Genomic DNA, 72,089 nt, shown 5'->3' with positions numbered 1-72,089 from the left:
TGCTCATATCATTGACAAAAATATGTTCATTACCACAAATTACATGTTAAATTGTTAGTTTATAATATGTTCAAATGTTACAAAACAAATATGCAAATGTGAACGCGAAACTATATATTTGATTATATAGGTAAAATATATATTTTTCAAACTATTTTATGTTCATTCTTACTCTCTATCAACATTTATGGGTGATTCAATCTACTTACATGAGAAAATCTTTGTAAGTTAAAGATTTTCGCAGTTCTCGCCCTTTTTGTGGTTCTCGTTTGAACTTTTAACTATATTTATATACATTATTACTAGATATGTTTGTATGTGTTACAATAACATATATAATTAGAATATACTCATTATTTGTTAGTATATATCTCGGGGAATATAGGAATGTTATAATAAAATTTTAATAGGAATAATATATATATATATATATATATATATATATATATATATATATATTATTCCTATTAAAATTTTATTATAACATTCCTATATTCCCCGAGATATATACTAACAAATAATGAGTATATGTGTGTGTAGGGGCAGGATCAATGGGGAAGTAATTAATCGGGGGGAAGCAAAAAATTTTTTTCTTTTTTTTTGGAATTTTTTTTTCAGGCATCAAGATCACACAAAAATATGAACATTTAAAAAAAACACTTCGTGATGAATGTTATTATTTAGACGGGAAAATGATCGACAAAAATAACATTCAAGATAATATTGATCGTGAAGAATGTTAACGTTTTTTTCATGTTTTGTGAAGTAAAATTTAGCCCGATTTAGAGTTTAGGGTTTAGGGTTTGGTGTTTTGGGTTTGGTGTTTTGGGTTTAGTCCCTAAACCCCAAACCCCAAACCCTAAACCTTAAACCCTAAACTCTAAACTCTAAACCGTTTGTGTTAAAAACTCAATCTAAATCCTAAATCTAAACACTAAATCTAAATCCTAAACCCTAAACCATAAATTTCTAAACCCTAATATCTAAACCCTATAAACCCTAATATCTAAACCATAATATCTAAAACCTCAACATACGCTCGAAAAACACGATAATTGTTATATATTACTTCTTCGAGCGTTTTTCCGCAAAAATAAAAACATTTATCACAAAGTGTCTTTATCAAATGTTCATATTTTTATCAAATCTATAATGTTCGTGAACAAAGTTTTTTCAAAAAACGAAAAAAAAAATTACTTTCCCCCGCTTCCTCCCGATTGGTTACTTCCATCTTGATCCTACCAATATATATATATATGTATATATATATATATATATATATATATATATATATATATATATATGTATGTATATATATATATATATATATATATATATATATATGTATGTATGTGACCATGTGAAATGTGAGAGAAATAAGGAAAGAGAAGGAATTTGTCAGAATATCGATTACAATGTTTCATAAGGGATGGCGCCCGCGGGTAACGGGAACGGGTTCTATATACCCGTGATCTGCCCGTCGGGTTGCTTTTTTGCTCGTTGAGACCCATTACCCGCCCGCGGGTAAAAAAGTTTCGCCCATGACCGTGACCCGCGGATACCCGTGACTCGCGGGTAAACCCGCGGGTAATAATAATATACAACTTCGTTATTTTTTTTTTTTTTTGGAAAAGTTAGATAATTTTACAATTAACATGTGTAAAATGACGTGAAAGTCAATTATTTTACTTACATGTAACATTATATTTCTAATCATTATTGTATTACAAATAAATCCCTTTTAAATTGATATTTATATGTATATACTCGTGGATAAATTAAAAAAAAATCTCATGAATTAGCGGATCGGGTTTTACCCGCGGCGGGTACATAGTACCCGCGACCTGCCCGCGACCCGTTGGCAGGTGTAATTTTTTACCCGTACCCGTACCCGCAAGTAAGTTTTTATGATTTTACCCGTCCATCAGATAGAGTACCCGCAGGTCACGGATTTTTTCTAGCTCATTGCCATCCAGTCATAACCTCCAATTTAGTGTTTAATAGAGAATTACTTAACTCGCTATTGAACAATTATTTAAAATTATACCAAGCTTTATTAATAATAATGATTCTCATTCCTTACCTCCTAATATCCCCAACGAAGCACACCCTAAGTAAGTTTCTTGATCACTTACGAAACCACAATCACAAAAGTATATACAGATAAATTTAAAAAAAAAAAGTTTAATAGCAAGTTAAATGAACCTTGAATCAAAATCATATCAAATCTATTACTCCGTATATGCATAGAACCATATTATATTATTTATTATTATCAATAAAAACACGATATCAATTAGGAAAATCAATATTCAATAAAGGTAAGAGAAGAGATAATGAAAAAACTACTGAATAGAGAAAACTTGTGAATAGAAATATAGTCATATGAATTTGAATATGATTGAAATATGGAAAAACGACATAGAAAGGAAATGATTGTTAGATTTAGTGTAAGTTTAGATTTTTTAGAAGTGATAGATTACTATGAAGTATTATAGTGTTTATAATGTTGAGGGGGTGTTTTAGAAATTAGAATGGAAAAGAGTTTTTAGAAAGTTGTTTTATTACTTCAATTTGTTTGTGTTTTGTTGTGTTACATTTTGCAAGACCACTAGCCTATTTATAGGCTCAATAAGTCTACTAGATCATTCTAGCAAATCTTGATTTTTTTGACTAACTAATTCTCTAACAATTTCTAGTCACTTCTACTTAAATATCTACTATTAAATATCTAATAAAACTTACTAATTCTAGACTAATCTATATTAATCTAGAAAAACATTATAATATTTTAACACTCCTCCTTAATGTTTTTCGGTGTTACTCCGAGCATGTTGCGTAGGAACTCGAACTTGGGTCTTGGTAGTGCTTTAGTGAAAATATCTGCAATCTGCTCTTCGATCTTGCAGTATTTTAATTCAATATCTTTCTTGGCTGAGCTTTCTCGCAGAAAGTGATAGTTGATGTCAATATGTTTTGTTCTGCCATTGAACACTGGATTCTTTGCCATCGCGATCGCGGACTTGTTGTCGCTGAATATTTTTGTAGCTTCATCTTGTTTCTCGCCCATGTCTTCTAGTATTCTTCTTAGCCATATAACTTGATTAGCTAAGTTTGCGGCTGCGACGTACTCGGCTTCAGCTGACGATTGTGCCACTGTTTCTTGTTTCTTTGATGTCCATGAGAATATACCAGATCCAAGTGTGAATGTGTATCCAGAAGTACTTCTCATGTCATCTACCGATCCGGCCCAATCACTATCAGTGTATCCATGAAGCTTCGAGTCTATAGTGGGATTGTACCATATTCCATAGTCCATGGTACCTTGCAAGTATCTTAAAATTCTTTTAGAAGCTCCGTAATGTATTTGAGTAGGGTTTTTCATGTACCTGGATAATAGACTCGTTGCGTACATAATATCTGGTCTAGTTGCTGTCAGATAAAGTAGACTTCCGATGAGACTTCTGAATCTTGAAGCGTCTGCTTTCTCCGATCCATCTTCTTGTCTCATCTTCTCATTGGCAACTAGTGGCGTCGCGACGGTTTTACAACCGTATAGTTTAAACTTTTTCAGGAGATTTTCTGTGTATTTCCTTTGGCATATGAAGATGCCTTCCTTTTCTTGACTGATTTCGATGCCAAGAAAATAGCGCATCAAACCAAGGTCGCTCATCTCGAATTTTTTCATCATGTCTTCTTTAAATTCTTGTATCATTCTTTCATTGTTTCCCGTATATATAAGATCATCGACGTACAAGGAAATAATGAGAGTGTCAGAGTTACCTTGGGTTTTGATGTAGAGTGTAGGCTCACTTTGACTCCTCCTGAATCCTGAACTTGTGAAGTAGCTATCAATGCGGCTATACCAAGCACGTGGTGCTTGTTTAAGTCCATATAAGGCTTTCTTGAGCTTTAGGACTTTTTCTTCTTTTCCTTTTTGAATGAACCCTTGTGGTTGCTCGACGTATATTTCTTCTTCGAGAAATCCATTTAGAAAGGCTGATTTTACATCTAGTTGGTGAATCTTCCACCTTCGTTGAGCTGCTAATGCCACAAGTGCTCTTATAGTGTCTAGTCGAGCTACTGGTGCAAAAGTTTCGTTGTAGTCGACTCCTTGTTGTTGTGAGTAGCCTTTAGCTACTAGCCTTGCTTTATGTTTTTGTATAGAACCGTCAGGGTTGAGCTTTGTTTTGTAAACCCATTTAACTCCAATGATTTCTTTATTTTCTGGAGGATCAACTAACTCCCATGTGTTGTTTTTCTCAATCATTCTTATTTCTTCATTCATAGCAGCCACCCACTTTTCATCTTTCGATGCAACTTCATAGCTTTCAGGTTCTATAGTTGTGAAGTTGCAAGTCTCGTACACCTCTGCTAACTTTTTAACTCTTCCCGGTGTTGACTCCGGACTTGAATCTTCTTGCGCTGAAGGTAATGTTGCCGAAGGAGAACTTGGCATAGCAGGGCTCGTTTCTCCTGTGCTTTCTTAACCAGAATGCTCTGTTTGTAGTGGATGTTGAGCTGGAGTTTCTATAGATATCTGCGGCAGATATGTTTGCTTTTCAACTTTGTCTTTCTCCCAGTTCCAAGAAGCTTCTTCGTCAAACTCCACGTCTCGGCTGATCACGATGTTATTGGTCTTCAAGTTGTAGACTCGGTAACCTTTTGATTGTGTGCTATAGCCCAAGAATATTCCTTTCTCTGATTTTTCTTGGAGTTTGTGACGTTTCTCCTTTGGAATATGGATGTAGCAGATAGATCCAAATATTCGCATATGTTTCGCCGACAGTTTCCTTCCACTCCATGCCTCAATAGGAGTCTTGTTTTCGACGGCTTTCGTGGGGCATCGATTTAGTATATATACAACCGTGTATACAGCTTCAGCCCAGAACTTGTTTGGAAGGCCTTTTCCATGTATCATTGTTTTGGCCATTTCCATTACAGTTCTATTTTTGCGTTCAGAGACGCCATTTTGCTCAAAGGGCGTAACCAACAGTGAGTTGACGTTTAACACCTTCGTCCTCGCAGAATTTATTAAACTGTGTAAAGGTGTATTCTTTCCCTCTATCACTCCTTAGTGTTTTTATATACTGGCCACTACTTTTTTCTACGAAGTTCTTGAACTTCTTGAATATCGAAAATACTTCTAATTTTTCACGCATGAAATAAACCCACGTCATTCTAGAATAATCATCAATGAAGAGAATAAAGTACCTATTTTGATTAAGTGACGGGGTTCTCATTGGTCCACAAACTTCGGTGTGTACCAGCTCCAGTATACCTTTCGCTCTCCAAGATTTATCACGAGGGAAAGGTTTTCGATGTTGCTTGCCCATCACACAGCTTTCACACGTGTCGGTGATCTCTTCTATGTTAGGCAAGTCTCTCATCATATTCTTCTGTTGGAGGATTTTTAGTGCGTGAAAGTTAAAGTGGCCAAATCTTCGATGCCATAGCCATGATTCTTCAACTTGAACTTTCATGGCTGTGTCTTGGATATACTGCCAACGAAGCGGAAAGTTGCGGTTCTCCATTGGCACTTCGGCTATTAATTTATAGTTATTTTTCTTGTCACAAATAACGCATGATTTGTCTTCGAAGAGTAAAGAGTATCCGTGCTCCATCATTTGACCAACACTTAACAAGTTACTTGCTAGGCTTGGTACTAGAAGAACGTCATTGATAGATCGAGTGACGTTATTAGTTTGAACAGTAATAGTACCTTTGCCTTTAGTATCCACGAGTTCTCCATTCCCTAACTTAACACGGGACTTTACGGAGGTGTTGATACTCTGAAATAGCTTCTCATCTCCTGTCATGTGATTGCTGCACCCACTGTCGATCAACCAAGTATCGTCCCTCTGTTTATTTGCGACATGACAGGCATAGAATAGCTGATTTTTGTTCTCCGGAATATCTTCACTTTCTTTCGTGAAGTTAGCTCGATGATTTTGTTTTAAACGACAATCTTTTTCTAGATGCCCAAATCTTTTGCAGTTATTGCATTGTGGTTTCCCTTTGTGGAAACAATCTTTCTCCAAGTGGTTTGTCTTTTTGCAGATACCACATGGAGGATAGTTTTTTCTTCTCTGATCAAACCCGGTTCTGGGTTTTTCTCCTCCTCTCAACTTTTCTTCGAGATTTCTTTTCCCCTCATTATTAGATTTATGAGACCTTATTTTGAGTTTAGACTGAAAGGCACTTTCTAGTGAGTTTTCACTACGCCGACTCAATCTAGCCTCATATGCTTCAAGAGAGCCAACTAATTCTGGTACCGACAGAGTCTCGATGTCTTTCGACTCTTCGATAGCAGTAATGACATGATCATATTTTTCTGTCATACTGATAAGTATTTTTTCTACGATCCTCTTATCAGTTATGTTTTCTCCATAGGCTCTCATTTGATTTACTATTTCTTTAATTCTAGAATAGTAATCTTTTACGGTCTCATTGTCTTTCATATTTAAATTCTCAAAGTCTCGTCTTAGAGTTAGTAGCTTGACAGATCTCACCTTGGCATTTCCTTGAAATTCTTCTTGAAGGATCTTCCACGACTCTTTGGCTGTCGTAGCTCCCATGATTCGTGGAAAGATAGACGGTGTCAAGGCTTGTTGAATATAGCCTAGCGCAGCAGCATTTCTTACAACATTTTTGTTGTATTTTTCTTGTTCTTCTGCGGACAGAGTTTCGACGTCTTTTGGAGTTGTAAACCCGACTTCGACAATATCCCACAAGCTTTGTGCTTGAAAATATGTCTTCATTCGGATACTCCAAAAATCATAGTTATCACCATCAAAGATGGGGACAGGAATATTGTACGCACCGACGGTAGTCATGGTGTATTCGAACAACACCCAACACGGCTCTGATACCACTTGTTAGATTTAGTGTAGGTTTAGATTTTTTAGAAGTGATAGATTAGTATGAAGTATTATAGTGTTTATAATATTGAGGGGGTGTTTTAAAAATTAGAATGGAAAAGAGTTTTTAGAAAGTTGTTTTATTACTTCAATTTGTTTGTATTTTGTTGTGTTACATTTTGCAACACTACTGGCCTATTTATAGGCTCAATAAGTCTACTAGATCATTCTAGCAAATCTTGATTTTTTTGACTAACTAATTCTCTAACAATTTCTAGTCACTTCTACTTAAATATCTACTATTAAATATCTAATAAAACTTACTAATTCTAGACTAATCTATATTAATCTAGAAAAACATTATAATATTTTAACAGAACAACGTTAATGGTGAAGAAATACGTCAAATAACAAAAAGAAGAAAAGAAACATAAATCGTTCAACAATTCAATTTGAAATCTAGTCATGTTATACGGTTTATCTCAACGCTAATTAGAGCTACAAGTTGGATTGAATTAAAAATAGTGATCGTGATATTGTATGAGCAAATAAAATAATAACATAAAAATCACATGACATTAAAGGGTGATCATTAAAATGTATTAGTTTCTCGCCATCAATTATTTCTTGGCGTCAGTATTTCGGTGTATCACTAGGGTCAAGATAAGGAAGACGTGGGTTTGGTTGCCTTTAATGCTTCGTGTTTGCAAGGTTCAATTGTGTTTTGGTTTAATGTTGCAAGAATTTGTTCATTGTAGGTTAGGTAGTTTGCTGTATATGAAATTTTGAATGTTGTTCAAGGTTGTATCTGAATTTTGTTAAACACAGCAACAACACAGCAACAAAATCCAATCCCGCATCCGCGAAGTATGGAGGAGGTGAGATGTAGACAATCCTTCATCTACCTTCGAAATAGAAGAAAAGTTTTTTCTCTAACCACTAGTCGAGAAAAAATTCTCCACTCACCAGGTAGAGAAAATCATCCCTCTCTCTACTCCAGGGTAAAGAGATTGCTTCCGTAAGGACCTCCGGCCGAAAAAAAAAAAGTTATAATAAATATGAATACGTATTCATTGTAGTTATCTTTATATTCTGGAATCTAATTCAGTTTAAATATTTGTTTTTGAAAAAAGGGCGACATGAACAATAAGTTGAGAATTTAAGAAAATTAAGTAATCGTTAATGTCCGGCTATGGTTGGACTGTGGGACCCAACTCCCTACTGATAAACCAATAGGAAACAACCACTGTTGTTTTTATCTAGAAGTGTTTTGTAGTACTATAGTGTGTTAAAAAAAAGTCGAATTAGTGTGCATGTCACTTGCTCTCTTTAATTAATCAAATCATTCGCTTTCACAAACTAACTTTGACTTTTTATTTCTGAATTTGGTTAACTATGGTTAACAGTGTATGTTGCTCCAGTACATGTTTTTTTTTTTTTTTTTTTTTTTCACAAAATTATTCTAATCTACTTATATAAAACTAGTAATTAGGCTATATTGGGCCATGGCCCAATCGCTATACGGAAATAATACATTTTTAAAACAAAGTCAACAACCTCAAAATTAAAAAAAAAAAAAAAACTACAGGACGAATTTGTTGACGCCATGATGACGTCAGCATGATGTCAGCCGGGTACTATTTTTACTTGGCCGCTGATATACTTATTGTAAATGTAAATGTGACTAGTCATCTCCTTGATTTGATCATTTTTTTTAACAATAATTTTTTTCTTATCTTTTTTATTGATCTTGTCATGTTCAATTGTCCTGATAGAAATTTATCAGTGTTCAGAACACCAGATATAATACCGATTGCAAATCTTAAACAACGTTTACTTGTTTATGTGTTACCTGTCAAGATAGAACCTTTCATTCACTCTTGTTAAAAAATTAGTTGATCGATAATTATCAAAAAATAACAATTCTTGACAATTAATGGAGAAAATAGGTGATCACCAAATATGTACTTGTATGTGACGAATAAGCATTGGTGAACCTAATCTGAAAATGATTGTACGTGGTGATTTTAAGACTATTATTGAAATGGTCAGTTAAGTAATTGGAAATTCGAATGGGAAGTAGCTAATAACAAAATTTCAACGTAGTAACAAGAATTATGCACGACATTCCTTTAGATCGATGTTATTGATCGGCAAATTAAAGTGGATAGTTTTACGAATGAGTAATGTTAAATGTATTTAAAAACATGTAATCCTGTTTCTGCTATTCATATTATAATGTCCTACAATAAAACATGCTTTAAGTTTAGGCATATGATGTTAGTAGACTTAAAGTTTTAATTGTTGGAGTGTTTAGAAGAATTCGAAACAGGGGGATTCTCACGACCGCGAGGAGGGTCATGTGAGCGCTAAGTGGTTAGCGACAAGAATTATTTTCTAATTAGGATTACTTATACGTTTTGGTTTCGTTCTTACGTTTGCATTATAAATATATACAACCCTTGTAACACGTACCTATGTGCACGAAATTAATAACAATATATCTTTAGTTTGCGTCCGTGTCAGTGGCGAATCCAGGATGAAAATCCAATGAGGTCCCGAATTTTTTTTCAAAGCTAATTATATTTTAAGGACACTTTAATGGTTGTTTACCTAAAAAAAACCCATAAATTTTCAAAATATATGGGGTCCTATCCTTAAATTTAGTGGTGTCCTACACAATTTGATGTATACATTCTATAAAAAAAAAATTATACTAGTGGGGTAATAGGACCCCACTCCTTACATGCTAAACTCGCCATTGGTCTGTGTACTAAACATTTCTCCATGTTAGAATTTGAAATATAATGTAACGTCCTCCAGATAGGGTCTGGAAGAAACGTCACTAATATCAAATAAACCAACATATTATAATATACGAGAACAATACTAAATGATAAAAAAAAACTTTATTGAGAGTACGCAGCGGAAAATGAAATGTCGTTACAATGATGGAAGTAACAATAATGTAAATGTTCAAATGCAAAAGTAAATAATGCGATATCTCTTGATCCTATGTCCAAGTTGTGATGACCCGGAAATTTCCAACCAAATTTAAACTTTAATCTTTATATGTATCCAACACGATAAGCAAATCTGTAATGATTGAGTCTCGAAAGTTTTGAAATTATATTCATTTAATTAAATACCCTTTGACCATGTCAAACGATTCACGAACAATTACGTGTAAATATATATATATATATATATATATATATATATATATATATATATATATATATATATATATATATATATATATATATATATATATATATATATATATATACATGTGTGCTTATTAGATTGACACATATTATAAAACATTGAACGGATTAGTTGATATGAATATAAGCTTTGAGATCTATCTAATGAGGTTGGAAATGTTATCACGGTATTGAATGAATAATATGTTACATGAATGTATTTGTTCGATGTAAGTTTATCGACAAGATTAAAAGATAATACCAAATGATTGAATTATCAGATACATTGAATTAAGATTACGAGTCTCTGTTATGAGGTCTACTTTGAATTGAAAACTCTTACTTTTAACGGTATTCGGAATATTTGGTAAAGTAATCACGGGTAAGAACAAAAGTGTTATTATTAAGGGTTAGACAAAAGCTAGTGGAGAAATGAATTCTATAATATTAGTTTGAATTATTTTCAAACGTGCGAAAACGTTTTTCGATATAATAGAACCTGGTTATTTGATTCGATCGATATTAAAATATTTTATTTAGAAAGTTTAAGGAAAACGTTGGCGCATAAATAAATTATATCGACCTAAGTTTTAAAGTGTAAACGTTACGTGTTATAAGCTTTTCTAAACGAATTTAAAATAAACTTTTAAACTATTATTAGTTTTGGAAAATCTAATTATTGTATTATTAATAAATATAACAAACCTACATATTAGGTATATATTTTGATATCTTAATTAATCATTGAAACGTTTTGATTTACACTAATATTAATAAATAGGCTTTGATAAATAACAAGATTATGAATTATAAAAGTAAATGACCAAAACACTCAAAAGATTAAGTTACACTTTGAGTGGGTTAGTTTTTAATTAATTTAAGTCTAGTTATTAATAAAGGTACGTGTCACAAAATGTTTAATTTAAAATAAAATATTTTAACAAACAACGAGACTTTAATTTATAGAAGGAAATGACCACAACGCTCAACTTCACAAGTTATATTTTTATAAAAGTAATTTATTGTTATGTAAGTCTAATTTTTGTAAAAGGTACACGTCACGTAACATAAAAGGCTAGTTTTCTAAACGTACGAAAGTGCGCACGAAAAACTGAAAGTGGTACATGAGTCGTGAGACCACGACCATGTCATTTTTGTAAAAATTATATTTTTACCATGAGCGTAAATATAATATAATATTTAATTAATTCTAAAGATTAAATATATTATATATTAAATAATATATAAAATTATATATCATAAGAGTTAAACGTGTAATACGTTTTAGATGAAACGAAGTGTCGGTAGGAAGAATAGTGGATTCCAGCTATCTTTAAAACGAACGCAATTGTGTTTTTCATTTTCAGTTTTCATTCTCATCTATCTCTCGCACATATCCTCTCAATATATATATTATAATTATTATTATTATTATAAATATTAAGATTAATATTATTAATCTTATAATTAGGAGTATTATTATTATTATTATTAGTATTATACATAAAATACTACGACGGAGTGCTGCCCGAGTGATCTTAAATGGGTTTTTAAAACTAGATATCGTGTAGGATAGGGCTAAGGAAATTATGAGTTATGGCTATGGAGGTGATGGGTATGGTTCATGGGTATGCCCGTGAGGTCAATTTAGTGTTTGTCATCTCCGTTGCGTCTACGTAACCTTCCTACAATATTGAACCTCAATATTGATACGTGAGTACTCGCAAATTAATTTTTATACATGAATAGTGTATCCCTGACTAGTGCTCGAGAAAATAGGATTATGCATGCTTGTACATTTGATATTGCCCTTAGATAAGTTATGTTGAATCTTAAAGGTTGTTATACTAGGGATGAAATAAGGTATAAGATATGCATGTCATTGGAAAGCTAGTGAAAAATTAAGAACTTTTCCTTTTGATATCGAATAGTTTCGATGAATGGATTTAAAGATATAGTCAACTGAATTATCTATATTTTAAGTGACATTGTTAAAATTGTTTATTATTATTATGTCGTCGTTATTATCGCCGTTATTATCATTATTATTATTAATATTATAATTAATATTTTTATCGAAGCTATCAACTTATTATTATTGTTATTATTATTAAAAGTATCATTTGCATTGAAACTATCATTTTTTTTATTAAAATTATCATTTTGATAAATATTATTGTTGATTATAAAATATTAGTATTATTATTCAAGATTATCATTTCGAATAAAGTTACCAATCTCATATAAACATTTTTATTTATTGTTATTATCGTTAACATAAATAGAATATTTTTATCTGAAATAGTATTATTATTACAACAATGATATTATTACAAAAGATTATTATTTATTGTCAAAAATTATTATTATCATTAGTAAATATAAATATTGTTACTATTATTATTATTTTATTATTTTATTATTAAAAATAATTAAAACAACTTTATTGTCAATGTTATTTTAAATGAATACGTGATACAAAGATATTTTTATCACACGTAATATAATTACATTAATAATACATGCCACTATATTTTTATGATCTTAAGTGAACTTTATAAATCTTATTACTTGAGATATATAAAAGTATATTTTTATTATATATAAACTTTAATATACCTTTTTATTAATAAATGGTTTATATTGTTTACTTTAATAAAATTTGATATATATAAAACAACAACATTTAAATTATGTATTAAACATATATAGATTTTGGAAGTCGTGTTGAGTCAAATTGACTTTTGTTAAACTTTTGCATATCAATCTCGAGCATTAGGATTGTGATACACTACTACTTGACCTAAATTATTGATAGATATTGACCATTATATAAATATATATATACGTAATATAGGTTCGTGAATCCAAGGCCAACCTTGCATTGTTCAATGTCGTTATATGTATTTTTACTACAAAATACAGTATGGTGAGTTTCATTTGCCTTTTTACCCTTTATATTTTTGGGCTGAGAATACATGCGCTGCTTTTATAATTATTTTACGAAATAGACACAAGTAATCGAAACTACATTCTATGGTTGAATTATTAAACCGAATATGCCCCTTTTTATTAAGTCTGGTAATCTAAGAATTAGGGAACAGACACCCTAATTGACGCGAATCCTAAAGATAGATCTATCGGGCCCAACAAGCCCCATCCAAAGTACCGGATGCTTTAGTACTTCGAAATTAATATCATGTCCGAAGGAGGATCCCGGAATGATGGGGATATTCTTATATGCATATTGTTAATGTCGGTTACCAGGTGTTCACCATATGAATGATCATTTTTGTCTCTATGCATGGGACGTATATTTATGAGAACTGGAAATGAAATTCTTGTGGTCTATTAAAATGATGGAAATAAATGATTATGATAAACTAATGAACTCACCAACCTTTTGGTTGACACTTTAAAGCATGTTTATTCTCAGGTGTTAAAGAAATCTTCCGCTGTGCATTTGCTCATTTTAAAGATATTACTTGGAGTCTTTCATAGCATATTTCGAAGAACGTTGCATTCGAGTCATTGAGTTCATCAAAGATTATTATTAAATCAACTCATAGTTGGATAGTGGATATTATGAAATGGTATGCATACCTGTCAATTTTCGATGTAAAGAAAGATTGTCTTTTAAAAACGAATGCAATGTTTGTAAAATGTATCATATAGAGGTCAAATACCTCGCAATGTAATCAACTATTGTGAATCGTTTATAATGTATATGAACGGGTCCTTTCAGTTGGTATCAGAGCGGTGGTCTTAGCGAACCAGGTCTTGCATTAGTGTGTCTTACTGTTAGTTGTTAAGATGCATTAGTGAGTCTGGACTTCGACCGTGTCTGCATGTCAAAAGTTTTGCTTATCATTTTGTGTCGGAAATCATCTACTTATCATCCTTAGGAAATTATCTGCTTATCATCTTAAGTCTAGACGCGTTTTCCTGCATTTATTGCATAACAGCGTATAGACGAAATTCACATCTTAGCATATCTGCTAATTAATATCTTAGCGTATTTATTATTGTGAAATTTGACTGGCATTTTTCAAAGATTCTCCGAAATCTATGGGATTTTGGTATTATATATACATATGTAAATTATGTATTGAGGAATACCAAATCTAAATTCTACAATCTATTTTATACCAAAAATTCTTTCTCTGATCATACGAGATGGATTCTGCATCTAGTTCGAACTCCTCAGATTTCAACAGCTATGTCGATATGGATTTCCATTCGAGTTCCGAAAATAGTGTGACCGGAATGGATCAACCAATCAGTCATCATCTATTCTGGATGAAATGGGGATGGGTTCGTAGCCTCCTCAATCATTGGAGACAAGAAGAAGGTGATCCCTTCCATCCACCAAATTGCCCTCTTGGCAATGAACCTGAAGCACTTACCGGCGAACCTGTTCGAGAAACCATTTTCTCTCTCATTTCCAGAGTATCTCGTCACGATTATATACTACACCAAATTTTAGATTATATTCATCCGCTCGTCCGAACCGATAATCACCCCGGTGTACAAGAAGAAGTCAACGAACTTCGCGCTCGGGTAGTGGCCTTGGAGAATACGGTGCGAAGGTTACAAACACCATTAGCAGCACCAGCAGCATAACCAACACCGCCAATAACATCAACATCGCAAGCCTCAATACCCTAAGCACCAGCAGCATCACCGGCATCAACAGCAGCACCATCATCAACAGGATCATTACCACCACCAATAACCACATTCGCATCACATGCCTCAATATCACAACTTGCACATCGGATGTCAACATCACACGCGCCATAAATACCAAGGAGTACCAACCACAACAAAGTGCTGATTCATAACTTCATCGGAGAATCATCCTGCGATGATTAGGTAATCTCTAAAAATCTTAGAGATTATCTATCTCAACCTTAACCATAAACCAGATGAGTGGACAGAGATGATAGAGAGAAGAATCGAAACCCTAACAAGACTGGTGCGTAAGGTACAAGCTAGACTTATTTTACCAACAGCATCAGCAGTACCAATAGCCTCACCAACACAGTCAATGCTGTCAACATCGTTAGAATCGTCAGCACCTCTAACCTCACAAGCTTCGCCAGTTCAAGAATCACTGTGGAAACCATTACGAATCATACAACGCGTATATCGTATCAATGAGTTTTGAATCATTAACTCGGTTCCTCCGAAGAAAATATATGTATATCCTATATATATATATAAAATTTTAAACCATAATAAATCTTTCTGTACTAAGCTATATGTATGGAACTTAACTATCCGGTTAATTCATATTACTATATGCTATGATGTACATTCTTCGTTAGCGACTTAACCATCGTTGACTACAACCTTTGTTTCAATTAAATGAATTCGGTTCCATAATAAATCAAGTGTATCATTCAATAACATGTTTGATTTTACACTCTTATCTTCGATGCACTCGAAACTTACTGGAAAACAATATTCGTATCTTGCGAAGTTAGCAAGAGTTCTATGAGCATCAGCATGATTCACCAAGGAAATACCTATAAATATTGAAGTATTGATTAGTGAAATACTCCGCAAAGATTATGCAATCTTTAATGTTTTAGAGAAAATTCATTTCTAATCCAATCCGAAAATCAAATGAGTTTAGTATGATATTAACTCATTGAATCTGTATTACATCTGAAGAAAAGATACCCACATATATTTTCATAAAGATTGTAATGAGGATTCTTGTTCAAAATATTATTTGTGAAATTTTTTTTAACGGGTAGGTAATACCCGAGAGATATATAAAATCACAATTAATATGTTACATTCTTCAATTCTGATTCTGGGAATTTCAACTCGAGATACAACCGAAATCATCACTCTTAGATCCGTACATTTTTCAAAGCTATACTTTGACTTCAAAACTGTGATAGAACATCACTTTTAATCGTAACACTCAGTTGAATATGAAAATCATTCGGGATTCAGGACGATTTCATCAATTGGATATTGACTATGACAATCTGCATTTAAAAATTTTCGAAATTTCGAAAGACACTTCAAATAATAAACAATTGAGATGATGATCCAACCACACGTTACCCGAAGTTTTGTATTTGAAAAACTCTCGGAACCCAAGACATAATATAACATGTACCCACATCGAATTCTTTATCATTTATTAGCAAAAATAACATTTCGATTCCTTTTCAAAGTAGCCAATTTTGTCACAGCTCCAGCAAGTCAACTTCGAATGTTCAGCCAGACTAGTCTTATTATAACCTCGATAGATACGTTGCCCGCTCGCCATTGTTACTAGGAAACTTTTAATATTCCACCATATTACCACCAGCGTTTAATCATCTAAAACACGATTTTTTTTTGAACCCACCTCGGATTGATAACCAGTGATTCAGATATTATAGCATTAAATGCAGAAGAAACATAAAAATGGTATATGGTCTAACCGGCCAAAAGTTTGATGATAGAAGATAGTGAGTTGGTAAAGCTCAGAAAAAGAGAAGATTTGGAACTGGAAAACGGATTGAGCAAAGTATGAAAGAGGCTATGGATAAATCACAAGGACTGAACATGTCTTCAAAGGATCCAAATGATTCAGTGTCTGCTGAAATCGTTAGCAAACACGTTACTTCTTATTCTAAACCTTCACAGACAGATATTCTTCATCATCATCATATCTTAAATATTATAAGATATCTTCGTATCTTCCATTATACATATTCTCCATATCTCTGGAGATATTTTCGCAACTATTCTTATCTGAGATCATTTATCTCTCCGTAGTATCTGCAACATAAAAGAAACTGTGTTAGTTTCTAAATTCTGAAAAATTCGAATATGAATGTTTTTGAAGTAGTGTTGGGAACTGATGCATGGGTTAGTATAATATAATGACACTTGATCAACGTCATTATATTGCAGTAATTCATGTTGAGTTTCTAATGGAACGTGATGATTCACAGAATATACCGTTATCATGTGTCATTTACACGACTCTGACATTCTATCTAATCTCTAAACATATTAAGAAAATATTTCTTGATGATTCGGTCTTTTTCAGGGTATTCTGGTAATTTGACAAATCAAGATAGTACCCTTTCAATTTCCATCTTAGAACAATTACTATGTTCATTCTGGAATCCATACCTACGAATTCTGGACCATTACAAGAGCTAATTAATCACAAGAAGAAGAAACGAAAGGACAAAACTCCGAAATAGAAATTGGGGTATAAAACGCAGCAAATGGGAGAGAACATTAACTGTGGATGACAATGATTACGGAACACAGATACAAGGACATCGAGGTATAAGGGATGATATAAAACCCAACAACCACCCGTAAATTATAAACCGTAGATGTCAATGCAAATAGCAACATAAAGACACGGAAGAACTAGAAACACTATAAACCCTAGGGTATAGTAGAAGTAAATAGATTCTTCCGGTGGCAGGTTAAAAAGAAGAATGACAGATATAAAAGTTAAGAGGATATCAAGGATTAGGATGGGATGAAGCATATTAACAAACACTTTAATGTATGAATTGAGGAAGAAAGAATAGAAGGTGTGAGTCTTAAGAAAATGGAGAAGGCAGATTTATAGGAAAAATATCCGACAGAGCAATCGAAGCAGATTAGCGCGTTTGAGCAAAGAAGATCTGAATCTCCTTAATTATCGAAGAATCAAATCTTATTATGAATATTTCTTCTAAATTCCTTAAATTCCGGAAATCAATCTTGAATACGCCGCCGGTTAAGTCAAACCTGTATTTATTCATTTTCACTCTTTTGCGATAACTTCACTTATACTCTTCGAATAATCAAATTGGGTTACCTATATTACCCAATGATGATAAAACTCTATGTATCCGTTTACATTCGTCATAATAACATTCTTACTGTTAGCCATGACGACCTCTATCAAATTTCGGGACGAAATTTCTTTTAACGGGTAGGTACTGTGATGACCCGGAAATTTCCAACCAAATTTAAACTTTAATCTTTATATGTATCCAACACGATAAGCAAATCTGTAATGATTGAGTCTCGAAAGTTTTGAAATTATATTCATTTAATTAAATACCCTTTGACCATGCCAAACGATTCACGAACAATTACGTGTAAATATATATATATATACATGTGTGCTTATTAGATTGACACATATTATAAAACATTGAACGGATTAGTTGATATGAATATAAGCTTTGAGATCTATCTAATGAGGTTGGAAATGTTATCACGGTATTGAATGAATAATATGTTACATGAATGTATTTGTTCGATGTAAGTTTATCGACAAGATTAAAAGATAATACCAAATGATTGAATTATCAGATACATTGAATTAAGATTACGAGTCTCTGTTATGAGGTCTACTTTGAATTGAAAACTCTTACTTTTAACGGTATTCAGAATATTTGGTAAAGTAATCACGGGTAAGAACAAAAGTGTTATTATTAAGGGTTAGACAAAAGCTAGTGGAGAAATGAATTCTATAATATTAGTTTGAATTATTTTCAAACGTGCGAAAACGTTTTTCGATATAATAGAACCTGGTTATTTGATTCGATCGATATTAAAATATTTTATTTAGAAAGTTTAAGGAAAACGTTGGCGCATAAATAAATTATATCGACCTAAGTTTTAAAGTGTAAACGTTACGTGTTATAAGCTTTTCTAAACGAATTTAAAATAAACTTTTAAACTATTATTAGTTTTGGAAAATCTAATTATTGTATTATTAATAAATATAACAAACCTACATATTAGGTATATATTTTGATATCTTAATTAATCAATGAAACGTTTTGATTTACACTAATATTAATAAATAGGCTTTGATAAATAACAAGATTATGAATTATAAAAGTAAATGACCAAAACACTCAAAAGATTAAGTTACACTTTGAGTGGGTTAGTTTTTAATTAATTTAAGTCTAGTTATTAATAAAGGTACGTGTCACAAAATATTTAATTTAAAATAAAATATTTTGACAAACAACGAGACTTTAATTTATAGAAGGAAATGACCACAACGCTCAACTTCACAAGTTATATTTTTATAAAAGTAATTTATTGTTATGTAAGTCTAATTTTTGTAAAAGGTACACGTCACGTAACATAAAAGGCTAGTTTTCTAAACGTACGAAAGTGCGCACGAAAAACTGAAAGTGGTACATGAGTCGTGAGACCACGACCATGTCATTTTTGTAAAAATTATATTTTTACCATGAGCGTAAATATAATATAATATTTAATTAATTCTAAAGATTAAATATATTATATATTAAATAATATATAAAATTATATATCATAAGAGTTAAACGTGTAATACGTTTTAGATGAAACGAAGTGTCGGTAGGAAGAATAGTGGATTCCAGCTATCTTTAAAACGAACGCAATTGTGTTTTTCATTTTCAGTTTTCATTCTCATCTATCTCTCGCACATATCCTCTCAATATATATATTATAATTATTATTATTATAAATATTAAGATTAATATTATTAATCTTATAATTAGGAGTATTATTATTATTATTAGTATTATACATAAAATACTACGACGGAGTGCTGCCCGAGTGATCTTAAATGGGTTTTTAAAACTAGATATCGTGTAGGATAGGGCTAAGGAAATTATGAGTTATGGCTATGGAGGTGATGGGTATGGTTCATGGGTATGCCCGTGAGGTCAATTTAGTGTTTGTCATCTCCGTTGCGTCTACGTAACCTTCCTACAATATTGAACCTCAATATTGATACGTGAGTACTCGCAAATTAATTTTTATACATGAATAGTGTATCCCTGACTAGTGCTCGAGAAAATAGGATTATGCATGCTTGTACATTTGATATTGCCCTTAGATAAGTTATGTTGAATCTTAAAGGTTGTTATACTAGGGATGAAATAAGGTATAAGATATGCATGTCATTGGAAAGCTAGTGAAAAATTAAGAACTTTTCCTTTTGATATCGAATAGTTTCGATGAATGGATTTAAAGATATAGTCAACTGAATTATCTATATTTTAAGTGACATTGTTAAAATTGTTTATTATTATTATGTCGTCGTTATTATCGCCGTTATTATCATTATTATTATTAATATTATAATTAATATTTTTATCGAAGCTATCAACTTATTATTATTGTTATTATTATTAAAAGTATCATTTGCATTGAAACTATCATTTTTTTTATTAAAATTATCATTTTGATAAATATTATTGTTGATTGTAAAATATTAGTATTATTATTATTATTATTATTCAAGATTATCATTTCGAATAAAGTTACCAATCTCATATAAACATTTTTATTTATTGTTATTATCGTTAACATAAATAGAATATTTTTATCTGAAATAGTATTATTATTACAACAATGATATTATTACAAAAGATTATTATTTATTGTCAAAAATTATTATTATCATTAGTAAATATAAATATTGTTACTATTATTATTATTTTATTATTTTATTATTAAAAATAATTAAAACAACTTTATTGTCAATGTTATTTTAAATGAATACGTGATACAAAGATATTTTTATCACACGTAATATAATTACATTAATAATACATGCCACTATATTTTTATGATCTTAAGTGAACTTTATAAATCTTATTACTTGAGATATATAAAAGTATATTTTTATTATATATAAACTTTAATATAACTTTTTATTAATAAATGGTTTATATTGTTTACTTTAATAAAATTTGATATATATAAAACAACAACATTTAAATTATGTATTAAACATATATAGATTTTGGAAGTCGTGTTGAGTCAAATTGACTTTTGTTAAACTTTTGCATATCAATCTCGAGCATTAGGATTGTGATACACTACTACTTGACCTAAATTGTTGATAGATATTGACCATTATATAAATATATATATACGTAATATAGGTTCGTGAATCCAAGGCCAACCTTGCATTGTTCAATGTCGTTATATGTATTTTTACTACAAAATACAGTATGGTGAGTTTCATTTGCCTTTTTACCCTTTATATTTTTGGGCTGAGAATACATGCGCTGCTTTTATAATTATTTTACGAAATAGACACAAGTAATCGAAACTACATTCTATGTTTGAATTATTAAACCAAATATGCCCCTTTTTATTAAGTCTGGTAATCTAAGAATTAGGGAACAGACACCCTAATTGACGCGAATCCTAAAGATAGATCTATCGGGCCCAACAAGCCCCATCCAAAGTACCGGATGCTTTAGTACTTCGAAATTAATATCATGTCCGAAGGAGGATCCCGGAATGATGGGGATATTCTTATATGCATATTGTTAATGTCGGTTACCAGGTGTTCACCATATGAATGATCATTTTTGTCTCTATGCATGGGACGTATATTTATGAGAACTGGAAATGAAATTCTTGTGGTCTATTAAAATGATGGAAATAAATGATTATGATAAACTAATGAACTCACCAACCTTTTGGTTGACACTTTAAAGCATGTTTATTCTCAGGTGTTAAAGAAATCTTCCGCTGTGCATTTGCTCATTTTAAAGATATTACTTGGAGTCTTTCATAGCATATTTCGAAGAACGTTGCATTCGAGTCATTGAGTTCATCAAAGATTATTATTAAATCAACTCATAGTTGGATAGTGGATATTATGAAATGGTATGCATACCTGTCAATTTTCGATGTAAAGAAAGATTGTCTTTTAAAAACGAATGCAATGTTTGTAAAATGTATCATATAGAGGTCAAATACCTCGCAATGTAATCAACTATTGTGAATCGTTTATAATGTATATGAACGGGTCCTTTCACAAGTAGCATCACATAAGTAGTAAGTAAGAAAGCTTGAATCAATCAGCACTTGAGACAAAATATGCTAAAGTGTCAACCAAAAAGGTTGAGTGAAGTTCATAGGTTTAACAAATAAGTTTGACCGTTGTTTTAGACCACAAGATTTAGTTTGTAAAGTTGATCTCCCGCAGGATCAAAAAGTTATGCCAATGCGTGATATTTAGACTAAACGTTCAAGTTTGCCCCAACACAAGTTGTAGTTTATACTTGTCGGTTTAATTTCATTATTAAGTAATACAAAGACTTAGTCAAATGTATCGGGGACGTTACTCCCGATAGGCCTACCCCCAATAATTAAGAATGCATTTATCGAGCAATTAAAAATATCACTGTAGGGACTTAGTCGGACATAGCCGGGTATAGCATAGTTTAACAGTTGGTACTTGTGTCTAAATTGTGAATAGTAAAAGTAGCATGTGTCTCACCCCAATAAGTTAAATAAGTTTGCTAGCAATAAAGAGTGGGGCTATGAATTCACCTTAGTAAGTAGAGAGAGAGAGTTATTCCTCGAAATAGAAAGTTGGATGAGTGAGCAGAAAAGTCAACCTATTGACATTTAAGAGTAGTAAGTGTTTTTGCTCAAGTTTAAGTAGATGTTTAAGTATGATAGTATTGTAAGTATAGTTCATTTTACTAAGTTTCCTTTCCTAGTAAGCTTCTATTTTTAGAAAGCTTCCACTTTTAGTAGATTTCTTATCTTAGTAAGTTTCTATAACTAGAAAGTTTCTACTTTAAGAGTGTTTTTCATTTTAGGATACTTGCCGTATTAGATAAGCTTTCAATCACCCCTTTCCCTTCGAATGGCCATTTCAGGTCTAGGGGCTTGAGCTATAGGATCCTTTAAATCAGAAATCCAAACCCTTCCGCCTAGAGTTTCGTAGAAACCATTCGTCAAGAAAGTTCGAAGATCTATACATCTCCAATACATATCCTAAAATATTTTTATGTGTTATAATATAAGTAGTAGGTTATAAGTGTTAGTAATAGTAATAGTGTATACATGTTAATTAATAGTATAAGTAATATTAGTATTTCGTTAATTAGGGTTAGTTAATTAAAGTAGTATTTTAATGATTATGGTTTAGGGTTTTGAGGATCTAAATAATATGAATGTTAAGATCATGCACGAATATGATTATGAATATAAACATGAATTGAAAGAAAGATTTAAAATTTTTAAGATTTTGGATCATACCTTGTTAATGATGATGAAGATTAACAAGAAACAAGAAACAAGAAGAAAACTTGGTGATGAAGATCAAATAACCCAAATAATGAAGAACACGCTTGAAAATCTTGATGAACACGAAGAACAAGCTTGAAGATCCGAATACCACAAGAGAGGGAGAGGGAGAGATTGTTTTTGAGAGAGGATTTTGGTATGATTTGTGAATGAGAAACTAGGAGTCTAGGGGTGTTTATATAGTGCAAGTATTAGAGTGTTAGTCAACATAAGGATGTTCTAATTAATGATTTTATTTTATTTTATAATTTTTAGTCAACAATAGGTGGTAATAGTTTATATATATATATATATATATATATATATATATATATATATATATATATATATATATATATATATATATATATTATATTTTATTTTTTTAGTCAACATAAGGATGTAATTGTTTAAGATTCTTTAGTCTTATTATTATTATTATTATTGATATTATTATTATTATTATTATTATTATTATTATTATTATTATTATTATTATTATTATTATTATTATTATTATTATTACATTTACTACATGATAAGTATTATTTTCTTTTTACTAATTCATGACTTGTATATATTTTTTTTTATTTAGTTCCCAATTGTTTTATTATTTATATAAATGTCACTTTTTATTTATTACTTATAGGTTATTAGTTATAATATTACATAAATGCATAAATTTTAATTAGCAGTGAGTGTCGACTAACAGTTTATTATTTTTATCTTTTATTAACTTGTCAATTATTGCACAAAGTTAATTAATATGTTTTATAACTCTTAACACTTAACAATTGTTGATTAAAGTTTAATCATTAAGTTTTAATTATATTGTTTGGGCATTTAATATTGGAAAAATATAGAATGGAAAAATGAGGGTCATTATAGTACCTCCCCGTTATTAGAAACTTTGTTCCGAAGTTTTAAGTAGATTTCTCGTTTGCATCAGCAGTTGAGAAGAGATGGGGGTATTTCCGTATCGTTTAGTCTTCGCGTTCCCATGTATGTTAGGGGCTTCTACACGAATCCCAATGGACTTTAACAATAGAGTTTGATTTTTACGTTCCCGGGTACGGTCGGGGCCAATGAGTGTTAAGTGTTAACAATAAGTATATTGTTTTGTTTACATGTTTGATCTCATGATCCTTAACCTTAATAGACCGTTTACAAGTGCATTAAATGCGGAGAATTTTCCAAGGAATAACAAGAGTGTCGTTTGACTAGTTTTTCTTTAAAAGGAAAGATGATGCTATAACAGCATGAAATGTATTATTGAGCTCGTTAAGATCTTGAGTGTTTATGCCGCAATAGTAGGACAGATAAAATAGAGTAGAGTACTGAAGTGTGCGAGGTGTACTAGGAAATAGTATTATTTTTACAACAAAATACTATTAAATACGATACAATTTTATACAAGATATTTATTTATTTATAGAGTGGATATACTTAAACCTTGCTACAACACTTATAGGCAGTGTACCTAATCGTACAGTAGTGTAGTTTTTAGTAAGTCCGGTTCGTTCCACAGGGATACACTTAAACAAGCTTAACGCTATATTAGTTTTAACTTATAAAAACACAAATATATATATAAGTAATATTATTATTATAAAAGGGGGGGTTTTTTACCGTTTAATGACCGGTTTATCGATTTTAAAGTTTAGTTGCAGTTAAAACCTAATGTAAAATATTAAAAATAAATATAACTTAATTTAAAGCGTAAAGTAAATAACGATAATGAAATTGCGATAAATAAAAATGCGATAAAATAAAATTGCGATAATTAAAGAGTACGATAATTAAAAGTGCAATTAAATATAATGACAATAAATAAAAGTGCGATAATTAAAAGTGCAATTAAATATGAAATAAAAGAATTATGCTTATTTAAACTTCCATAATCATGATGTTTGACGTGTTGATTTTTAGTTTATTTCCATGGGTTAATTGTTCTTTGTCCTGGATTATTCAATATGTCCATACGGATTTGTCCATAATAGTCCATCAGTCATAATCATAAAATGCGGAAGTTTTCGCCAAATTATTCTTATTCCCGAAGTCAAATATTCCAATTAATTGGGGATTCGAATTGTAACAAGGTTTTAATACTTTGTTTAATGAATACACCAGGTCATCGACTGCGTGTAAATCAAGGTTTTACTACTTTGTTAACAATTACACCAATTACCCTTGAATGTAATCCACCCCTGTTTCAACAAGTATATTAACTATTAATCCAATTCCGTGTCCGGTAAAATGGACAATTATTGGTATTTATAGATATTCCGCCCACCGTACCCAGTCAAGCGTATGTGGTTATATATAAATACCTCAAATTATAAGTCTATATATTAAATTAACGAGGTATCATTTAGTTAATATAAAGCCCATTAATAGTCCATAGTCTAATTTTCACAAGTGTCGTTCTTTTGTCCAAACCCCAATTATGGTACAAAGCCCAATTACCCAATTTTAATATTTAGCCCAACATCATGATTACTTCGGCTTTAAATAAGCATAATAATAACTTAGCTACGAGACATTAAAAAAAAAATAACATTAACCATAACTTACAGTGATTAAAAATAGCGTAGCGTTACACGGACAGAAATTCGACTTACACCCTTACAACATTCGCTAACATACCCTTATTATTAGAAATTAAAATTATAATATAAATATATATACGAGTGAGAGATTGAAAGGAAAAAGATATCAAATTCGTGCAGAATTCGATGGCTTTTATAGGCCCACGTTGCACTGTAGAGTTCCGCGAGTGCTGAGGTTTCCTTCACAAAAGTACCGCGAGTGCGGAGGTATGAAAACAGCTCACATATTAGATCCAAAACGTGGGCTGCGTAAAATTATATTATATAATAATATATATAATTAATTATATATATTATTTTATTCTTATGCATAGTTGACTTGAAATTTTTGGTCCGTCGCGTCGAGCGTTGAGAGTTGACTTTGGTCCCGGTTCCGGATTTTCGAACGTCCTTGCGTACAATTTAATATCTTGTATTTTGCGTTTCGCGTCTTGTACTCTTATAATTTCGAGACGTTTCTCATCAATAATTGGAACCACTTTGATTGTATTTTATACTTTTGAGCTTTTTGGTCGTTTGCATCTTTAATTCGTCGAATCTGTCTTTTGTCTTCACTTTTTATTATTTAAACGAATATCACTTGTAAATAGGACAATTGCAACTAAAAGCTTGTCTTTCTTGAGAGATAATGCTATGAAATATATGTTCGTTTTTAGCATTATCAAATATTCCCACACTTGAGCGTTGCTTGTCCTCAAGCAATAAAGTCTTGAAATAAAAATACTAGAATCACTTCTTTATTCTTCACACTCTATACATCAGTGATTTCTATACGGCGGTATAAACAATGGTAGTAACGTTGTGGTTTACAGTCTCACATGACTATGAAAATTTAGATCCTTTAAGGAAATTGGATCTTTATGAAAACATTTGATCTTTTGAAAATTAAATCTAGCTTTTACCCTAGATAAGTTTTCCAGAATAACCCTTCACCGGTGTTTGCAAATTGTTTTTGTGGGTTTGGTGGGTTTCAGATTTGAAAATTTTAGCTCAAAACTTACGGTTTTGTGTCACCCACTTACTAACTTTGTATTGGGAAAGCAACACGTCCAGTATACTTGTTTCGATAAACTACCGTCCGGTTGTAAAGGAAATCGTTGAACAAGCAACTGTTAAGGCAATGTCCCCTGACATGCTTTTAATTATGGTCTATAACGTGTCGGATGCAATTACTATCCTTGGTAGGAGCAATAGTAAAGCTCACCCTTATAATTTTTTGGTCTGGCACAAGGTCCTGTCTTAGACCATGCTATGCAACCACCGTTCTTACGGTTGACACCCGATTTGGTTCAGGTGACCTAATGAATTCCAGGTGAATTCCTAGGATTTTACGTTCAATGGTAATGAACGCATTGAAAATGGGTTTTCAGAAAACAAATCGGTTTGTAATTTTGATCAAAATATTTTCTCGTTCAAGCTCGAGTTTAGATATCATTGAATTTCATGAGTTTGTAATTCTCAATCTTTAAAAGTCAATCTCTAGGATTGAGTAATATCAGTCTTAAAAGCTGATTTTTGATCTTTTAAGGAGATTATCCTTTCTGGGGATCTGATTCATTAGTCTTATCCAGCTAATTTGCATAGCGTCCTCCCCAGTTTACAAGACAGATCCTCTCATGGTTAGGATAAGTCTGACCACTTGGCGACCCTGTTTGATGCTGAGGTCCGTGGATTTCCTGCTGATTTTAGTGATGACTTTTCTAGATTTTTCGTCAACCTACAGCTGGTCTGGACGACAACTTCATGACCTAAATCAAGAAGCGCGTGTCTTTTTCGGAAGACTTTACTTCCTTTTAATGATGGAATTGATTCATCGTGTAGATCCATCTTTCTTACAGTAAATCGGGTAAAACTTTTTAGTTTTGTCCAAAGCAAAAGCATCTTCAGTTATTTGTAAAAAAAATATGTGATATATGTTTTAAATAACTTGGTAAATTTTTCCCACACTTGGCTTTTATTTTCTTTTATTTGCCTTTTTATTGTCCTCTATCCCATTTTAAATGAATTATAACATTTTGGTTTATTTCTCAATTTATGTCCTTTCTGAGGTAACAATAATTTCGGTGTTAACACCTAGTTTTATCGTTCATAAATATGTATAAACATGATTTTGAATTCATTTAATTGAAAATTTTGAAAATTTTTACTAGAATTGGGTAGTCAGTATATAAGACTAGGGCTGTTCTTTATTATCAGAGAGCACTAGATTCTAATACAACTACTGCTTTACTAGTATTTTTAATGGTAACCAAGTGTTTAAATTAAAAATTTTTAAAATCCGAAAGAATTTAACCCCTTCCCACACTTAAGATCTTGCAATGCCCTCATTTGCAAGAAATCAGTAACAATTTAAATTATTGAGGGTGATTAGCGTAGAAAAATGATTAAATTTTACCAAAGTTTCCAAACATATTGGCGTTTGTTTTAAAAGCAAAGATTTTTGGTTTTTTTTTGTTTTTTGTTTTTGACATACTTTAGTTCAATAAGATTAAAAATAATGATAATAAAAGTTTTCGTCCCTTCCTTGGGTAGAGCAATTTCGGTTCAACGCCCTAGTCTTCAACTCACGACGAATTTTAAAAATCAAATTTTTAACTTAACGAAATAAAGTAAATTTTTGTTTTTAAATTCACACCAAACTTAAATTTAAAATGCATAAAATTAAAAATTCATATTAAAAATTCACACCAAACTTAAATTATATTTTTGTTTTTATACATACAAACTTATATTAAAAATATTAATTTTTCAAATATTTACAAATTGAAATATATTGATTTTAAAAAGTTTACAATATTAATTTAATTTTTAAATATTAATTTTAAAAACATGGTAAAAATTAAAATTAAAAATCTTTTTGGTCTTTTATCCCACTTTAATCAATCAAATATTATCAAAAATATACGCCCCTCTTTTCGGTAAAGTAATTTCGGTTCAACGACCTAATTTAACTCATGACGAATTTTTAAAATATTTTGGGTTGATTGATTAAATATATTTATACCTTAAGAATAAACGGTAAATTTCGCAGTGATGTAATAAATTTTTGTATGATATCAATAATTTCGGTCGCAAAACCTAATTTTATTGAGTACCAATTTAATACTTTATAGCGAACAATTTAGCGTTTATTATCAAAAGGTTCAAAGCAATAAAAATAAAAATAAAAACTGTACATACTTACCTGTGAAATAGAATTCTTAGTGACCTGCTTTAGCCCACTCATAAGATAGTCGGACTAATTGGTTTTCCATAGCTACATAGGCGTAACCTCGAGCATTCAACGTTTTTTCTTCTAAACATATGAACGGTCCATCTCTGCATAAAGTAACAAACTCAGTATTGGAATATGTCTGATTCGTCGAGCATTTTCCTTCGTGTGACCATTTTCCGCATTTGTGACATCTTTCAAGGTGTCGTGCTCTTCTTTTCGCTGCGGATTTTGATTTTCCTTTACCAAACTGTAACTTATTATTTTCGTTCCTGGATTCTTTTCTTACTCCGTCCAATTTACCTCTGATTAATGATACTATTTCACTTGGAAGGGTGTCATTATTACGTTTAGTAATTAAAGCGTGTAGCATTAGACCATGGTTTAGTTCACAGGAAGTCTTCATCTCGTAAAACCTAAAAAAAATAAAAATTCAGAATGGGGGGAGAAGACTAGTTCTTTAGGGTCTGCTAGGGAAAGACCATTCGGATTCCATTCTCGAGAACTACACGAAAACAGAACATCTAACTCTAACAGAAATACATATTACCCTAAAAAGATTCGAACCTCCCCACACTTAGTTAGATGTGGTGTTGAAATTGTGATTAACGTTATTTTCAATTGGATTATCAACAATTTGTATATCTCTGACTTTTTCTTCAATCCATTTGTTGATTTCCTCCGTAGCTTTCACAAATTCAACTAACATCGCCTTTTCTTTTGGCGATAAATTGGATATTAATCGGTTACATAACTTAAAATTTCCCTTAATCTTAGCATCGTGAATCCGTTTATAAAGTTTCTTCGTTGAACTGTTAAAAACGGGTTCATCTAATTTCTTATCATCAACGGGGTTCTTTGTGATCGGATCATCATTAAGTGTTTCTTCATCTTCCCCACACTTATGCGTTTTTATTGGTCTAACAGTTTTGGTTGGTGGAGATCTAAACTTTCGGTTCACAAAGGTGATCGATTTATCATCATCCCTAAGTGTCATTCTACCTTCTCTTATATCAATGAATGCCTCGGTGGTTGCTAAAAATGGGCGACCTAAAATTAGAGGAATATCAAGGTTTTCCTCCATATTAATCACTATGAAGTTTACAACAAAGGTCAAACTTCCTACGTTAACAAGTAAATTATTTGCTATTCCAACCGGGTGTTTAATAGTTAGGTCAAATGATTGAACACCTATTTTGGTTAGTTTTAATTTACCCATACCTAATCTTTTGTATAAGGAAAGAGGCATAGTATTTGCACTTGCTCCTAAATCTGCGAGTCCATTATATACAGCACCATCATTAAGCAAGCAAGAAATGATAAATTCACCCAGGTCTCCTGCTTTAGTAAGTCGAGTTGGTTTGTAAACCTTTTTCGGGTGTTCTTTTCTTGGTTCTTTCACTTCTATTTGAACTTCTTGTTCACATTTTTCTTCATTTCTTGGAATGGGAGGTTTGTATAAGAATTCTTCTTCATCACTCCAATTTGAATCCTCCCTATTTTCCAATTTTGATTTTTCATATGTTGTTGATAACATATTTATGTTTTCATTGAGGTTTTCTTGGGTGGTGAAATTATGATTGACTTCATTGTCAACTTCCATCGGACCATGTATGTAATATTTAACTCTGTGACCATTAACTTTAAATTCAATTCCATTTGAATTTATTAACTCTACTGTTCCATATGGGAAAACTCTTTTGACTATGAATGGTCCAGACCATCTTGATTTCAATTTTTCAGGAAATAGCTTGAATCGTGAATTGAAAATAAGAACTCTGTCTCCTTCTTTAAATTCTTTTGAACTTCTGATTCTTTTATCATGCCATTTCTTCGTTCTTTCCTTATAGATTAACGAATTTTCGTATGCTTCATGTCTTAATTCTTCTAATTCGTTTAGTTGACTTAACCGTAGACGTCCAGCTTCATGTAAATCAAGATTACATGTCTTCAAAGCCCAAAATGCTTTGTGTTCAATTTCTACTGGAAGATGACATGCTTTTCCGTAAACGAGTCTAAAAGGTGTGGTTCCGATTGGAGTTTTGTAGGCTGTTCTAAAAGCCCAGAGTGCATCCTTCAATTTAATGGACCATTCCTTCGGATTTGATCCTACGGTTTTCTCTAGAATACATTTTAAAGCTCGATTGGTATTTTCAACTTGTCCACTTGTTTGTGGATGATACGCAGTGGAGATTTTATGAGTTACTCCATATCTTTTAAGAACTTTCTCAAGTTGATTATTACAAAAATGAGTATCCTGATCACTTATTAAAGCTTTCGGTGTTTCAAACCTTGCAAAAAGACGTTTTAAAAAGGTGACTACAACTCGTGCATCGTTAGTTGGGAGAGCTTGTGCTTCCGCCCATTTAGATACATAAACAATGGCAACGAGAATGTAGAGATTATTATGAGATTTTGGAAATGGACCCATAAAGTCAATACCCCATATGTCAAATACTTCACATACTTGAATGACATTTTGTGGCATTTCATCACGTTGACTTATTTTTTCGGCCCTTTGACAAGCATCACAGGATTTGTAAAGAAGGTGTGCGTCTTTGAAAATTGTAGGCCAATAGAATCCAGCATCGTAAACTTTTCTTGCTGTAAGTTGAGGCCCATAATACCCTCCTGTTGGTCCTGTGTGACAATGGTTTAAGATTTGACTAGCTTCATCTCCGAATACACATCGGCGTATTATTCCATCGGGACAACTTTTAAACAAATGTGGATCTTCCCAGAAATAGTGTTTTATATCACTAAAGAATTTCTTTCGTTTTTGGTACGACAACCCTTTTTCAAGGAATCCACATACTAAGTAGTTTGCATAGTCTGCAAATCATGGAATTTCATTATAATCTATCTTCAATAGATATCAGGAAAGTTGTCTTGTATGGTCGATTCATTTAGAACTTCTAATTCGGGATTTTCTAGACGAGAAAGATGATCAGCGGCGAGATTTTCTGCTCCCTTTTTATCTCGGATTTCAATATCAAACTCTTGTAAGAGTAAGATCCAACGAATTAATCTTGGTTTGGCATCTTGTTTTGAAAATAGGTATCTAAGAGCAGAATGGTCGGTATAGACCACCGTTTTAGCTAGAACAAGATATGAACGAAATTTTTCAAAAGCAAAGACAATAGCAAGGAGTTCTTTTTCAGTAGTTGTGTAATTCGTTTGTGCTCCTTGTAACATCTTACTAGCATAATATATAGGTTGAAATCGTTTTACAATCCTTTGTCCTAAAATGGCTCCCATTGCAAAATCACTTGCATCGCACATAAGTTCAAACGGTAGATTCCAATTTGGAATTATCATGATCGGTGCATTAGTGAGTTTTTTTAAAGTATATTAAAAGATTTGATGCATTCATCTGAAAAGATGAATGGAGCATCCTTTTTTAGGAGTTTATTCATAGGAGTGGCAATTTTAGAAAAATCTTTTATGAAACGTCGGTAAAAATCGGCATGCCCTAGAAAACTCCTAACTCCTCTAACATTGGTGGGATGTGGAAGTTTAGCAATTACATTTACTTTAGCTCTATCCACTTCAATTCCTTCCTTTGAGATTTTATGTCCAAGAACGATGCCTTCGTTGACCATGAAATGGCATTTCTCCTAATTAAGAACTAGATTTGATTGTTCGCATCTAATAAGCCTTTGTTCAAGATTAACTAGACATGTTTCAAAAGTATCACCGAAGACTGAAAAGTCATCCATGAAAACTTCCATGCATTCTTCTATCATGTCGTGAAAGATCGCCATCATGCACCTTTGAAAGGTTGCAGGGGCATTGCAAAGTCCAAATGGCATGCGTTTGTAAGCAAAAGTACCATAAGAACACGTGAATGTGGTTTTCTCTTGGTCCTCGGGTGCTATTGGAATTTGAAAATATCCGGAAAAACCATCAAGAAAATAATAGTAACTATTTCGGCTAATCTTTCCAACATTTGATCAATAAAAGGTAAGGGAAAGTGATCTTTTCTGGTGGCGTCATTTAATTTTCTATAATCAATACAAACACGCCATCCTGTTACAGTCCTAGTAGGAATAAGCTCATTTTTCTCATTTGTGATGACAGTCATGCCACCCTTCTTAGGTACGCATTGAACTGGGCTTACCCATGGACTATCAGAGATTGGATAAATTAAACCTGCATCAAGCAGTTTAATAATTTCTTTCTTAACAACATCTTGCATATTAGGATTTAGTCTTCGTTGGCGTTGCACATACGTTTTATGACCTTCTTCCATAAGGATTTTATGTGTGCAATACGAAGGACTTATTCCTTTAATATCATGAATCTTCCATGCAATAGCTGGTTTATGAGCTTTCAACACAGAAATGAGTTGAGAATTTTCATTTTCAGTAAGAGAAGACGATATTATTACAGGTAATTCAGATTCACCATGTAAATAAGCATATTCCAAATGGTTTGGAAGTGGCTTTAACTCTAATGTCGGTGGTTCTTCTATCGATGATTTATATCGATATCTGTCTTCTTCTTTTAGCATTTGAATTTCTTCTGTTGTTGGTTCATATCCATTAGCCATAAGTGTAGCTATCATTTCAGTTTCATCAATTGGTTCAGTTCCTTCTCCTAAAGAACATTCTCCTGTTCCTTGTAATTCTGGAAATTCTTCTAACAATTCTGCATGTGAATCTATAGTTTGAATATAATAACATGTATCATCTGCAGATTGCGGTTGTTGCATGGCTCTATCAACTGAAAAGGTAACACTCTCGTCCTCTATACTTAGGGTCAGTTTCTTACCAAACACGTCTATTATTGCTTTAGCCGTGTTTAAGAATGGTCTTCCTAATATGAGAGGTACTCGAGAATATTCTTCCATTTCCAGAATAACAAAATCTACTGGAAATACTAAAGTACCAACTTTAACTAGCATGTTTTCCATTATCCCTCTAGGATACTTTACTGATCTATCGGCTAGTTGTATGCTTATTCGTGTTGGTTTCAATTCTCCAAGGTCTAGTTTAGCGTATAGTGAATACGGCATTAAATTTATACTAGCACCTAAATCTGCCAATGCTTCTATTGAACTAAGACTACCCAGAAAACATGGAATTGTGAAACTTCCTAGATCTGATAATTTTTCTGGTATCTTATTCAACAGTACTGCAGAACAATTAGCATTCATAGTAACAGCCGAGAGTTCTTCCATTTTTTTTTCTATTTGTGATTAGATCTTTCAGAAATTTAGCATATCTAGGCATTCCTGAAATTACATCAATGAAAGGAATATTTACATTTATTTGTTTAAACATATCCAAGAATTTGGATTGCTCGGCTTCAAGTCTCTCTTTTCTCATTTTACTCGGGTAAGAAAGTGGTGGTTGGTATGGTTTAACACAAGGTTTAGCCTTAACTGTGTTATCTTCATTAACCTTTTCAACTACCGGTTCTTTTTCCTTATCTTGTTCAGGTTGTGGTTCTTGTGGAGTAGGAATAGCTTCATCAGAAATTACAGGTATTTCAGGTGGTTTAAGTGTAATACCACTTCTTGTGGTAATGGCTTTAGCTGTTTAATTCTGGGGGTTAGCATATGTATCACTAGGTAGACTTCATGGTTTTCTTTCACCTATCAACCTTGCTAGGTTGCTCACTTCTTGTTCCAGATTTTGAATAGAAGCTTGTTGATTTCTAAATGTTTGAGCATTTTGTTCATTGGTTTGTTTCTGAGATGTGAAAAATTGAGTTTGAGATTCAACTATCTTCGACATCATGTCTTCTAAATTTGGCTTTTTATCATCGGTTTGTGGTGGTTTGTTTTGAAAATTAGGTCTTTGCTAGTTGTAAGTATTATTGGATACTTATTGATTACTAGGACCTTGTTGGTTGTTGTATGGAACATTTCGGTTATAATTCTTATTTTGATTGTAGATTGGTTTTGGCGGTTGATAATTATTCTGATAATTATTTCCAGGCCTTTGATTTACGTATGAAACATTCTCTCTTTGTTCCATTGTTAGTTCAATACTGAGACAATCTTTTGTCAAATGTGGTCCTCCACACTGCTCACAACTAATTCGTATTGAGTGAATATCCTTTGTCATCTTTTCCATTCGTCTCTCGACAGCATCCATCTTTGCGGAAATGGAATCTAAGTCATGGCTAGAATCGGCTCTAGCTGCTTTAGATGATCTAACAATATCTTTTTCTTGGTGCCACTCATGTGAGTGGGAAGCAGTGTTATCAATAATTTTATAAGCATCAGTTGCGGTTTTCTTCATAAAGGAACCACCTGCTGCTATATCTATGTCTTTCCTTGTAGTGATGCCGCATCCTTGGTAGGATATTTGTACTATTTGACAGGTGTCTAAACCATGTTGCGGACATCCTCTTAATAATTTTCCAAATCTGGTCCACGCTTCATATAGAGTTTCGTTTGACTTTTGTGTGAACGTAACAATTTCTCCTTGAAGTCTCACGGCTTTAGATGCCGGAAAGAATTGTTTAAGAAATTTTTCAACTAAAACGTCCCATGTATCAATTGCCCCTTCAGGTAACGATTCCAACCAATCTTTGGCTTCTCCCTTTAAAGTCCAGGAAAATAACATGAGATATACCTGTTCATCTTTCACTTCTCTTATTTTAAATAGAGTGCAGATCCTATTAAAGGTACGAAGATGTTCATTTGGATCTTCCTTTGGCGCACCACTAAATTGGCATTGATTTGTTACCATATGTAGAATTTGTCCCTTGATTTCATAATCTGGCGCATTTATGTCAGGTTGAGTAATTGCGTGACCTTGGCTAGTGCGTTTAGCTCTCATTCGGTCTTCCATACTTAGAGGTTCCAGATTCTCCATGATTGAATTTGTTGAATCTAAATCACTATAGGATTCTGATTTAATGGTAGGTTCCTCAACAATCTCTGTTTGAATGATTGGTGGTTCCGGAGGAAAGATTAATGGTTCAGGATCTATGAATTGTCCCCGAATATTCTCCGGATTCTCAATTGTGAGGTCGGGTTCAAAAAATGGATTATCGGAAATTTGAATTGGAGTACTTGGTCGACTAGATGACGATCCTAAAGAAAAATCAACGGCGACAATATTTGCTAGATGTCTTGATCGAGTTACAGGTGGTGAACGTACAAAAGGTGGTGAACGTTTTGCTCGGTGCATTCACTGAATATCCTATTAGTTATAAAAATAAGAAAAATTATATAAGTTATCCAATTAATAGGCTTTTCTGATTTTGCCCACGTTTCGAATACCCAAAAGATGCAGCAGAGGGGCAGGATTCGTTTGGTCTCAATATAATTGAGTACTGTTTGGCTCCAATAACCCGGTCCACGTACAAATCCAACTATTACTACGAACCAGAAAATTTTGATGTCTATCAATTTAACCGCTTAAAATAATTTTTCGTTTAAATTTAAAGAAATTTTAGATAAGAAATAGAAAAAATCTAAGTCCTAAAAACTAGAGCGTCGAGAAATAAGAAAGAAAAAGAGCGCGTCGAAAAAGGTCAAAAAATAAAAAGTCGAAAAATAAAAATAAGAATGTAGCGCGTCGAAACTTAAAAAGGAACTAAAAACTAAGAATTAAAAGTTGCGTCTAAAAATATTAAAGCTTAAAAGAAAAACTAAATTCAAAATGGCAATAACTTAAAAAGGTACTAAAACTTAAAAAGGCGTCGCAAAATTCTAAAGCACCTAAATCTTAGTCTAAAGAAAAAGCACTTAAGGGATTTTACGGCAATGCCTAAAAATCTAGAAATAAAAATAACTATAGCAAAAACTATGACTTAAAACTAAATACGAGCGAAAATTACAAATATTACAAATAAACAATTAAAAAGATACGAAATTTTAAAAATAAAACTTATAGTTGTAAAAAGTACAATTTTTATAAAAATATTATTTTTATATTAATATTTATAAAAGTATTAGTTTATATATTTAATAAAACTAATTATAACTTAATAATGCAAAGAAATTAAAAACTTAAACTAAATATTAATTTAATTAAAACCCTAATTAATATTAATAATAATAATAATAAAATTAACCCTAATTTCGTAATTAATGCTGGCTGTGTTGACCTGTCATAAACCTCCGCGAGTGCGGATCCTAGCTGGAAAAAAGTACCGCGAGTGCGGATATTCCAGATTCAGATGAGATTAAGGTCAATTTTTATGCAGGCTCAGTTTTATATATATATATATATATATATATATATATATATATATATATATATATATATATATATATATATATATATATATATATATATATATTTTTTTTTTTTTACTTTTTATGTTTTGTTTTTTAATTTTCTATTTTTATTTTATAGAAAATGTTTTATAATATAACTAAAACTTATAAAATAACTTATTAGTATTTTATAACTAAAAATACCTTTTTTTTTTACTTAAAGATATATATTTTTTTTATGTTTTTATATTTTTGATATTTAAAACTTATGTAAATATATTTTTACAAAAATAACGTAAAAACTAATTTTTTTTATATATGTAGCGTCTCGCTTCGGCGTTAAGTGTTGTTCCCCGACAGCGGCGCCAAAAATACTTGAAGTGTGCGAGGTGTACTAGGAAATAGTATTATTTTTACAACAAAATACTATTAAATACGATACAATTTTATACAAGATATTTATTTATTTATAGAGTGGATATACTTAAACCTTGCTATAACACTTATAGGCAGTGTACCTAATTGTACAGTAGTGTAGTTTTTAGTAAGTCCGGTTCGTTCCACAGGGATACACTTAAACAAGCTTAACGCTATATTAGTTTTAACTTATAAAAATACAAATATATATATAAGTAATATTATTATTATAAAAGGGGGGTTTTTTACCGTTTAATGACCGGTTTGTCGATTTTAAAACTTTAGTTGCAGTTAAAATCTAATGTAAAATATTAAAAATAAATATAACTTAATTTAAAGCGTAAAGTAAATAACGATAATGAAATTGCGATAAATAAAAGTGCGATAAAATAAAATTGTGATAATTAAAGAGTACGATAATTAAAAGTGCAATTAAATATAATGACAATAAATAAAAGTGCGATAATTAAAAGTGCAATTAAATATGAAATAAAAGAATTATGCTTATTTAAACTTCCATAATCATGATGTTTGACGTGTTGATTTTTAGTTTATTTCCATGGGTTAATTGTTCTTTGTCCTGGATTATTCAATATGTCCATACGGATTTGTCCATAGTAGTCCATCAGTCATAATCATAAAATGCGGAAGTCTTCGCCAAATTATTCTTATTCCCGAAGTCAAATATTCCAACTAATTGGGGATTCGAATTGTAACAAGGTTTTAATACTTTGTTTAATGAATACATCAGGTTATCGACTGCGTGTAAACCAAGGTTTTACTACTTTGTTAACAATTACACTAATTACCCTTGAATGTAATCCACCCCTGTTTCAACATGTATATTAACTATTAATCCAATTCCGTGTCCGGTAAAATGAACAATTATTGGTATTTATAGATATCCCACCCACCGTACCCAGTCAAGCGTATGTGGTTATATATAAATACGTCAAATTATAAGTCTATATATTAAATTAACGAGGTATCATTTAGTTAATATAAAGCCCATTAATAGCCCATAGTCTAATTTTCACAAGTGTCGTTCTTTTGTCCAAACCCCAATTATGGTACAAAGCTCAATTACCGAATTTTAATATTTAGCCCAACATCATGATTACTTCGGCTTTAAATAAGCATAATAATAACTTAGCTACGAGACTTAAAAAAAAATAACATTAACCATAACTTACAGTGATTAAAAATAGCGTAGCGTTACACGGACAGAAATTCGACTTACACCCTTACAACATTCGCTAACATACCCTTATTATTAGAAATTAAAATTATAATATAAATATATATACGAGTGAGAGATTGAAAGAAAGGAAAAATATATCAAATTCGTGCAGAATTCGATGGCTTTTATAGGCCCACGTTGCACTGTAGAGTTCCACGAGTGTTGAGGTTTCCTTCACAAAAGTACCGCGAGTGCGGAGGTCTTAAAAAAGCTCACATATTAGATCCAAAACGTGGGCTGCGTAAAATTATATTATATAATAATATATATAATTAATTATATATATTATTTTATTCTTATGCATAGTTGACTTGAAATTTTTGGTCCGTCGCGTCGTGCGTTGAGAGTTGACTTTGGTCCCGGTTCTGGATTTTCGAACGTCCTTGCGTGCAATTTAATATCTTGTATTTTACATTTCGCGTCTTCTACTCTTGTAATTTCGAGACGTTTCTCATCAATAATTGGAACCACTTTGATTGTATTTTGTACTTTTGAGCTTTTTGGTCGTTTGCATCTTTAATTCGTCGAATCTGTCTTTTGTCTTCACCTTTTATTATTTAAACGAATATCACTTGTAAATAGGACAATTGCAACTAAAAGCTTGTCTTTCTTGAGAGATAATGCTATGAAATATATGTTCGTTTTTAGCATTATCAAGTACGTAAAGATTTCAGTTATGTAGTTTGATGTATAGCTGGTGTTTGTTAGAGATAGTAGCAGCTTCAAGTTTCGAAAGGTAACCATAATACCTTTAGTTTTTAAGAGATGTCTAATAGACAAATGAGATGTTAGTTGAGAGTTCGTTGATCTCAGGATAATACGAGCGATTAAATTTAAGACATCGTTCAGTATACATGAGAACTTGTCTTTAGAAATAGTTTCAGAATGTAGCTTTAAGATTTATGATTTCAGTTTCATGTCGAATAATAGATTAAAACTTGACTAGAATAACATCTAGTTGCAAACCAAAAAGGAAGAAATGTTTAGAGTATCTTCATAATTGTCTAAAGTAACTCCTTCAGAGTAAGAAAAGTGTTTTCGCACAAATGGCAAGTCGGTCTATTATTTACTTATGATTTTAAATGTGGATGAGAATAAATGTGAATAATTGATTATAAGGTATTGTTTCTACCATGAAGGAACCTTTGCTTCCTTGTTCAAAAGATCGTAGTATTGATGTTTACGAGAGCGTCGTGGTTTGGCTGTGAAATACCGGAAGTAGAAACTTCTTAACGAATAACATAGCAAGGAATAGATGATGTACGTAAAGAGGTAAGTGTAGTGACCCGGAAAATTTTGACTAATTTTGAACCAAACTCACGATACGATTTCATAAGTCTGACATGATAAGTAAAATCTGTAATGTTGAGTCTCAAAAATTTTGAACTGTTTGCATGAATCCATTTAACCTCGACCTATTTTCGACGATTCACGAACAATTAATTGTAAATAGATATGTGTGTGTGTGTGTGTATATATATATATATAATAATAATAATAATAATAATAATAATAATAATAATTTGAAGTATTATATGTTATTGTTATAAAAATTAATTATGTAAAATAAAATAAAAAAAGAATATTATAATAATTATGATTTAAAATAAATCTATACATATAAATAAGGTATATTAAAAATAAATATTAAATGATTGTAATACTCGTTTGATGTTCCGATTGATATTAAGCAAGTTAAATTCCAACTTATATGATTTTAAAATAAACGGTGATCCGAAATTGAGTTATATCAATTTTAGGTTTATTAGAAATATATTTAGGAGTCATTTGTTAAATTTTAACACTTTGCATATTTTACCTGGGTTTGAGCGCTAATAATTAATGTAATTTCTATTTAATAATTTAAATAATTAATTGGTTACTACGTTTAGTTGATAGATTTTTTCTTCCATATTACAGATTAGATATAATGTTCTTTTCAATTCACATTAACAAGTGATTTATTATTATATTCTATGTTATGTTATTATATATCTATATTTACTATCTATATACTTGTATGCTCTTATTTATGTGGGTTCGGGAGATTTTACATCATACATACTGGAAGATATTTGAAAACATATCAAACCCCACCAGTTTGTATTCTTTCCTTTTCGTTACACGTTACGATCACAAATAACACCTATTATCACAAATTGTTATACATCACTATCACTTTATCTTTTTATTTATTTCCCGTGATTAGGTGTTGGTACATAATTGATTATATAAATCAACTTATCTTTCCTTTCTCCTAATCAATCTATCTATCCCTCCCTTCTAGTTCAATCACTACCACCATCTACGAAATATTTCTGTTTAATGAACCTTCCAACAACACCTTCCTTCTTTTTCTTTGTGATCACCTCCATAACCATCCTACTACAACCGTCAATCTTCAAACATTAATCACCTTCACCGTCCTCCACAACCACCAACGAAGACCACTTACACCACAATAAACCACTAATAATCACACACACACATGTGTATATATTAACACACCCATTTGTGATTTGTTTCGCTTTCCCTGCTCATCGACTACTCACCACCATTAAAACAATTTCTATTGTTCCTGTCGAGAAGATCAAAACACCATCAAAAACCGAAGGTACCGTGATACATTTTTTTCTTTCTGTTTCAAGCAAAGTTCCATTATCACTGCTGCATTGTATCTGTTTGGTTTATAGTCGAAAGCACCATCTCCTAACCTATCGGCTAAACCTATGACCACTTCACCACCCATACAACATCCGTTGATTCACCAATTACTACTACAACCTACAACAACCACCACCTCCTAATCACAAACCATCCTCATTATGAAATCGATCACCGCTATAATATTTTTATGTTATTACTTTGATTGCTCTAAGGTGACTGTTACTTAAACCATTTGTTATTGATAAAGACGTACATCCACTGCCATTTGCAGCTGTGAAACAATAACCATAATAGCCACCATAAATGCCACCATCGCTGCTGTATATCCTGTGTTTCTGTTTCTTCGAAACAACCAAGTCACCACATTTCTGTTTTAGCTTTTGTCTACTGAGTTTCTATGTCAATTCCCAACCCGAACAACCTTATTACTGCTCATTTACAGCTGCTACTTGATTCTGTTGTAACTACAACCTTCGAAACCCACCTGCTCGTCCCTTTAAATTAACTGCTGCTGTATTTTTTCTGCTTTCATTGCTCCTGTTCGAATAGTCCTTTCACCACCACTAGCCTGCTATTTTACTATTACATTTTCCTGCTCGCTTATGATTTTGTTTAAAATAAAATACGTGAGTTAATGGAAGGAATTTAAAAAGGATGAGGTGATGGGTCGTGGGACATCAAGGTTATTATTGTGCCTCAAGTGCTTGGACGTTTTGTTACATGATAATTGAATGGTGGACCCATTTATTCCTTTCACGAGCCAAACAATATCTGTAGAATACAAACTGTAATCTTTGACATTTTGGACTTCGACGTTTTTTTAAATAAATGGACTGTTGTTCTTGGGCCACCATGTTTTAATCTATATTAGACTTGGGAACTTGCAAATGGGCTGAAAGAAACTGGCCAGACAGAAAATTGTTGTGATGCAAGATTGTGGTCGTGATAATAGAAAATGATTATGATGTTGTTATTGATGATGATTAAAGTATGATTACGATTAGGATTATAATTATAATTATAATTATGATGAAAACGAAAATGACATAGAATAGTGGTGATGAAAGATGAAAATGATGGTGGACGTAATTATGATGAGATGATAATATAATGTTGGTGATGCTCGATTAATATTGAATGATGATTAAGATTAAGATATTGATGATAAGGATAGGAGATTAGTAATGTTTTGATATTTAAATGGGCTTCCTTAAACTGATTTCTATTGTGGGCCTAGTCATAGTCCATGGACGATTTTGTTGTTGGGCCACGAATTGATGTTATTGGACTTCTTAAGTGGGTCAAAATTTAATTACTTGTTGGGCTGCCATTTTTCTGTTGGGCCGCAGGATTCTAATACCTAAATTGGGCCGTGAAAATGTTTTAGTGATTGTGCCGGATTATTTAGGAAAGAAAAGGGAAACCGATTAGTGTTGTGATGATAATAACATCGATGATGATTGATGATGATTCAAAACAGAAAACCAAGTTAAAAGATATTAAAATCTTAATAATAATAATAGAACAACTGATACGGAGTAATAGTTAAGGATATTATCAGGTTAGCGGGATGTCGCGGGTTCAAACCCGGACTTGGGCACTTTTTAAGGACTACTTCTAAGAGGTAGTATTACTATTACCATTATTATTATCATTGTTATCATTATTATTATTATTATTATTATTATTATTATTATTATTATTATTATTATTATTATTATTATTATTATTATTATTATTATTATTATTATTATTATTATTATTATTATTATTATTATTATTATTATTATTATTATTATTACTTTTATTATTATTATTATGGATATTATTATTATCACATCATTATTATTATTAAAGATAAGTATTAGTGTTAACGTCACTATTAAAATTATCATTTTTAAAAACTAACATTAGTATTATTATTAAAATTATCATTTTTTTTATCATTATTATCTTTATTATTATTTTTATGAAAATGATTATAAATATTAATTTTATGAATATTATAATTTTTATAAAAATTACTATTATTATTATTATTATTATTATTATTATTATTATTGTTATTATTATTATTACTATTATAAAAATTACTATTATTTGAAGAGACCCAAAACACATTTAAATGGACTGTATTTCGCACTTTTTATCTTGAGCTATAGTGTAAGAATATATAAATAGAAAAGATATAGCACTACATTTCACATTTAATAATAATAATAATAATAATAATAATAATAATAATAATAATAATAATAATAATAATAATAATAATAATAATAATAATAAAAGTTAATTCTTTTTGCCGGCCGAAATCTTTCCTCTGGCTGATTATCGATCAAGATTCAAGATATATAGCTGGCTGGATTACAGTAAACGTATCAAAAGATCCAAGAAAGCATCTTGCAACAAACCCATCAAACATGTTGGTCTATCAAGATTTGATTTCTGTGCTTCTCTTGTTTACTCTTCTACTAGAGAGATAATAATAATAATAATAATAATAATAATAATAATAATAATAATAATAATAAATCGTAGGATTTGTGGCTACGATTGACCGGAAAAAAAATTAGGCCGCCGGTCCCAAGTTCGCCGGTTATTTTTTCTTGGTTAGTGGCTGTCGGTAGCGACGGTGTTCATCATCTTCCTTTAACAGTGAGTTTGGTAACGATTCATTCCCTTCAATTTGTTTGTTTGCTTATTTGCTTCATTTATTTGGTGAATGGATTGAGGGTTGTAGCAGCTAGCAGGAAGATTAGGGGAGAAGATTGAGTTGTATCATTACTCAATTGAATTTGTGCCCACAAGGTGTTTGTTAAAAGTCCCCTATGAGTTTTTTCTTGGCTTCATGGTTATAATTTTATTGGTGTATGGGGATTTTGTCTCTGTCATTTTTGCTATGCACTACAACTAAAGGTTGTGTGCAGTTATGTCGCATGCCACAGTGAAGTTTCATTGTCCCTTTGTAGGTCTTAGTGGCTGTCAAAATGGGAGTGGAAATGGGCTTGTTAGAAGTTCTCTTATCAAGCATCTTAGTGATCGTCATTGTGGTATCGATGCGCGGGATATCACTCGACATTCTCTTACTTCTAATTTGGGTGTTTATACTGAGGCTGATGTTACTTTTAGGCGTATGGGGATTTGGTTATGTGGTGTTTGCTACAAAACACACACAGTACGTGCTAAGTGCCGTCATGGTAGGGGCCCGGATGTGCCCCCCCCCCCCCCGATGAGGGAAATGGTGTTGTTCGTTTTGTGCTTCATAATTTTTCCAAGCCACTAGCTCCCTCTTCTCCTGCTCGACTTTGTATTGAGGATGGTTCAGTGCGTGATCATAACGATGGTTTTGACGTGGCTCTCCTGGATCAGTTGTTCTCTAAGGGGTTTCGCACGGTTAAGTCTATCCCTCCCAAGTGTCGTTTGGGGTTTTCTCGGGTTTTGAAAGGTGCTCTTGATAAGGTGATCTTTAAGCCTGATGACATTTCTAGTTGGGTCTCTTTGTTGGTGTTACCCCTTTGTACCCTTAAAACCTTTCGACCACGGAGTAGTCGTGAGTCTAGGTCTTCGATAAAGCGTCGGCATCAGGAAGAGAATATTTCCCATGCTATTTGCTCTTGGGGGACAGCGGGTGGGAGTTTACAGCTTGTGAGGGAGTATTTGGCAGAGGATTCTCCTATGTTGTCAGTGGTTGATGATGAGGTCCTTGATTTGGAAGAGCGTAATATTAAGCAGTGTCGTAGGAAGATTTGTGATGGCCATTACACCGCTGCAGCTCGTGTCCTTTCTTCATCAGGCGTTGCTCCTTATAATGACGCCACACTGGCGGACTTGCTGTCTAAGCACCCTTCTTCTATCGCTCCATCCTTGCCTGATATGACGGTTGATCACCTTCACCTCGTTACGACTTCTGCTGTTGTTTTGGGCCAGATTAAAAGTTTTCCTCGGGGCACTTCATGTGGTAGGGATGGTTTACGTGCACAACACCTTTTGGATTGCTTGAGTGGTGCTGCTGTGGCTATCTCGGATGAGTTGGTTGGCTCTATTACCGGAGTCGTTAATCTCTTTCTAGCTGGAAGGTGCCCTATGGAATTAGGAGAGTATATTGCTAGTGCTCCCCTCACACCGCTTGTCAAGCCCGGCGGTGGACTTCGTCCTATAGCTGTGGGTACTGTTTGGCGACGTCTTGTTTCGAAGGTTGGCGCTGCTATGGTTGGCCAGTCTTTGGGAAGTTACTTCGATGGTCTTCAGTTTGGTGTTGGTGTTTCTTCAGGTGGTGAGGCTATTCTTCATGCTGTGAATCGGCTGATTGAGGATCGTGGCTCTGATGTTGGCCTCTCTATGTTATTAGTTGATTTTCAAAATGCCTTCAATCTAGTTGATCGTACGGTCATGTTACGTGAAGTTCGCCGCCTTTGTCCGAGCCTTTCTCGGTGGGTTGAATTTTGCTACTCTAATCCAGCCAGATTGTATTATGGGAACCACACATTATGGTCTTCTCAGGGGGTGCAACAGGGTGATCCCCTTGGTCCGCTGCTTTTTGCTTTGGTCCTTCAACCCTTAGTTTCTAAAATCAGAGATAATTTTGAGGTTTGTCTTCAGGCGTGGTATTTGGATGATGGTACTATTATTGGGGACACTTTGGTGGTGGGGAAGGTTTTGCATTTGATTATGGAGGATGGGCCTCGTTTTGGGCTGCATCTCAACGTTGAAAAAACTGAAATTTTCTGGCATACGGAGGACCCTCGCAGCAGGCAAGTAGGTGTCTTTCCTCCTAATATCGCTCGGCCTTTAAATGGTGTTAAGTTGCTTGGGGCCCCCGCAAGTTCCGATCCTGGTTTTAGTAGTGAACTGGTGATGCAAAGGGTGACCAAGTCCATTGCGCTTATGGATAAGGTTGCTAAGCTTGATGATCCTCAGTGTGAGTTGTTGTTGCTTAGGGCATGTACGGGAGTTTCTAAACTCTACTTTTCCTTGCGTACTTGTCCTCCTAGTATATTTGAGGCGGCTCAACGCGCTTTCGATGGAGCTCTTCGATCTTCCTTGGAGCGTATTGTTACTGCTTCAGGGCCTGGGTTTGGTGATTGGCAGTGGCGGCTTGCCACCTTACCATTTGCATTTGGAGGGCTTGGTGTTTATTCTGCGGGAGATGTTCGTCATTATGATTTTCTGGCTTCTCGATTACAGTCTGCTGGATTGCAGACCAAGCTACTACGTCATGCGAGTATTGTTGGTCTTGGTCGTGCTTTTGAAGATGCATTGGGTCTGTTTAATAAAACAGTTGGGTTTGATATTTTAGGTAATCCGAGTGAGGTCGCTGCCCCAATACTCATGAAGAAATTGGCAGATGTTTATTTCACAAAGGTTACCGCTTCTGCAGAATCCACTTTTTCGTTATCTCCCCGACAATCGGCCTTATGGAAATCGCAGCAGGGTGATCACACCTCTGCTTGGCTAAGGGCAGTCCCTATTTTGGGGTTGGGTCAGACGATGAACGCAAAGACTTACCGATGTGTGTTGTGCTACTGGTTGGGTGTTCCATTGTTCTCTATCTCGACGGCATGCTCTGCCTGTTCAAGGGTTTTTACTGGGGATATTTTCGGGGATCACGCGGTGTCTTGTGCTGGTATGGTGGGTATTAAGCATCGACATAATGTTGTTCGGGATTCCCTTGTTGATGTTTGTTATCGATCTGGGATTTCAGCGAGAAAGGAGGTTGACATTGGGTTGTCTGGAGGGAACGACAGGGCCCTCAGACCTGCAGATGTGTTACTTTATTTCTGGGATTGTGGTCGCGATGTTTGTGTTGACTTGACAGGGTCTTCTCCTTTGACACAGTCTGGGCTTTCTGACTTTGTCCCTGGACGTGCTGTGGTTGATGCGGCTCGTCGGAAGCGGGTCAAGTACGAATCTAGCTGTCAGACGATTGGTTATGGTTTCATTCCTTTCTCATTTTCTTCCCTTGGGGAATTAGAAAAGGATGCTGTTTCTTTGCTAAAGCGGGTTCAGAAGAGTTCGATGGCGCAAGATATTGGTGCCGGTGCTGCTGCTCATATTTTTACTAGGATAGGTTTTGCTATTGCTAGAGGTGTGGGGGTCCAGATTGTCTCTAGGCTCCCCACTAATTTTTTGTAAGTTTTAATACTTTTAAGTTGATTATTATTATTATTATTATTAATATTATTATTATTATTATTATTATTATTATTATTATTATTATTATTATTATTATTATTATTATTATTATTATTATTATTATTATTATTATTATTTAAACAAGCAAATGATATTTATATATTACAAGTACACTAATATTACATAATAATATGTTTTAATATATTAACTAATATATTATTATTTATATTAATATAAAATTAATTAAATTATATATATATATATATATATATATATATATATATATATATATATATATATATATATATATATATATATATATATATATATATATATATATATACAATGTAACATATATCTATATATATATATATATATAACATTTGAAATAACAAAAATATTATTAAAATAAATAAGTAATATATTATATAAATAAAATATATAAAAACTTGTTTGATTGTGATTATATGTGTTAATATATAAACTTGATATAGGTTCGTGAATCCGAGGTCAACCCTGCATTGTTCAGTTGTTCAATGCCGTCATATGTATTTTTACTACAAAATACAGTATAGTGAATTTCATTTGCCTTTTTACCCTTTATATTTTTGGGCTGAGAATACATGCGCAATTTTTATAAATGTTTTATGAAATATACACAAGTAATCGAAACTACATTATATGGTTGAATGATCAAAGCCGAATATGCCCCTTTTAGCTTGGTAGCCTAAGAATTAGGGAACAGACCCTCTAATTGACGCGAATCCTAAAGATAGATCTATCGGGCCCAACAAGCCCCATTCTGGAATTTGGAATGCTTTAGTACTTCAAAATTTATCATGTTCGATGGGTGTCCCGGAATGATGGGGATATTCTATATGCATCTTGTTAATGTCGGTTACCAGGTGTTCAATCCATATGAATGATTTTTGTCTCTATGCATGGGATGTATATTTATGAGAACTGAAAATGAAAATCTTGTGGTCTATTAAAATGATGAAAATGATTGATTATGATAAACTAATGAACTCACCAACCTTTTGGTTGACACTTTAAAGCATGTTTATTCTCAGTTATGAAAGAAATCTTCCGCTGTGCATTTGCTCATATTAGAGATATTACTTGGAGTCATTCATGATATATTTCAAAAGACGTTGCATTCGAGTCGTCGAATTCATCAAGATTATTATTAAGTCAATTATAGTTGGATATATTATGAAATGGTATGCATGCCATCAACTTTCGATGTAATGAAATTTTGTCTTTTAAAAACGAATGCAATGTTTGTAAAATGTATCATATAGAGGTCAAGTACCTCGCGATGTAACCAAATGTAATGTATTCTTCCAGATAGATTAGGATGGGTTGTTAGAGTTGGTATCAGAGCGGTGGTCTTAGCGAACCAGGTCTTGCATTAGTGTGTCTAATTGATAGTTGTTTAGATGCATTAGTGAGTCTGGATTTCGACCGTGTCTACATGTCAAAAGTTTTGCTTATCATTTCTTGTCAGAAATTACCTGCTTATCATTCTTAGTCTAGACACGTTTTATTGCATTGACTGCATAAATAGTGTATAGACAAAATTCATATCTTAGCGTATCTGATAATTCATATCTTAGCGTATCTATTACTGTAGACTTTGCTTGACAGCTTCCGTAGATTCCTCCGTAACTTATGGAATTTTAGTATTATATATGCATATATAAATTATGTATTGCAGGGTACTAATCTACATCCTATAATCTGTTTCTTATCGAAAATCCTTCATCTGATCGTACGAGATGAATCCCTCAACCAGTTCGAGTCCTTCAGATTTCGATAGCTATTCTGATAGTTATTCCGACAACTATTCCGATAGGGATTTCCACTCGAGCTCTGAAAGCAGTGTAACCAAAATGGATCAACCGATCAGACATCATTAATTCTGGATGAATTGAGGATGGATTCGTAGTCGACTTAATTAATGGAGACGTAAAGAAGGTGATCCCTTCCACCAACCGAATTCACCTTTTGGCGAAGAACCTAAAGAACTTACCGGCGAATCTATCCGAAACACCATTTTCAGCCTCATTTCCAGAATAGCTCGTCACGATTATATTCTATCTACAATTCTAAACCTTATTCATCCGCTCGTTTTGACCGACAATCATTCCGGAATAATAGAAGAAGTCAACGAACTTCGCGCTCGAGGAATCAATTTGGAGAATATGGTGCAAAACTTACCAGTTTCAGCAACATCACCAACACCAACAGTACCATCAACATCAACACCAGTACCACCAACAACCCAAGTTTCAACATTACATGCCTCAACATTGCAATCTATACCTCGAGCATAATCTTCGTTCTACATCTTGTTCTACATCGGTTATCTTCGTTCTTCATGATGATTATGTAATCTCTAATATTTTAGAGATTATATATTCTTGTTCTAATGGTAAATCAAATGAGTTTAATATCATATTAACTCATTAAATCTATGGTTACATCTGAAGAAAATATATATGTAAGTATATTTTCATAAAGATTGTAATTAAAAATTCTTTCGTACAAACTGTTAATAGTGAAAATATTTTAACGGGTAGGTAATACCCGAGGAATATTTAGATTTCACATTAACAAGTTACACTGTACATTCTTCAAATCTGATTCAACGGTCATTTACTATCCTACTTACATCCACGGATATACGTATTCTTTCACCGCAGAATATCCATTTTCATTCAATTTCATATTTGGATTTTGACTTATCAGAATCTAACAAGTGGCATAATAAAGAAAACATTGGACAAAAAAAAAATTTGTTAGAAACAAACAAATTAACCATGAGAAAATTTTTTTGTTAAGAATCCACGCTAAAAAAATCCTAGCTAACTGTTCCTAGCTAACTGTTAATTCCTTATCACATTTTATTATCGCAATTTATATTCTTGCAATTTTATTTATCATCATTTAATTTCTGTTATTTATTTTACGTACTTTATTTATCGTCATTTAAATACTGTTATTTACGCATTTTAAATATCGGGACATGTATACAATGTTTTGACATATCATATCGACGCATCTATATATATTATTTGGAATAACCATAGACACTCTATATGCAGTAATGATCGAGTTAGCTATACAGGGTTGAGGTTGATTCTACAATAATATATATACTTTAAGTTGTGATCGAGTCTGAGACATGTACACGGGTCATGATACGTATTAATTAGTTCGAATATTATATATTAAGCTATATATGAATTATTGGACTGTTAACTGTGGACTCTCAAATGTGGACTGCTGACATTGGACAATTAAAATGAATTAAAATATTGATTATAACATATGAAACTAAACAATTCTTCAAGTTTGCCACTTGATTTCATCTTAAACCTCATTTGTATCTTGACGATTACAAACTGCGTTCAAACCTTTCATGATTCTTGAAAACACCTCAATCGAGAGGATGAACCAACCGTACTTCATCTACAGAAGGAAAGATTAATGCATATAGTTATGCACCTGAAAACACTCGGAACCTGAGTAAACGTTTAACACGTAGCAGTGCAAATTCCTTTAGCGTTATTATTACCAAAAATAACTTTGCAACTCCTGTTCGAGATAGCCATTTTTGTCACAGCTCCAGCAAGTCAACTTCGACTTTTCATTCAAAACAACCTTATTATAACCTTGATATATATGTGTGCTCATTTATTTGTTACCGGAGAACCTTTTATATTCCACCATATTACCAGTAGACGTAACAACAATCTCGTTGCTCCTAGCTTCAATCTCTCCGACAAATCACTATATTTATCTATTGAAGCCTATTCATGAAACTCATCGGTATCTTGTAACGATAATTACCATACCAAGTACCGGAAGGCATCAATCGATAATCTCAAAACTCTCAGCGATTCTACGACAACAATTTATATATATATATATATATATATATATATATATATATATATATATATATATATATATATATATATATATATATATATATATATATATATATATATATATATATATATATATATATATATATATAACTCCTATCTCCTGGATTTACGAATTTCAATTCTGAATTTCTGAAAAGTGCTTTAGCTTATGAATCAGTTTCCTGAGTTTTGAAAAAGCTGATGAAGCAATGAAAACTGAAGACTGCCTTAACAGTCAACAGTTTGATGATAAATAATGGAATGTTGGGAACGCTCGATAGAAACTTTGCTACTGAAAAAAGAATTGAGCTAACCATGAAGGAGATCAAGGACAAATACAAGGACCAAACTCTATATTCAAAAAACAAAAATCTAGATAATTCTGTACCCCAATCTTTAGAAAATATCTTGTTCCGTACTCATGTTAAATTTTGTGGAAAATCTTTCTTCCTCAACCTTCGATCCTAGAAATTCTGAAAATATCATTATAAATATCTTCGATATTTCTGAGGATATTTTCATAACTCTTCTTGTCCGAAATTATTTATCTCTTCGTGCTATCTGTGTTACATCATAAAGGACACTATTTTAGTTTCTAAAGTTCATTGAAATTCGAGTTTAAATTATGAATGATTTCTGGAGAAGTGTTGGGAATTGAAGCATGAGTTAGTATAATATAATGACGTCAGGCCAACGTGGTTATATTACAGTAAGTCATGCTGAAATTTCTAATAGAACGTGATGATTCACAGACTAAACCGTTATCATGTACTATGTTACATAACTCTTTCATTCTAATTAACCTCTAAACATATCAAGAAAATATTTTCTTGATGGTTCTGTCTTTTCCGTAACTTCTGGTAATTTAACAAATCGAATCGTGCTATTACGTTCCTTCCTACTTAGAACATTAGGATCATTCGGAACTTCATACCTACGAATTCTGGACCATTATTCGCTTGACTTGAAGTCGAGAACAGAAAATAAGAGCATGGAGCTCCAAAATATAAAGGAAAATACAAGCCGATCACAAACACATAAATTACAAACCGTGTATATCAACGCGGATAGCAACATAAAAACACGGGAGAATGAAAAACACTATAACCCCAATGTAATAGTAGAAGTTAACAGATTCCTCCGGTGGTAGATGAAAAAGGAGGAAGATAGAAACTATGGTCAGAAGAAGGACAAGGATCAGTACTGGATTAAGCATTTTTACAATCTTTAGAAGTAAGGATTTAAGAAGAAAGTATAGGAATGGTGAGAATTATAAAATGGAAGAGGTAAATTTATAATGGAAGCATCCGACAGAGCAATCGAGGCAGATGACCGCATTTAATTAAAGAGATCATAATTTCCTTAAATCCCGGAGAATCAGATCTTATTCAGTTTACAAAGATTTTCTTTAAATCCTTTGAATTCCGGAATTCAACGGTGACTACGTCAAAAGTTAAATCTATATTTCACTCTTTTGTGACAGCTTCACTTGTACGCTTCACATATTCAAATCGTTTTATCTTTATTAATAAATAATGATGAAACTCTATTTATCAACTCATCTTCGTCATGAAAACATTCTTATTGTTATCCATGATCTCTATCAAATTTCGGGATGAAATTTCTTTAACGGGTAGGTACTGTAGTGACCCGAAAAATTTCGACTAATTTTGAACCAAACTCACGATACGATTTCATAAGTCTGACATGATAAGTAAAATCTGTAATGTTGATTCTAAAAAATTTTGAACTGTTTGCATGAATCCATTTAACCTCGACCTATTTTCGACGATTCACGAACAATTAATTGTAAATAGATATGTGTGTGTGTGTGTGTATATATATATATATATATATATACATATATATAAAATAATTTGAAGTATTATATGTTATTTTTATAAACATTAATTATGTAAAATAAAATAAAAAAAAGAATATTATAATAATTATGATTTAAAATAAATCTATACATATAAATAAGGTATATTAAAAATAAATATTAAATGATTGTAATACTCGTTTGATGTTTCGATTGATATTAAGCAAGTTAAATTCTAACTTATATGATTTTAAAATAAACGGTGATCCGAAATTAAGTTATATCAATTTTAGGTTTATTAAAAATATATTTAGGATCCATTTGTTAAATTTTAAAACTTCGCATATTTTACCTGGGTTTCAGCGCTAATAATTAATGTAATTTCTATTTAATAATTTAAATAATTAATTGTTTACTACGTTTAATTGATAGATTTTTTCTTCCATATTACAGATTAGATATAGTGTTCTTTTCAATTCACATTAACAAGTGATTTATTATTATATTCTTTGTTATGTTATTATATATCTATATTTACTATCTATATACTTGTATGCTCTTATTTATGTGGGTTCGGGAGATTTTACATCATACATACTGGAAGATATTTGAAAACATATCAAACCCCACCAGTTTGTATTCTTTCCTTTCCGTTACACGTTACGATCACCAATAACACCTATTATCACAAATTGTTATACATCACTATCACTTTATCTTTTTATTTATTTCCCGTGATTAGGTGTTGGTACATAATTGATTATATAAATCAACTTATCTTTCCTTTCTCGTAATCAATCTATCTATCCCTCCCTTCTAGTTCAATCACTACCACCATCTATGAAATATTTCTGTTTAATGAACCTTCCAACACCACCTTCCTTTTTTTTCTTTGTGATCACCTCCATAACCATCCTACTACAATCGTTAATCTTCAAACATTAATCACCTTCACCGTCCTCCACAACCACCAACGAAGACCACTTACACCACAATAAACCACTAATAATCACACACACATGTGTATATATTAACACACCCATTTGTGATTCGTTTCGCTTTCCCTGCTCATCGACTACTCACCACCATCAAAACACTTTCTGTTGTTCCGGTCGAGAAGATTAAAACACCATCAAAAACTGAAGGTACCGTGATACATTTTTTTCTTTCTTTCTTTCTGTTTCAAGCAAAGTTCCATTATCACTGCTGCATTGTATCTGTTTGGTTTATAGTCGAAAGCACCATCTCCTAACCTATCGGCTAAACCCACGACCACATCACCACCCATACAACATCCGTTGATTCACCAATTACTACTACAACCTACAACAACCACCACCTCCTAATCACAAACCATCCTCATTATGAAATCGATCACCGCTATAATATTTTTCTGTTATTACTTCAATTGCTCTAAGGTGACTGTTACTCAAACCATTTGTTGTTGATAAAGACGTACATCCACTGCCATTTGCAGCTGTGAAACAATAACCATAATAGCCACCATAAACGCCACCATCGCTGCTGCATATCCTTTATTTCTGTTTCTTCGAAACAACCAAGTCACCACATTTCTGTTTCAGCTTTTGTCTACCGAGTTTCTATGTCGATTCCCAACTCGAACAACCCTATTACTTCTCATTTACAGCTGCTACTTGATTCTGTTGTAACTACAACCTTCGAAACCCATCTGCTCATCCCTTTAAATTAACTGTTGTTGTATTTTTTTCTACTTTCATTGCTCCTGTTCGAACAGTCCTTTCACCACCACTAGCCTGTTATTTTACTGTTACATTTTCCTGCTCGCTTATGATTTTGTTTAAAATAAAATACGTGAGTTAATGGAAGGAATTTAAAAAGGATGAGGTGATGGGTCGTGGGACGTCAAGGTTATTATTGTGCCTCAAGTACTTGGACGTTTTGTTACATGATAATTAAATGGTGGACCCATTTATTCCTTTCACGAGCCAAACAATATCTGTAGAATACAAACTGTAATCTTTGATATTTTAGACTTCGGCTTTTTTTTTAAATAAATGGACTATTGTTCTTGGGCCATCATGTTTTAATCTATATTAGGCTTGGGAACTTGCAAATGGGCCGAAAGAAACTGGCCAGACAGAAAATTGTTATGATGCAAGATTGTGGTCGTGATATGTAAGACCTTGTTCCTGTTTCAGTTCAATGGGACGCCGTCCCATAATCTGGACGACGTCCCACATTCTGGACGCCGTCCAAATGTGCTGACGGGCCAGCTGCCTTATTTTGTTTTAAAACATGGGCATTGTAGTGACCCGAACTTTTCCATGTTTATATATATTAAATGAAATTTTTATTTACATGATTAAGTGTTTTCAACATGTTAAGCAATCAAACTTGTTAAGACTTGATTAATTGAAATAGGTTTCATATAGACAATTGACCACCCAAGTTGACCGGTGATTCACGAACGTTAAAACTTGTAAAAACTATACGATGACATATATATGGTTATATATATAGTTAACATGATTTTATTATAAGTATGTATCTCATTAGGTATTTTAACAATGAGTTATATACATAAAAATGAGACTATTAATTTAAGAAACTAGAAAACGATATATATAACGATTATCGTTATAACAACGTCTTACTAGGTACATATGAATCATATTAAGATATTGATACACTTGGTTAATTATGTTAAATGATAATTAAATATATTATTAAGTGTATTAACAATGAAATACATATGTAAAAATAAGACTACTAACTTAATGATTTCGAAACGAGACATATATGTAACGATTATCGTTGTAACGACATTTAACTGTATATATATCATACTAAGATATATTATATATCATAATATCATGATAATATAACAATTTAACATCTCATTTGTTATAATAAATAATGGGTTAACAACATTCAACAAGATCGTTAACCTAAAGGTTTCAAAACAACATTTACATGTAACGACTAACGATGACTTAACGACTCAGTTAAAATGTATATACATGTAGTGTTTTAATATGTATTCATACACTTTTGAAAGACTTCAAGACACTTATCAAAATACTTCTACTTAACAAAAATGCTTACAATTACATCCTCGTTCAGTTTCATCAACAATTCTACTCGTATGCACCCGTATTCGTACTCGTACAATACACAGCTTTTAGATGTATGTACTATTGGTATATACACTCCAATGATCAGCTCTTAGCAGCCCATATGAGTCACCTAACACATTTGGGAACCATCATTTGGCAACTAGCATGAAATATCTCATAAAATTACAAAAATATGAGTAATCATTCATGACTTATTTACATGAAAACAAAATTACATATCCTTTATATCTAATCCATACACCAACAACTAAAAACACCTACAAACACTTTCATTCTTCAATTTTCTTCATCTAATTGATCTCTCTCAAGTTCTATCTTCAAGTTCTAAGTGTTCTTCTTAAATTCCAAAAGTTCTAGTTTCATAAAATCAAGAATACTTTCAAGTTTGCTAGCTCACTTCCAATCTTGTAAGGTGATCATCCAACCTTAAGAAATCTTTATTTCTTACAGTAGGTTATCATTCTAATACAAGGTAATAATCATATTCAAACTTTGGTTCAATTTCTATAACTATAACAATATTATTTCAAGTGATGATCTTACTTGAACTTGTTTTCGTGTCATGATTCTGCTTCAAGAACTTTCAAGCCATCCAAGGATCCTTTGAAGCTAGATCTATTTTTCTCATTTCCATTAGGTTTATCCAAGGAACTTGAGGTAGTAATGATGTTCATAACATCATTCTATTCATACATATAAAGCTATCTTATTTGAAGGTTTAAACTTGTAATCACTAGAACATAGTTTAGTTAATTCTAAACTTGTTCGCAAATAAAAGTTAATCCTTCTAACTTGAATTTTAAAATAAACTAAACATATGTTATATATCTATATGATATGCTAACTTAATTATTTAAAACCTGGAAACACGAAAAACACCGTAAAACCGGATTTACGCCGTCGTAGTAACACCGCGGGCTGTTTTGGGTTAGTTAATTAAAAACTATGATAAACTTTGATTTATAAGTTGTTATTCTGGGAAAATTATTTTTATTATGAACATGAAACTATATCCAAAAATCATGGTTAAACTCAAAGTGGAAGTATGTTTTCTAAAATGGTCATCTAGACGTCGTTCTTTCGACTGAAATGACTACCTTTACAAAAATGACTTGTAACTTATTTTTCTGACTATAAACCTATACTTTTTCTGTTTATATTCATAAAATAGAGTTCAATATGAAACCATAGCAATTTGATTCACTCAAAACGGATTTAAAATGAAGAAGTTATGGGTAAAACAAGATTGGATAATTTTTCTCATTTTAGCTACGTGAAAATTGGTAACAAATCTATTCCAACCATAACTTAATCAACTTGTATTGCATATTATGTAATCTTGAGATACCATAGACACGTATACAATGTTTCGACCTATCATGTCGACACATCTATATATATTTCGGAACAACCATAGACACTCTATATGTAAATGTTGGAGCTAGCTATACAAGGTTGAGGTTGATTCCAAAATATATATAGTTTGAGTTGTGATCAATACTGAGATACGTATACACTGGGTCGTGGATTGATTCAAGATAATATTTATCGATTTATTTCTGTACATCTAACTGTGGACAACTAGTTGTAGGTTACTAACGATGACAGCTGACTTAATAAACTTAAAACATCAAAATATATTAAAAGTGTTGTAAATATATTTTGAACATACTTTGATATATATGTATATATTGTTATAGGTTCGTGAATCAACCAGTGGCCAAGTCTTACTTCCCAACGAAGTAAAAATCTGTGAAAGTGAGTTATAGTCCCACTTTTAAAATCTAATATTTTTGGGATGAGAATACATGCAGGTTTTATAAATGATTTACAAAATAGACACAAGTACATGAAACTACATTCTATGGTTGAATTATCGAAATTGAATATGCCCCTTTTTATTAAGTTTGGTAATCTAAGAATTAGGGAACAGACACCCTAATTGACGCGAATCCTAAAGATAGATCTATTGGGCCTAACAAACCCCATCCAAAGTACCGGATGCTTTAGTACTTCGAAATTTATATCATATCCGAAGGGTGTCCCGGAATGATGGGGATATTCTTAAATATGCATCTTGTTAATGTCGGTTACCAGGTGTTCACCATATGAATGATTTTTATCTCTATGTATGGGATGTGTATTGAAATATGAAATCTTGTGGTCTATTATTATGATTTGATAATATATAGGTTAAACCTATAACTCACCAACATTTTTGTTGACGTTTTAAGCATGTTTATTCTCAGGTGATTATTAAGAGCTTCCGCTGTCGCATACTTAAATAAGGACGAGATTTGGAGTCCATGCTTGTATGATATTGTGTAAAAACTGCATTCAAGAAACTTATTTCGTTGCAACATATTTGTATTGTAAACCATTATGTAATGGTCGTGTGTAAACAGGATATTTTAGATTATCATTATTTGATAATCTACGTAAAGCTTTTTGAACCTTTATTTATGAAATAAAGGTTATGGTTTGTTTTAAAAATGAATGCAGCCTTTGAAAAACGTCTCATATAGAGGTCAAAATCTCGCAACGAAATCAATTAATATGGAACATTTTTAATCAATAAGAACGGGACATTTCAGTTGGTATCCGAGCGTTGGTCTTAGAGAACCAGAAAATTTGCATTAGTGTGTCTTATCGAGTTTGTTAGGATGCATTAGTGAGTCTGGACTTCGATCGTGTTTTCTTTAAAAATGATTGCTTAACATTTTTGTTAGAAACTATATATTATTAACATGTATATATTATGTGATATATTAATCTCTTAACATGTTTGATATTGTGTGATAGATGTCTACCTCTAGCACAAATCCCATTGACTCACCTAATAATAACAAAGAGTCGAATATATATTGGAATGATTCACAAGTTCCCGAAGAAGAACCGGAAGAAGAATCAGAACCGGGAGAAGAATCAGAACCGGAAGAGGAGGAACCGGAGGAGGAAATAGAACCGGTGGGGGAAATAATAAAATGGTTAAGTAAAAGAAAATCCTCAACCAACCGACCAAGGTTAATTATGGTCAATGGTGTTTCCGCCAAGGAAGCAAAATATTGGGAGGATTACCAATTCTTCGATGAATCGAATTTCGACGAGAATTCCGATGATGTTATAGAAATTACCCCAACCGAATTTAAAAAGGCAAAAGAAAATAATAAGGGAAAGGGCATAAAAATAGAGAAATCTAATTCCAACCCCGATGAACTTTATATGTATCGTCAACCCCTGAAGCCCTTAAGTTGTAACAATGACCCGGGAACCTCTAAACCACCAGGTTTTTCTAAACCGTTGTGGAAAACGACAGCTCGTATTAGGGGAACATCATATATCCCTAGAAACTTGGCAAACCGAACCAAAACCGAAGAAGAAGAAACGAGCGAGTCGGAATAAGATAGTTGTATTTGTGTGGTGTAATATATGTAATATAGTGTGCTTATGCTTTATGATATATGTAAAAATTGCTTGTATTAATAAGTATTTTTTTATGAATCTAACTCTTGTCTATTTTACAGTATAAAAACACAAAATGGATAGACAACCCAATATTTTAAGAGACCTACCCGGAGACATGATTGATGAAATCTTGTCTAGAGTCGGTCAGAATTCTTCGGCACAACTATTTACGGCGAAATCAGTTTGTAAGACATTCGAAGAACGTTCCAAGAATGTCTTGGTTTATAAGAGACTTTCGTTTGAAAGATGGGGGATATCACATTGGGAAACCCATAAGTTACGATGTGTTTACTTTGACGCATATATTGCGGGGAACCCAAATGCTATTTTACGCAACGGGTTAAGAAATTATTTTGACTCAATGTATCCGAATATAGGACTTCATGATTTAGAAAAAGCGGCTAACATGCAACATAAAGAAGCATGCTATGCTTATGGGTTAGTAATGTTTGCTTCTCACCAAAGTGAGAAAAAGAACATCGGGCTACAACTATTAAACAAAATGTTCCCACAAGTGACGGAGTCGGTAATTGGGGTAAGAAATGAGGGTTTTAGGTTATTACGAGACTGTTGGTCATTACGTAACCCTCGTCCCTTTGATGACGTTACAATACGCTGTCTTATCAACGGCCATAACGGTTATGTTCCACAAGACCAAGGATGGGAAGTAGTCCTAGTAAAACCAGAATGCATGACTTGTTTCTGGATGTATGAATTACGTGTCTTTATTGCCTTTGCTGAACGACTTGTGTACTAGCTAGAATTATCTTCACAACTATCTTGTATCAAAGTTATTGTGTGCTATATTTCATGCTTTATGTAAAATAAGCGGTATTGTAAGTTTGTAAAATATTGTATAAAAGTTTGAACGCGAAATATTATTATAATCAGTTTTTCATATAGAATTGTAGTAGTTGAATTGTATATTAGCTACTAAGTATGAACTTAACGGGTAGGTACTACCCGAATTTAAACTTATAAAATGCTAATATGAAGAAAAAGCTTTTATAAATGAGTTCATATTATGCTACGAAATACTATTAACTACTCTTAATATTCTGTATGATTAACTTGTTCCATTTGACTATTTTGAAGGAATGGCACCGACTACTCGACACACCGTAAATATGAATGAAGAGGAATTCCGTACTTTTCTAGCTTCAAACATAGCCGCAGTTACATACCAACAATAACCTTGGATCTAGCAGTACAGGAAATCGTGTAGGATGCACCTACAAAGAATTCACTGCCTGCAAAACTTTGGAATTTGATGGAACCGAAGGACCGATCGGATTGAAACGGTGGACCGAGAAGGTCGAATCGGTGTTTGCCATAAGTAAGTGTACTGAAGAGGACAAAGTGAAGTACGCTACGCATACCTTCACAGGTTCTGCGTTAACATGGTGGAATACCTATCTAGAGCAAATGGGACAAGATGATACGTACGCACTACCGTGGTCAGCATTCAAGCACTTGATGAACGAGAAGTACCATCCCAGAACCGAGGTCAATAAGCTCAAGACAGAACTTAGAGGGTTACGAACCCAAGGATTTGATATTACCACGTACGAAAGACGATTCACAGAATTGTGCCTATTGTGTCCGGGAGCGTTCGAAGATGAGGAAGAGAAGATCGACGCGTTTGTGAAAGGATTACTGGAAAGAATCCAAGAAGATATAAGTTCACACGAGCCCGCCTCCATACAACAGACATGTAGAATGGCTCACAAACTAGTGAACCAGATTGAAGAAAGAATTAAAAAACAGACTACTGAAGAGGCCAATGTGAAGCAAGTCAAAAGAAAGTGGGAGAAAAACGGTGATAAGAATCACCAATACAACAACAACAGCAATTACAACAATAATCGCAACAACTATCCCAACAATCGCAACATCAATCGCAACTACAACAAACGGCCCAACAACAACAACAACAACAGCAACTACAACAATCATCCCAACAACAATAATAACCGCAACAACAACAACAATCAGAAGCAGCTATGCCAAAGGTGTGAAAAGTATCACTCGGGGTTCTGCACCAAATTTTGCAACAAGTGTAAAAGAAATGGTCATAGCGTGGTGAAGTGTGAGGTCTATGGACCAGGGGTTAACAGAACGAAAGGAACAAATGGTGTCGGAACGAGTAATGGCGGGGCAAGTAGTGTCGGAGCAAGTTATGCCAATGTAGTTTGTTATAAATGTGGAAAACCGGGCCACATTATTAGAAATTGCCCAAACCAGGAGAACACGAATGGACAAGGCCGCGGAAGAGTTTTCAATATTAATGCGGCAGAGGCACAAGAAGACCCGGAGCTTGTTACGGGTACGTTTCTTATTGACAATAAATCTGCTTACGTTTTATTTAATTCGGGTGCGGATAGAAGCTATATGAGTACAGATTTTTGTGCTAAATTAAGTTGTCCATTGACGCCTTTGGATAGTAAATTTTTACTCGAATTAGCAAATGGTAAATTAATTTCAGCTGATAATATATGTCGGAATCGAGAAATTAAACTGGTTAGCGAAACATTTAAGATTGACTTGATACCAGTAGAGTTAGGGAGTTTTGATGTGATAATCGGTATGGACTGGTTGAAAGAAGTGAAAGCAGAGATCGTTTGTTACAAAAATGAAATTCGCATTATACGAGAAAAAGGAAAACCCTTAATGGTGTACGGAGAAAAGGGCAACACGAAGCTACATCTTATTAGCAATTTGAAGGCACAAAAACTAATAAGAAAAGGTTGCTATGCTGTTCTAGCACACGTCGAGAAAGTACAAACTGAAGAAAAGAGCATCAATGATGTTCCCGTTGCAAAAGAATTTCCCGATGTATTTTCGAAAGAATTACCGGGATTACCCCCACATCGATCCGTTGAATTTCAAATAGATCTTGTACCGGGAGCTGCACCAATAGCTCGTGCTCCTTACAGACTCGCACCCAGCGAGATGAAAGAACTGCAAAGCCAATTACAAGAACTTTTAGAGCGTGGTTTCATTCGACCAAGCACATCACCATGGGGAGCTCCTGTTTTGTTTGTCAAGAAGAAAGATGGTACATTCAGGTTGTGTATCGACTACCGAGAGTTGAAAAAACTTACCATCAAGAACCGCTACCCACTACCGAGAATCAACGACTTATTTGATCAACTACAAGGCTCGTCTGTTTATTCAAAGGTTGACTTACGTTCCGGGTATCATCAAATGCGGGTTAAAGAAGATGATATTCCAAAGACTGCTTTCAGAACACGTTACGGTCATTACGAGTTTATGGTCATGCCGTTTGGTTTAACTAATGCACCAACTGTGTTCATGGACCTTATGAACCGAGTGTGTGGACCATACCTTGACAATTTTGTCATTGTTTTCATTGATGACATACTTATTTACTCAAAGAATGACCAAGAACACGGTGAACATTTGAGAAAGGTGTTAGAAGTATTGAGGAAGGAAGAATTGTACGATAAATTTTCAAAGTGTGCATTTTGGTTGGAAGAAGTTCAATTCCTCGGTCACATAGTGAACAAAGAAGGTATTAAGGTGGATCCGGCAAAGATAGAAAATATTGAAAAGTGAGAAACCCTAAAAACTCCGAAACACATACGCCAGTTTTTAGGACTAGCTGGTTACTACAGAAGGTTCATCCAAGACTTTTCCAGAATAGCAAAACCCTTGACTGCATTAACGCATAAAGGGAAGAAATTTGAATGGAAGGATGAACAAGAGAAAGCGTTTCAGTTATTGAAGAAAAAGCTAACTACGGCACCTATATTGTCATTGCCTGAAGGGAATGATGATTTTGTGATTTATTGTGACGCATCAAAGCAAGGTCTCGGTTGTGTATTAATGCAACTAACGAAGGTGATTGCTTATGCGTCTAGACAATTGAAGATTCACGAACAAAATTATACGACGCATGATTTGGAATTAGGCGCGGTTGTTTTTGCATTAAAGACTTGGAGGCACTACTTATATGGGGTCAAAAGTATTATATATACCGACCACAAAAGTCTTCAACACATATTTAATCAGAAACAACTGAATATGAGGCAGCGTAGGTGGATTGAATTGTTGAATGATTATGACTTTGAGATTCGTTATCACCCGGTGAAGGCAAATGTGGTAGCCGACGCCTTGAGCAGGAAGGACAGAGAACCCATTCGAGTAAAATCTATGAATATAATGATTCACAATAACCTTACTACTCAAATAAAGGAGGCGCAACAAGGAGTTTTAAAAGAGGGAAATTTAAAGGATGAAATACCCAAAGGATCGGAGAAGCATCTTAATATTCGGGAAGACGGAACTCGGTATAGGGCTGAAAGGATTTGGGTACCAAAATTTGGAGATATGAGAGAAATGGTACTTAGAGAAGCTCATAAAACCAGATACTCAATACATCCTGGAATGAGAAAGATGTACAAGGATCTCAAGAAACATTTTTGGTGGTCAGGTATGAAAGCCGATATTGCTAAATACGTAGGAGAATGTTTGACGTGTTCTAAGGTCAAAGCTGAGCATCAGAAACCATCAGGTCTACTTCAACAACCCGAAATCCCGGAATGGAAATGGAAAAACATTACCATGGATTTTATCACTAAATTGCCAAGGACTGCAAGTGGTTTTGATACTATTTGGGTAATAGTTGATCGTCTCACCAAATCAGCACACTTCCTGCCAATAAGAGAAGATGACAAGATGGAGAAGTTAGCACGACTGTATTTGAAGGAAGTCATCTCCAGACATGGAATACCAATCTCTATTATCTCTGATAGGGATGGCAGATTTATTTCAAGATTCTGGCAGACATTACAGCAAGCATTAGGAACTCGTCTAGACATGAGTACTGCCTATCATCCACAAACTGATGGGCAGAGCGAAAGGACGATACAAACGCTTGAAGACATGCTACGAGCATGTGTTATTGATTTCGGAAACAGTTGGGATCGACATCTACCGTTAGTAGAATTTTCCTACAACAACAGCTACCATTCAAGCATTGAGATGGCGCCGTTTGAAGCACTTTATGGTAGAAAGTGCAGGTCTCCAATTTGTTGGAGTGAAGTGGGGGATAGACAGATTACGGGTCCGGAGATAATACAAGAAACTACCGAGAAGATCATCCAAATTCAACAACGGTTGAAAACCGCCCAAAGTCGACAAAAGAGCTACGCTGACATTAAAAGAAAAGATATAGAATTTAAAATTGGAGAGATGGTCATGCTTAAAGTTGCACCTTGGAAAGGCGTTGTTCGATTTGGTAAACGAGGGAAATTAAATCCAAGGTATATTGGACCATTCAAGATTATTGATCGTGTCGGACCAGTAGCTTACCGACTTGAGTTACCTCAACAACTCGCGGCTGTACATAACACTTTCCACGTCTCGAATTTGAAGAAATGTTTTGCTAAAGAAGATCTCACTATTCCGTTAGATGAAATCCAAATCAACGAAAAACTTCAATTTATCGAAGAACCCGTCGAAATAATGGATCGTGAGGTTAAAAGACTTAAGCAAAACAAGATACCAATTGTTAAGGTTCGATGGAATGCTCGTAGAGGACCTGAGCTCACCTGGAAATGAGAAGATTAGATAAAGAATAAATACCCGCACTTATTTCCAGAAGATACGTCAACACCTCCAACTGCTTAAAATTTCGGGACGAAATTTATTTAACGGGTAGGTACTGTAGTGACCCGAACTTTTCCATGTTTATATATATTAAATGAAATTGTTATTTATATGATTAAGTGTTTTCAATATGTTAAGCAATCAAACTTGTTAAGACTTGATTAATTGAAATAGGTTTCATATAGACAATTGACCACCCAAGTTGATCGGTGATTCACGAACGTTAAAACTTGTAAAAACTATACGATGACATATATATGGTTATATATATAGTTAACATGATTTTATTATAAGTATGTATCTCATTAGGTATTTTAACAATGAGTTATATACATAAAAATGAGACTATTAATTTAAGAAACTCGAAAACGATATATATAACGATTATCGTTATAACAACGTCTTACTAGGTACATATGAATCATATTAAGATATTGATACACTTGGTTAATTATGTTAAATGATAATTAAATATATTATTAAGTGTATTAACAATGAAATACATATGTAAAAATAAGACTACTAACTTAATGATTTCGAAACGAGACATATATGTAACGATTATCGTTGTAACGACATTTAACTGTATATATATCATACTAAGATATATTATATATCATAATATCATGATAATATAAAAATTTAACATCTCATTTGTTATAATAAATAATGGGTTAACAACATTCAACAAGATCGTTAACCTAAAGGTTTCAAAACAACATTTACATGTAACGACTAACGATGACTTAACGACTCAGTTAAAATGTATATACATGTAGTGTTTTAATATGTATTCATACACTTTTGAAAGACTTCAAGACACTTATCAAAATACTTCTACTTAACAAAAATGCTTACAATTACATCCTCGTTCAGTTTCATCAACAATTCTACTCGTATGCACCCGTATTCATACTCGTACAATACACAGCTTTTAGATGTATGTACTATTGGTATATACACTCCAATGATCAGCTCTTAGCAGCCCATATGAGTCACCTAACACATGTGGGAACCATCATTTGGCAACTAGCATGAAATATCTCATAAAATTACAAAAATATGAGTAATCATTCATGACTTATTTACATGAAAACAAAATTACATATCCTTTATATCTAATCCATACACCAACGACCAAAAATACCTACAAACACTTTCATTCTTCAATTTTATTCATCTAATTGATCTCTCTCAAGTTCTATCTTCAAGTTCTAAGTGTTCTTCATAAATTCCAAAAGTTCTAGTTTCATAAAATCAAGAATACTTTCAAGTTTGCTAGCTCACTTCCAATCTTCTAAGGTGATCATCCAACCTCAATAAATCTTTGTTTCTTACAGTAGGTTATCATTCTAATACAAGGTAATAATCATATTCAAACTTTGGTTCAATTTCTATAACTATAACAATCTTATTTCAAGTGATGATCTTACTTGAACTTGTTTTCGTGTCATGATTCTGCTTCAAGAACTTCGAGCCATCCAAGGATCCGTTGAAGCTAGATCCATTTTTCTCTTTTCCAGTAGGTTTATCCAAGGAACTTAAGGTAGTAATGATGTTCATAACATCATTCTATTCATACATATAAAGCTATCTTATTTGAAGGTTTAAACTTGTAATCACTAGAACATAGTTTAGTTAATTCTAAATTTGTTCGCAAATAAAAGTTAATCCTTCTAACTTGACTTTTAAAATCAACTAAACACATGTTATATATCTATATGATATTCTAACTTAATGATTTAAAACCTGGAAACACGAAAAACACCGTAAAATCGGATTTACGCCGTCGTAGTAACACCGCGGGCTGTTTTGGGTTAGTTAATTAAAAACTATGATAAACTTTGATTTAAAAGTTGTTATTCTGGGAAAATGATTTTTATTATGAACATGAAACTATATCCAAAAATCATGGTTAAACTCAAAGTGGAAGTATGTTTTCTAAAATGGTCATCTAGACGTCGTTCTTTCGACTGAAATGACTACCTTTACAAAAACGACTTGTAACTTATTTTTCTGACTATAAACCTATACTTTTTCTGTTTAGATTCATAAAATAGAGTTCAATATAAAACCATAGCAATTTGATTCACTCAAAACGGATTTAAAATAAAGAAGTTATGGGTAAAATAAGATTGGATAATTTTTCTCATTTTAGCTACGTGAAAATTGGTAACAAATCTATTCCAACCATAACTTAATCAACTTGTATTGTATATTATGTAATCTTGAGATACCATAGACACGTATACAATGTTTCGACCTATCATGTCGACACATCTATATATATTTCGAAACAACCATAGACACTCTATATGTAAATGTTGGAGTTAGCTATACAGGGTTGAGGTTGATTCCAAAATATATATAGTTTGAGTTGTGATCAATACTGAGATACGTATACACTAGGTCGTGGATTGATTCAAGATAATATTTATCGATTTATTTCTGTACATCTAACTGTGGACAACTAGTTGTAGGTTACTAACGATGACAGCCGACTTAATAAACTTAAAACATCAAAATATATTAAAAGTGTTGTAAATATATTTTGAACATACTTTGATATATATGTATATATTGTTATAGGTTCGTGAATCAACCAGTGGCCAAGTCTTACTTCTCGACGAAGTAAAAATCTGTGAAAGTGAGTTATAGTCCCACTTTTAAAATCTAATATTTTTGGGATGAGAATACATGCAGGTTTTATAAATGATTTACAAAATAGACACAAGTAAATGAAACTACATTCTATGGTTGAATTATCGAAATTGAATATGCCCCTTTTTATTAAGTCTGGTAATCTAAGAATTAGGGAACATACACCCTAATTGACGCGAATCCTAATGATAGATCTATTGGGCCTAACAAACCCCATCCAAAGTACCGGATGCTTTAGTACTTCAAAATTTATATCATATTCGAAGGGTGTCCCGGAATGATGGGGATATTCTTAAATATGCATCTTGTTAATGTCGGTTACCAGGTATTCACCATATGAATGATTTTTATCTCTATGTATGGGATGTGTATTGAAATATGAAATCTTGTGGTCTATTATTATGATTTGATAATATATAGGTTAAACCTATAACTCACCAACATTTTTGTTGACGTTTTAAGCATGTTTATTCTCAGGTGATTATTAAGAGCTTCCGCTGTCGCATACTTAAATAAGGACGAGATTTGGAGTCCATGCTTGTATGATATTGTGTAAAAACTGCATTCAAGAAACTTATTTTGTTGCAACATATTTGTATTGTAAACCATTATGTAATGGTCGTGTGTAAACAGGATATTTTAGATTATCATTATTTGATAATCTACGTAAAGCTTTTTGAACCTTTATTTATGAAATAAAGGTTATGGTTTGTTTTAAAAATGAATGCAGTCTTTGAAAAACGTCTCATATAGAGGTCAAAACCTCGCAACGAAATCAATTAATATGGAACGTTTTTAATCAATAAGAACAGGACATTTCAGGCATTTTGGTAATTTCACTTGGGTGTCGGTTTGGAGCCTCAAAACTGATCTAGATCAATTTGTGGATCACATTTCATCCACACAAACACTCTCATCCACTTCTAGAGAGAGAGAGAGAAAGGGTTTAGAGAGAGAGGGCTTAATTTAGAGAAGAAGGAGTTGGATTCTCACCGAAGCTTGGGTTTTAAAGTTGTTCATCTCGCTCCTAGCTACGGTTTGGTTATTTTGGTAAGTTCTAACTTCGAATTTCATTGGTTGATTTGATATTCAAAGTTAGGGTTTGAACTTAAATTGTTGTTAAACCCATTTAAACTCATGAAGTGAGTTTAGTGATGCTAGTAGTCGGGTTTTATGTTGTCTTTGGTGGATTTTGGGTTGGTTGATGTTTTGGTCAAGTTCAAGACTTGCAAATTGGGTTAATCACTAGATTTAAATGACTTTGGATGTGTTGAAACACATTTGAGTGTATTTTGATTGACTAATTTTGAAGTGGGTCAAAATTAGGGTTTGGGGTCAATTTGGGTATGATAATTGTTAACACTTAAGATTTGGGTAAAATATGGTGTTAGAACATAATCACTAGTTGATTGTGATTGTGGGTGTTTTGGCGAGAATTGACTTAGTCAAATGGAAATATGTGCAAATGGGTCGATATTGCACTTATGGTGTTTTGGGCATAAGTGAGTGTTAGGGGTTGTTTACTTTTTTCCCCATTAAGTTCTGTATGAATATAGATGGCAGAATGGATATGGATGACTATATGCAGTAATCATTAACTGATTTACATTGTTTACTTTTTTCGTTGAATAAACCGTCTAAATGATGAAAATGACAATTTTACCCTCAAATTAAATATCTTTTTTTATGTACACCCACCTACTTTCATTTTATGTAAATACACCCAAATTAAATATATTTTTACCCCCAAATTATAATTGTGGTCTATCACGTGATATATCATTATGATATAATAATTCGATTTAACCATCACCTAACAAAATTAAAAACTTTCCCAATTCTCAATATCTCCTCAACAACAACAAACAACTTAAAGAATGAAAGTAACTAATAAAAAATACAGTAAATGGTATAAGTTGTTTGATGTAAATAAACCGACCTAATTTTTTTTTTTTTTTTTTTGTATATAAATGTGGGTTTCGAGTTAAACAATGGTGGTGGGTTTTATAGATCGAGCTCAGTGATGGTGGTGGGTTTTGTAGATCAAAGTGGTGGATTTTATAGACTGAGTTCAACAATGGTGGTGGGTTTCGAAATACACGAAAATCAATGTTCATCAGAGTGGAACTCGTTGGTGGTTTCTTTGAAGGGTAGTGATTCAAAGTGAGAATGCAGGAGATTTATGTATTGAATGTGAAGGAGAAGTAGGGGACTATTTGCTAAAGAAAAGGGTAATATTGGGTAAAGGATAGCTTTATGGGGAGTACATAGCTTTTATGACTTTATGGGAAGGTCACCTGCACAGTTTTGGTTAATCATAAAGTCAAAAGTAAACAACCAAGATTTCTTACCGAATAATGCTTTCATTCAACTAAGCCCAGTAAGTCAAAAATAAACAGCCCCTTAGCTTACTTGTTTGTGAATTATCTAGGTGATTCACATTTGGACGATTAGGAGCTCGAGCCAGAGTTGCCTTTCTTGTAATCATGGTGAGTGGAATATTTATACATGTATGTATGTAGTTTATTTACTCGTACACGATGTGGGCCTTAGGTGCCACATCGTGAGTATTGGGCGCTATGTCACAAGATGGTGACTTATTGAGGTTATGGGTGAGGAGGACTACGGGCCGGTAGTGTCTCGTTAGGTGACTCACAAGTCGGTGACACCTCATGGTGGTTCATAAGGCAGTGATCCCTATAAGATTTCGTTAGGTGATTTACAAGTCGGTAATACCTTATAGTGTTCACGAGTCGGTGACACTAGATGGTGAATCACAAGTCGGTGATACCATAGGTCAGGGGAGTGATTCACGAGTCGGTGACACTTCATAGTGTTCACAAGTCGGTGGCACTTAGTGGTGTTTCACAAGTCGGTGACACCACTTGGAGGTTCACGAGTCGGTGACCTCATATGTATTGACGGGTGATGCACAAGTTGGTGACACCCTATAGTGTTCACAAGTCGGTGACACTTGGTGGTACTTCACAAGTCGGTGATGCCACATGGCGTTCACAAGTCGGTGACCCATAAGTATTAGTGGTGGTTCACAAGTCGGTGACACCATATGACGAGTCACAAGTCGGTGACATGGTACGAGTGAGACTCGATGATCTTGGTCGGCTACAAGTCGGTAGTAGCAAAGCGGTGAACGGTTAGCGTGCTTATTCCTTCTACGTTTAGTTTATAATTGCAGTAATTTATATTCTTACATTGTTGCTAGTCGTGTGTTTGTTGATGCTAGCTCGTTTATACATTGTTTGCATGGTAATTGTAAGTGGATGCGCGTAAGTAAGCTATATATGTATATGTATAAGTATTGCATTCACTAAGCATTAGCTTACCCTCTCGTTGTTTACATTTTTAGGTTCGAAGGCGGACGTGGCAAGGGTATGCTCGGGATTAGATGATTCTCCCCTTTTTGATGCGTGCTTGGTTTATATTTTGGATTCGGCCTAGGATTTGGGTAGTTTATCCCCAAACATCATGCTCGTAGTTTTGTTTGGAATTTAAACTCATTTGGGTCGAAATTGCTACTTAAATGTAATTTGGGTCGTTGTGGGCCCGGTGTTGTAAAACTCGTCTTGTTTATGGAAATCTCTTAATTTTAAATTATTATAATGTATTGTGAAAGTGTTTTCGTGTAAAAGTGTCGGAAAGCGGGTTTTTCGCTCACGTGAGTTGAACCCGGGGACAGCAGCTGCCAGGCAATCTGGACGCCGTCCAGATGGGCAGGTCCAGAAATTTTTTTTTATTCCGCGTATTTGGTTGGTTAACGGGTTGGGATGTTACAAGTGGTATCAGAGCATGATCTAAGGGATTTAGGTGACTTGAGATAGGAGCCTAGACTTA

Source organism: Rutidosis leptorrhynchoides, chromosome 7 (genome assembly GCF_046630445.1).
Source record: "Rutidosis leptorrhynchoides isolate AG116_Rl617_1_P2 chromosome 7, CSIRO_AGI_Rlap_v1, whole genome shotgun sequence".
Taxonomy (NCBI): Eukaryota; Viridiplantae; Streptophyta; class Magnoliopsida; order Asterales; family Asteraceae; genus Rutidosis; species Rutidosis leptorrhynchoides.
This window is presented reverse-complemented; position numbering follows the sequence as displayed.